Source organism: Cannabis sativa, chromosome X (assembly GCF_029168945.1).
Source record: "Cannabis sativa cultivar Pink pepper isolate KNU-18-1 chromosome X, ASM2916894v1, whole genome shotgun sequence".
Taxonomy (NCBI): Eukaryota; Viridiplantae; Streptophyta; class Magnoliopsida; order Rosales; family Cannabaceae; genus Cannabis; species Cannabis sativa.
In genome coordinates, this window is record NC_083610.1 from 34,144,253 (window position 1) to 34,208,987 (window position 64,735).

Here is a 64,735-nt window from a genome sequence, read left to right on the forward strand (position 1 = left end):
TGGCCCACTTTATTTAAAGATGCTCACCAATTTCTCCAAGCATGTGATCGGTGTCAACAAACTGGAAATATTTCAAGAAGGAATGAGATGCCTTTGACTGGAATTTAGGAAGTGGAACTATTCGATGTGTGGGCCATTGATTTCATGGGACCTTTCCCGTCATCATACAGTAACACGTACATATTGCTGGCTGTGGATTATGTCTCCAAATGGGTAGAAGAAGCAGGAACATACCTGAATGACGGAAAAACAGTGCTTAACTTTCTTCAGAAGAATATTTTAACCCAGTTTGGAACACCAAGAGCAATTATAAGCGATGAAGGAAGTCATGTCTGCAACAAGAATTTGAAGCTCTACTTGCAAGATATGGAGTTCGTCGTAGAACAGCACTTCCTTATAATCCTCAGAGTAATGGGCAAGCAGAAATTTCCAGCAGGGAGATTAAGTTGATTCTGGAGAAGACGGTTCAGCGTTCAAGAAAAGACTGGGCTAAAAGGCTGGATGATGCACTATGGGCTTACAGGACCGCATTCAAAACACCAATAGGAATGTCTCCCTATATGTTGGTATATGGAAAGGCTTGTCATCTTCCAGTCGAGTTAGAGCACAAGGAATTCTTGGCCATGAAAACATTGAATATGGACTTGGCAACAGCAGGAGAAAAGAGGCTGTTACAACTTAATGAGATGGATGAGTTTCACAACGAGGCTTATGAAAATGCCAAGATCTATAAAGAGAGAACTAAGAAATGGCATGACCGAGGCTTAATCAGAAAAGACTTTCAACCTGGGGAACAAGTCTTACTCTTTAATTCCAGGTTGAAACTATTTCCGAGTAAGCTAAAGTCAAGATGGTCAGGGCCATTCACGGTGGTCAAAGCATTCCCATATGGAGCTGTGGAACTAAAAGGTGAAAGCCCAGACACTTTTAAGGTTAATGGGCAGCGGTTAAAGCTTTACTTGGGAGGTCATTTTGAGCAAGCCAAGTCCGCCATGATTCTGGCGCCTCTTTGAAGAAATCAGTCAACGTCCGGCTATATGACAGAAAAGACAGCGCTATTGGGAGGCAACCCAACACTTAATGGTGTTTTTAGTTGAACTTTCTTATTGTTTTTTCTTGTTTTTTGTTGGTTTATGTTCATTAAATTTGTAAACTTGATATTGGTTTTATGTTTGTATTGAAAAAAAAAAAGAATTTTTTTTCTCTGGGCATTGCCTACTGGCCGCGGCGAGCCCAACCTCAGTCGTGGCCATAAATCGAATGGCAGAAAGGCCTATTTTTCAAGACTATCTTGCTGCGGCGAGCCCAGCCTTGGCCACGACGATAAGTCGAAAAACAGAGAGGTGTAAATTTTCACAACATCTCGCCGCGGCGAGACCACCTTTGGTCGCGGCAAGAGTGCCCAGACGAGTTTAAAAGGGCAATGCGATTTTTTCAAAAATCAAAACCTCCTTTCTCAACCCTAACCTCCTCCTCCTCAACCTCTTCAACCATAACCAAATTTCTTCAACCTCTTCCCACAAAAACCCTTTAATCATTCATCCCCAATCACTCTACAACACCCTTTTTCTCATCAATCACTCTTTTCCTTTTAAAAACCACATTCAAATCCCTAACCTTCATCCAAATTCAAGAAAATTCACTATTCATCATCATCTACCTCAAGAACTTCAAGGTTTTCTTCAATGGAGGTAGAATGAAGAAATTCTCATTGAGGTAAACAATTTCTTATAATTATCTATGCAATTGTAATAGATAATTTTGATTTTTGGAGAATCTTGTGAAATTGGTGTGATTTTTGGGATATTGTTTGATAAATTACTGTGGAAAGTTGTGTTTGAGTAACATTGTGAAATTTTTGATTGGGTTTTCACCCGGAAAGTGGAATTTTAAGGGGAGGTGCTCTCAAAATTTTCTTGAATTTTTGGGTGTTAGAAATTTTGAGCAAGAATGGGTCCTAAAAGAGCAAGAGTGAATGAAAGAGGGGGAGCTTCTTCATCTAACCCACCTAGGTCATCGGGCCGTTCAAATGTTGATAGGGCTAGGTTTGTGAGTTCTGAGGCACAAGAGCGTTATCTACAACTCAAGGATAGGCCATTCATAGAAGATAGGGGCATGGAAATTGATGACCTTAGACACCCTAGAATTGGCATTCCTTCTGTATTTGAGCCCATTAGAGAGCAAGTAATCAATAGGGGTTGGAAAAAATTTGTTGATATTACTGAGAGGAATAACCAAACTCTAGCTTTAGAATTCTTTGCCAATTGGCCAGAAAGAGAGGATGAAAAAGTAAAAGTTAGGGGGGTTAAAGTGCCGGTTTCCACAGCAGCTATCCATGCCATATATGACTTGCCAACTTTCACCTGGGAGGAACAACCACTAAAAAAGCTTATTCAAGAAAAGAGATTGAATTATGATGAAATACCTGAAACTTTAGGTTACCCAAGTCTTAGGTTTCATGAATACGATGGGGAACCTTATCAGTTGTATAGGTGTGAATTAAACCCGGTGGCCAAGGCATGGCAATATTTCATGAGTGCTAGGTTGGTACAAAATAAGCACTACTCTGATGCTCAAATAGACAGGCTGAAATTTGTCTATGCCATCATGAAGGGTTTTAACCTGAATGTGGGGGATATAATTAGGCAGAGTTTTGATACTATGGTTGAAGGATCTTGTGGGGGTGGACTCGGGCTTGCTGACATTATCACCACTTTGTGTGAGGCGCATGGAGTACCACAATACTCCTATGATACAAAGGCTGCACCACAACACAGTATTGACATGGCCACGGTGTTTAGATTTAAACCACCACATCCCCATGGTCAACAGCCTGCTCGAAGAAATCCTCCTGCGGAACAACAAGAAGAGCGTGAAGAAAATGTACCGCAACGTATCGCTGGGCCTCTCGACCCAGCCATGCAGTACACGCATGATGAACTGAATTATCTTATTCAGCAGAACATGCACATGCAAAATTATATGACGCAGAGGAGCATTTTTTATGAGAATCAAGTGCAACAATTAAATTCGCTGATCACAAGAATGAATGTCAGAGTTGAAGAGCCCAATTACTTGGCGATGCTGCCCCGCTTCTATCCTTATGACCAGCCACCTCCACCAAACCCCTTTTGATAGGGCTCAGGTAAGTCTCTCTCAACTAGAATTTTCTTTTCTCACATTGGGGACAATGTGTATCTTTAGTTTGGGAGATTTAATTTTTTTCATTTTTTCGGTTTATGTTTTTCATTTTTTAGTTAGTCTTTGTTATTGTTAGTGTCATGTGTTGATAACTGAGCTGGAATATTGATTGAACTACTGTTGTTTACTTGTGCAATGGATTGGAATTTTAACCGTGTGCTTGAGTCATGAACTCTTTGAATTGAATTGGATGTCTTGTAAAAAGTTTGTTCATTTAGATGTAAAGCATTGATTTTTGAATAGTATCACTTTTATTCTACTTGGGTTGTAGAATTTTTGCTTGACATGGAATAGAACTTGTGTGACATACTCTCTTGAAGCGAAATCCTTGATGATTTTTGCTTGGAAATGATCTAGGTAAATTTTCTTTGGTCCGATTGAGCCTTTCGAGCTTACCTGAAAAGTTTTGTCCTTAGTTTACCCAAAGTTGAGCCTTAGCCTATTTCAAAATTCTCACCACTTAATTGAGCATAATTTTTTATCTTTAACTACTTTCATTCTCAATGTACCTTATTATGCAATTAGCTTTTAATCAAGTTTGGGGGGGAATGAAGTGTTTTAAGTGGGAAATATTTTGAAAGTAAGAGATTGAAAAAATTGTTATGTGAAGTGTCTTTACTATCTAAAAGAAGAAAGAAGAAAGAAAAAAAAAGAGAAACATAAAGTAAGAAATGTGATAATTCTTCTTGAAAAAAATATGAACAATGAGGTAGGCACATAAAGAGGAAAATATAATCTTACAGTTTCTTTGGGATAAAAGTATGGATAATTGTGGGTGCTTGTTCGCTATATTTTGCTTATGGTATAATGTAGCCTAAATGACTGCTCATCTACCTGTTTTACCTAAACCATGATATTGTAACCGAAAAAGACCTTTTGATTCCGAGCAAGAATTGTTAACATTAGTGGAGAGAGGTATGTCATTCAAGCGTATTGAACATGGGTTGGGGGAATGTCGGAAAGTGTAGAATGGTTGTGATAATTACTTCTAACTTGTGCATCCAAGTTAATTCTTAGGGTTATTGAGTTGAAATTCTGGTTATTCAATTGCTTGAAGTTGTGGAGGTGGTAGTGGTAGTTCAACCATTGAAAGTTTCAGTTATCTAATGCATCATTTTATTTCTATTTTAGTTTTAGTTTTAGCTTTATTCGAGGGCGAGTAAAGATTCGGTTTGAGGGAATTTTTTAGGCTAATTTTAGCCTATGTTCTGGATCACAATTATGTTTGCTTTTCGACGTTTTAGGACAGAATTACGCTGGTTTTCTATGTTTTCAGGTTTCTCGAAGTTATGGAAGTCTCGGGTTACAAAAGTGCAATAAAACACAAGTGGAGCCAAGAAAAATGCAAAATTGATGCTCGGTGCACTTTTGGCCGCGGTGAGCCTAACCATGGCCGCGGCCATAACTCGAGAGCAGAAAGACAGTTTTGGGGCGAGTCAGTAGCCGCGGCGAGAGGTTTCACCGCCGTGGCCACGGCATCACTCGCCGCGGCGGAGGAAGCCATGGCCGCAGCGAGAGCCCGTACAAGCGAGGGTAATTTCGTCTTTTGAACCCTAAAAATGAGAAATAAAAAGAAAACTGCGATTGGAAATGAAGGGAAGCGATTTTGAGACCTAAAACGCAGTGAAGAGCGACTAGAGGAGCAAAGTGAAGATCTAGAGTCATTCCACCAACAGTTTCTTTCTCTCTTCCTTTTTAATTTCTTTATGTTGAATTCTGTTTTAGGAACGGTTATGGACTTGAACATGAGCTAATCTTCCATTTAGGGAAGATGATGAATGTTTGTTAAAGTTTGCCATAGTTAATGTTAATTGCCATTCCTGTTCATTTTGATTGTGTATTATCCTTATTTGTGTTATTTTCATGTTAAAATTTGATCACCTTTTGCATGTCTATGATCTCAATTCGAAATTTAAAAAGTGAGAATTGAGAATGCTAAAATTTGGATAACCTAAGTTTTTGTAGAACAAAGGTATTTACATGACTTTTGTGACTTTTTAGATTACTGCTTAATGCAAATTTTATGCAATTCTAATTAAGAGATTAATTAAAATGCATGAGATTTAGAACCTAGAAGATTTGAAAACAGCTAGGTTAATTAGAACAATCTGTCATTCACAATAAGAACTGGAATAGTAATTAGGCATTAACAATTGGGTAAACCTATCAACAGGATTCTCTTTCCTATCTTCTCATTTCTGATTAATTTTTATTGTCTGTTTCAGCTTCTTGAATTTTTATTCGATTATTGAACTTGAAAAATATTGATTTGCCAAATAGAAACATAGATTTAATCTAGTGGTACTCAGTCCAATTTCTTGTGGTTCGACCTCACCTGTGTGAGCTTACTACTTGATTACGTGCACTTACGTACTATTTACAAAATTCGTAACACCTGTCCTGAGTAGGAGCAATGGTTCCAGCATTATTGGGGTTTTCCCTGTTGTTTCCTCCAACACATTCCACTGAGGGTTCTCTGTCTTAATCTCCCTCATCTAGGTCTTGGAACTTACTTCGAAGGCGAGCCATCATTCTTTCCATTTTTTGAGAAAACTTCTCTTGATGGGTTAGCCTTTGCTGAGTCTCCAATAACTCTTTCGACACTCGAATCACTTCAGGGTCCTGCTCATAGTGGTAGCCATCTTTGTAGTATTCATCTTTGAGTATTCTCCATCGTCGTCCTCCTCCTAACATCCCGGTCTTCATTGAAACTGTCGTCCTGTTTGTCAAGGTTAGCCTCTCGATTGTCTGAGTTCGATGTATCCCCTTTTTCCACATTGCTCGGGTGGGCGAGGCCTAAAGACAAAGGATTTACATCCTCGATGACAGCGTCAGTTCCGTAAGGAGGGTTCTTCTTGGTAACAGTTTTTCTCGTAAACACCATGGTTACAGCAACACTATAGGTTTAGGTCTTTCTTCAGCTCTAAATGAAAGTACCAAAATGTTTACTGAAGTTTTCAAAAACTAAATATTTAGGAGCTAAATAAATAACAAAATACAAAAATTAATAAGATGGAGATTTTTACGTGATTCACGTATTAATTAACCTTAGTCCACGAGTAAATCTATTAGCCTGTAAGAGGGTATTTGATGAGTTTACAGTATTTTGCAAGAAATCTTAACTCTGTACTCTTAGTTTCTCTCTCTTGAAGAAGAATTAGAGCAATATTGGAAGAGCTTCGGCTATTTAGGTTGTGATCGCCCCTTCGTATGGAAGTAGAAGGGTATATATAGGTCGTGTGGAAGGTATGAACATGCCCATGACCCACCTACGTTTTTTTGCGAAAGGCTCACTAATGGGGTACATTGCATGCAAAAAGAGCTGACCATAGGGCCCCTTAAAAATAATTGTGCTCGTGCATGCAGCAGCTGGGGACCATCGTACTGGGTAGACACGTGTCACCAAAAGGTTTAACCTTTAAAAGTAGAGGCATAGAATAACAGTCTGGCAAAAAGGTGGATGAGGTACACGCACTACAATGCCTATAGACAGGGGACAAGATTCGATCCTGCGTCAAAAAAAAGTATAACCGTCGCTGGGCGATCCAGGTTATTCTAAAGGTAGACGTTCGCAATACTCTTGGGCGGTCAGTGTCTGTGATTGGCCTGCATTCGAGAAGCAAAGATGAGGCGAGGTAGACTTCCACTTATCTCTTGGTCTTGACTGTTCTTAGTTTCGTGAAGCTTCTCCATGACTAGACTATTATGGGGATTTCAATTAGGGAAATTACGAGATTATCTCTTCCTTTTTATGCCATGTGTTACTCGTTGAGAAACACGAATAACATCGATTTTGAAAAAAATTAAATTCCGCAAAAAAATATAAAAAAAGTTGAGTATGATATATAAAAAATATTTTTAACATATATAATGTAAAAGAGATATTTTTTTGATATTTTTTTTAATTAAATAGTGAAATGAAGTATATATAATTCAATTTTTTTTTATTATTTACAATCGAATCAAATTTAATTGTTATATATTTTTAAAATTAATATTTATATTTAAATTTATTTAATAAACAATAAGTAATCTATTAAAGAAAGTGTTTCATATATATTGTAATATTTTTAATATTCATTTATATTGTGTAATATTCTTTTCAGGTAAGTACTAGTCTATTTCTTAGTATAGTGGCCCTTCATAATAAAAGTCAACACAAAATTTAATGTAAAATTTTTTAAAGGAACAGTTGGTTTCAAGTATAGTTGATTTGTTTTTAATTTATTAGGTATCACTGCATCATCTTAAGAGATAATTAATCAATGTTATATACGATGGTGTTAGTGTATAATCAAATCTTATATGATGGTGTATCATCTTTATTATATATATAAAACAAAAAAGTGGAAATTTAAAAAATTAAAGACTTACTCGATAGAGATATTAAATCATTGTTTGTTTTTTTTCTTATTTCAAACCATACTAATTGTGTAAATAATTAATTTTTAACATATGTATGAATATAATTATATATTACGATAGAAAATATTATGCACATTTTAACTATAATATCTAATATCGTTTTCTTTAATTTTCAAATATTCTTACACTTTTAGTTTTCATAACTACTACAGTGCTTCAATGCAAAATATAGAAGATGAATAACTTTTTTTGACATGCGAAAGACACGTTTAGAATATTAATATTAATTATAAATTTTGTAATTTATTTGAAAATATTTATTTCTTAAATGTTTGATGGTCCTAGTGGCTGATCCAATGAAGAATAATATGGGGCTCTTGCTTATGCTATTTTATTTTTTTCTTTCTTTTCTTAGTGTATATAAAGAATTAAAATAAAAATTAATTATGTAGAATAAAATAGGTGTCCACTCCTCCTAAATAATAAATATATAATTATATTTATATATTATTGTTTTAATATTTTGTCCGAATGGTCCCCATATAATCACATCGATTCTAAATTCATTTCTTTGACTTGTTTAGTTATACATGTGGATATAATTCATATACAAATATATTATGAGGTCAAAAGTTATATCGTGATAATAGTGAGATAAACATATTAGCACAACATTTATTTTTTATATTGAATGCTATTTTGTTTTCTGGTTACTTATGTCATAATGTGAATTTGAAATGAAGAGAGTTTATGAATGCATAAGAATTAAGACTGAGCGTTGTAGTCTAAAATAAAAGACAGCGTTGTTGCTCATGCCAACTCAATCAATTTTTATACGATTAACATTTAATGTGATACAACTTGTATTTAGAAGTTATTTAAACGTTCTATTAATTTATGTCTCACACATTCAAATATAATTTTGAAGCTATTGTCCTCTAAATTTATCCCGAATTACGAAAATAGACTTCAAATAACTCGCAGCGAGACACCCACCGGGCACCAAAAATTAATCTCCACCAATAAAAGTTAATTTTTACTGTTAGATCATAATAAACGGTAGAAGACAATTTATTTGTATTTTTTTCTTATTTTTGTGGACCTATAAAAGAAGAGAAAATTTGATTACTTATGCATTTATTAGACAAATTTTTTTTTTGTAAGCCTATACTATTCAATATTGGTAGATCGAATATGTCATTTTTTCTTAAAACCTCATTCTACCCCTCTCTCTCTCTCTCTCTCTCTCTCTCTCTCTCTCTCTCTCTCTCTCTCTCTCTCTCTCTCTCTCTCTCTCTCTCTCTGTAAACACGCACACGGAGGAGCACACAATCGACCCACAACCCACCACCCACAATCTTGGTTCCTTCTCTCCACGACCACCATGACCACAGACCCAAGGACCCACGTACTCAATGACCACCGCAGACCCAATGACTTCTCCATCAACCACGACTTCATTATTATCAGCAATGTTGTCAAAGGAATAAATTGTATGATTAATGTTTGTTATCTGTGAGTAGATGTTAGATTTAGGGTCAAAACTTGTCAAATCTGAGTTTTGGGCAAAAAATTGGTTTTTTTGTCAGGTTTGATAGTGGTCCAATGTCTTCCTGTCGTTAAAATGAGTAAAAGTTGAAGACAGTCCGATGGTAGCCAGATGATATGGTCAGATGGGGTCCGATGGTGGCAAAATGCCTTCCTAACGAGCTTAATGAATGGAGCTTAACATCTATAAATGTAGATATGGTCGGATGGTGGTCCGATGGTAGTCTGATGGTCACCTGATACAACTTTTTTATGTACAAAAACATAAAAAAATAAAATAAAAGAAATAGGTAGCAGATATGGTCCGATAGTGGTCCGATGGTCACCTAATGCTATTTTTTATGTACAAAAACATAAAAAAAAAATAATAAAAATATGGGTAGCATCGGGCCACCATCGGATCCCCATCGGACCACCATCAATATAGATGGGAATACGGAGTATGGATGGTGAAGTTAGAAGAGAAGAGAAAAGAGAAGGATATAATGGGTATGAATGTAAAGTGTGCCTATATTTTTTAATTTTAGTAAGTTTGTGTTCAAAAATTTAATATACCCTAAATGTATGCATATAAATTCAAATTTCCCAAAAGAAGAGCCCTCTTAGCTCATTTTTCACATTGAGAAAACTACCCACAAGATCAGGGCTTCTATATATCTAGACTTTCTCTTTCTAGAGTTTGGAGTTTCTGATACTTAGCTATTGCTGTAATTACCATCTCATAAGAAATAAAAACTCAAAGTAGACGTAGCCCCATTACTATCGCGATATAGGGGTGAACTTCTATAAATTGTTGTGTCTCTCTTATTAATTATTTTACTACTTTTTCATTCTCGCTAATCTAGCGAACGAGTTGGCTTAAAAGTCTAGTCTAGATTCCTGAGTTAACAGCATTTATAATAAGAACAATTTAAATATTGTTTTAAGCTTTCATTTTTTTTTTTTTAATTTTATTTATTTTAATTTAAAAATAAATATCCATTTATCAAAAATGACTTTTGCTAGCGCATTAATGGGCATGTAAAAGTAAGATATTCTCCAGTGCACATTTTTGTTAGTAAAAGTTAGACTTTTTTCTACACGTTAATCCGCTAGTAAAATTCTAGCTTTTCTCAGTATACATTTGCGCTAGCATAATTCTAATTTTTATTAGTGCATTTACACACTGGAAAAAATTATTTCTACTAACACTTTTTGTTTCGTACCAAAAATATTCTAATACCAATACCGATTTGCCAACCTTTTGCGCTGACAAGCACTGTCAAAAATAGATTTTATTTTGCCGAAAAAAATACGCTGCTAAAAATTTCATTTCTTATAGTGAAAGTAAAATAAAATTATCTAATATTATTACTATGTACACATTATTAGGGTGTCTCCTGTAATTTATAAATTATTTTACTAATTATTTATTTTAATTCACAAACTTTTTTTTTAAAAAAAATATTTATGTGGATGAGAACTCACCGAAACAAAAAAATCAAAACGCATCTTCCCATTTCTTTTTTCTTTAGTCTTCTAAAATTTGATTTCATTCATGATATTTTGTTTGTTAGGTGTGTGCACTGTGCAATAACGTGTCACTCGTGAGAAATACATAATACGTGAAAGAAAAAATAGACTAATTAGTAATTTTTCCTTGAATTTTGACATGTATTAAATCATCCTTTCTGAATTTTTTTGACGGTTAAAAATTCTCCCTGAACTATTGAAATTATTAGATTTAAGGACTTTTGTCTAATTTTAGTAAAAAAATTCTAACATGGATGAAAGTTTAGGGGGCATGATTTAGCACATATCAAAGTTTGAAGGGCATAAATTTGGTATATATCAAAATTTAGGGAGCATGGTTTAGTACATAAACAATCACTGAAATAGTAAAATTAAATGAAATTAGACAAAAGTCCTTAAATTTAACAATCTCAATAGTTCGTGGGAAATTTTTAATGGCGAAAAAAGTTCAAGAGGCACGATTTAGTACATGTCAAAGTTGTGAGGAAAAAAATTAGTGATTAATACAAGAAATGACGATATATATCTTACCTAATATATAAAATGTCTATCTAACAGATTTTGTTGTGTACTTAACAGATTGTTATATATTTAACAGAATATACTAAAAAGTTAACTTTAACAGAGACAACCATTCACAAACACCTATTCGCACAAATCACAAATGATTCAATAACTTTCTATGTATATATATAAGCATTAAGTGGAATGGGTATCTGCTAAAAATTAAAACAAACAAGTAAACAAAAATTAAAAGCTTTGTCAACTATATCTATTCCCTCGCCTAATCGGATTTTTGTATTTAAAACTCTTCAGTTAACGTCGTCGACCACCAATTCAGTTATTTAAAATAAATGAAATCTAATAGATAAAGTACCGGCCACCAATTAAGATATTTAAAATAAATAAAATCTAATAGACAAAGTACTGGTGCAGAATGAAACTAATGCAAATGAGATGAGGGAGAAAGATGCATTTATGGGGGTAATTTTTTTTTTTATTTGGGCTCATAGATTCTATTTAATCTGATGGTCTAAAACTAATATCATAAAATATGTTTATTGAATCCATTCCTTTTATATATTAATATAAAACTAGGTATTTGGGAAGAAGAAGAGTAGTTTTTCTGGGAAAGAGAGGATCGTTAGAATGGTTAGGTTATTAAATCTTTGATTTAAAATTATCAAAGGTTGTTTGGGATATTTTTTTTTCTTTGAGATATTTTCTTTTATTATTATTATTATTATTATTATATTTTTCTCATAAATAAATGAATTAATAAATAATAATTAAATATATAAATAATAATTAAATGTATCGAAGATGGTGCACTGTATTTTGTCCTTGCAATTAAAAGAATAAAATAAATTGAAAAAAACGTTTAAATTTGTCAAGTTTTATTTATTTATTTATTATTTTTAGGGAAATTTTTAAAAATAATAATGTCAACACCATCATGTGGAAATATATGCAAAAATTCATTGTTAAATTTATATAAAAAATAATTAATTTATATTAAAAAAATTTGAAAGTTAGAGAAAAATAAAATTAAAAGATTGAACATCCAAATATATAAGTAAAACAAGATTTATATTTATTTAAAGAAACACTTTTTTTAATTTTATAATTATATATCTTATAATTGTATTTTACTATTTATAACACAATATTACTATTTTTTAAAGTTTAATATATTAATTATATCATAATATGCATTAAATATTTTTAAGGCTAATTAGAATTTTACCCCCGAACTTTGACATCTATCAAATCATGCCCCCTGAATTATTGAAATTGTTAGATTTAAGGACTTTTTTTCTAATTTCATTTCATTTTATTATTTCAGTGATTATTTATGTACTAAACCATGCTCACTAGACTTTGATATCTACCAAATCATGCCCCTCAAACTTTAACATCCTTAAATTCAACAATCTCAATAGTTCGAAGTGGTATTTTTAACGATCTTAAAAGTTCGAAATGATTTGATACATGTCAAAGTTCGGAGGTAAAAATCCTAATTAGCCTATTTTTAAATCATACTGTTATGAAATATTTATATTTGTAACAATATACCTTTAATTTTATTAATCTTAAAAATTAAACAATATAGAGACCATAATCAATAATATCGATCCAACAATATATGACTGGAAAGCAAAAGTGATAATTGGTTATAAGTCATTCGTACATACAAGTCCATCCAAGTGTAAAAATAACTATATTTTTAATGCAAGATTATATGCTCAAATAAATGATAATACTAGAATCGTATCTGTGATTATGTTTGGTCACGAAATAAAATAACTTTTAAGATCTAATGTAACGAAAATAATGGATTATTTTAAAGAAGTAGCATTTCAAGCTACACTTATTTATTTATATAGTAAAATCATTAATAATTGAAGACTAATACTAATTTTTATAATTTATTTCTCAAAAAAAGATTAAATATATTGAAAGTATTTCTAATAAATTGTCAACTAAGTATTACATACTACAAATTTATGTTGATCAAGAGAAGATGAAGACTCAAAGATACAAGAATTTTAATGTATACTCTATTGAAAAAGTAAAACAAAAAAAAATTACTAAATCTCCATCTTAGATTATAATTTACATATAAGTAATATTTTAACAATTAAAATACCTATCCTATGTAATATTTTTAAATGAACAAACATCTTATTTTATAAAATATTTAATAAAACTTATAAATAATATTTTTATTAATAAATTAATCAAATATTTTAAATAAAAAATTACCAAAAAAAAAATACAACGTGCTTTGCACGTAGTTACTGTCTAGTATATATATATATATATATATATATTGAACTCATTAATTTTTGGGATCATACAATTGAGTGGGCGGAAATTTGTGTATGTGCTTGCCCTCTCCACCATATAAATATACATAAATACGTTCACTATTAATGGGAATTACTAAATGAATAGTATTAGAAAATTTTAAATTTTATATTTAGAGTGTATTTGGAAGTAACTGTATAATTATTAAGTAGTGTAATTACTAGAGTAGTAATTATACAATCTAGTATTTACACTATATTTTAAAATATAAAGTATTTTTGGATATGAGGTGTTACTTACATATGAATTTTTAATATCTTATTTGGCAAAATAGTTAGTAATGACACGAGAAAATAATATTTTTTAGTAGTTAATATTTAAATAGAAAGTTTTTAGTAATTGTATCGTGTAATTACACTCTCATGGGCCCATGAGAATTAGAGAGTGCAATTGAAACCCCTAAATTGTCTCCAATTACACAAATACAGTGTTATTACGTGATTAGACAAATATATTAAATTGTGTAATTACCTCCAATTACACACAAATTTAATTACACCGTGACTTTCTAAACGTACTCTTAATTTTTCTCACTACAACAAATATATGTATTAGGGGCGACACCCAAAACCATAGAAAATTGCCTCTAATGACTATTAGAGGCGACAAGACGCTCCTAAAAAATTATATCTAATAATTCGTACCTAAAAATATTATTAGGGGCAATAAAAAAATTGTTTATAATTAGGGGCGCCAATGTCACTCCTAAAAGTAATCTATGAAATTCTGAATTTTATTTGTAGGAGTGACAATGTTGTCTCGAAATTGCCCTTAGAAAGCCTTGTCAGAAAAGTACTTTTGATTTTAGGGGCGACATAAGTTTTTAAATTAAAAAAAAAAAATTATCATATATAAATATATATATTTACATGTATCTTAATAGGCTATGGATGTAGTCACTTATTATTTATTTTCTAACCAGTCACCCACAAGTATATTATTATATATTAATATGCCATGTGGGTCCTTTAGGCTTCTTTAAGAAAAATAAGTTTATACGGAATTAAAATAAATATTAAAATATTTATAAATTGTACAAATTAATTCTGACACATTCTAATACATAGTTGTTATTATTGATTTGCTAATTAAGATTTTTGCCTACTAAACTTTGACATGTACCAAATTATGCCTCCTGAACTTTTAAGGTTATTGAAAATGCTCCCTAAACTATTGAGATTGTTAAATTTAAGGACTCTTGTCTAATTTCATTCAATTTTACTATTTCAGTGATTGCTTATGTACTAAATCATGCTCCCTAGATTTTAATATCTCCCAAATCATACCCCTTGAACTTTGATATGTACTAAATTATGGCCCCTGAACTTTCATCCATGTTAGACTTTTTTACTAAAATTAGAAAAAAGTCCTTAAATCTAACAATCTCAATAGTTCAAGGGACATTTTTAACGACCTTAAAAGTTCAGGGGCATGATTTGGTACATGTCAAAGTTCAGGGGCAAAAATCCTAATTAGTCTTACTGATTTTATCATCTCCAAAGCTTTATATTAATTAATGGGTGGGCAATTTAGTAAAATCATCACTTTTGTGTAGGATCCAAATGTACACTTAATATAACTCACTTATTTGGTAAATTTAGATTTTAGGAACTAACGTGTATATATGTAGAGCAATATATACATACAATGAGTAATAATTTATATCCAAGAACTTAGTTGTATAAATATAGAGCAATATATGCATACAATGAGTAATAATTAATATCTATAAACTAATATATATGGAGTAATATATGCATACAATGAATAATAATTTATTCCATGAACTAACTTCTACAAAATATATTCAGAAAACTAATTTATATATATGGAGCAATATATTCATATAATAAGTAATAATTTATATTCATAGTAAATATCGATTTATACTCACGTGCTAATATTGTGTAGTTAAGTTGGATGTTATATTGTTATATACTATAAGTTGTGTATATAACAAAATACTAGTACTTTAATATCCTTACATAATTAACATTATATTAGTTGTATTTAATTAATTTGATTGTTTTAAATAATAAAACATATCAAATATTAAAAAGAATTATGTACCTGTTGAGAAAAGAGTGTCATAATACTTAATAATCAACTATGAAAATTACATTATAGTGAAGAACCTATATACTAAATTTAAGGAAAAAAACTAATTAAGAAAAAAAATTTAATGAAATACTGGTCTATAAAAATAAAAGTTAAGAGCATATAAACTAATTAAATTCAGTATTTTGTAAAAGTTATCAATTGGACCATCTGTTTTGCTAAATGACAAAATAGACCTTGTATTTTCTAAAATGGTACAAATAGGATCCTGAATTAATTTTTTGTGAAAATAAATTTAATTATAATCCGATCTAAAAGTGCTATGGCAAAACTGTTTATATTTTCTATATCTGTTTGTATTAGGAATTATCTTCAAGTTGGTTATATTAACAAAAAAAGTTGTCAAAATTAAGCTCAAGGTCCTATTTTTACTATTTTGAAAAATACAGGGTCCATTTTGTCATTTAACAAAACACAGGGTCCAATTGGTAACTTTTACAAAAATACAGAGTCCAAAATAGTATTTACCCTTAATTTATCAATGACTTCTCGTTTACCCACTCCAAGAGCCCACTCCAGTCGGTTACCTTGAGTAGAAATTACACTATATATGGGAAAATTATAAGAGTTTACTTTTTTATGGCATAAATAAATAATGTTAAGGGATTATAAGTTTTTTCTATTTTTTTACATTTATATGAGCTTTTTTTATGCCATATTTTTGTAAAAAAAAAAGATGGAAATCTCATATTTGTAAACAATAATAAGTTTTGCCAGAAAAGTCGTCGGCGCCGGAAAAGTCAGCGGCGCCAGAAAAATCACCGAAAAAGTCGTTGAAAAAGTTAGTGTCACGAAAAAGTCACTGTCAAAATCCACTACTACAAAAAGGGGTATTTTCGTCGTTTTATAAGTGACACATAAAGATTTTGCGTCGGTCTACAGAACCGACGTGTAATCCGTAGACGTAAATAGTGTTTTATTTGCGTCGTTTTTAAAAAGACGCAAAATACAATTTTCGTCATTTGAAAACCGACGCTAAAAAATTACTTTTCTATTTTATTTTAAGCGTCGGTTAAAAAGTGATGCTAAATGTGTCATGACATTTTAAAACTGTCACAAAAAACTTATTCCGTCGGTTTAAAAATGTCATATCTATTACGAAAAAACTTTTTTTTTTTACCTATTGCGTCACTTATAAAATGAAGCACAAATATAAGTAAGGGAAAATTGCAAACTTTTCATGCAATTTTCCCCACCTGCATTATCAAATTTTAGAATAACTCTATATAATAGTAAATACATAATACAAAAAAAATTAAATAACATTTTTAAAACTTATATTAAATTAGTAATCGATTCTATTAACTAATCACACAATACCAAAATTGTTAATAAAATCGATTCTAAAACTTAAATTCCATGTATATCGTAAACTAAATATAAACTAATAATATATGCGAAAGATAACAATAATCATAAAACTTGTTACTCATGTATTATATCAAAAGTGTAGTAACCTTAAGTACTTAATCTATAATCAATGGCTTCACAAATTCGGCAAACTCATCCCGTACGGCATTGATCTCCTCGTTACTATAGGGAGCGTCTAACTTGAACTGTAAAATAAAAGATCAAAAAACATTAATCAACATATTAAAAGTATATATAATTAACAGTACAAATATTACCACCCATCCGACCGCAGTCATGCAATAATCCCAGAACTTACTTCACTATGGATGAATATCTAGGATATTCAAACTCTTCTAGGATTTATAAAATATTAAAAAAAAAAAAAATTGAGTAGCTTACCAATTCCAAGCTAGCGTTCAAGCAATTTCTGCGAAAGATACTACCACAATTGAAAAGCTGCATTGTGAATAAAAGTAGTGATGTAAAAAAATTGTATATTTGGTCGAATAGCCAAAAATGCAAAAACAAAAGGTAGATACATACAATATATATATCATACTAATGACAATACAGAAACAAAGAATCATTTTCTCATTAAAAGTAGCCACAAAAGGCTTCAAGGTATCCAAAACCTCTGCCACTTATATTTGTACTACATAAATTAAGCTATGTCCCATCTTGCAGATAATAACATATAAATAACAACTAGAGATGATCAGGATTAGTATACCAGTACTAACTATAATTTATGCGAGAGATCAGCAGTTAATCTAAAAGCAAAATCTAATCTAAAAGCAAAATTTGTGTGTATTATATATAGAAGGAACTTTGAAAAGATCTCTCGTACATGTATTATAGGAATAGGATATCATATATGTCATGAGGGAAAATTAAAGTTTGATGGCTATCAACAATTGATTAGAGAAATCAATAATTTAAGAAACAGAAAATCTTTGTTGATAAATATAAATAGATATATGCATCTCTACAGTTTAAGTGACAAATCAACAGGATTGGAAATGTCAGACCCATTTTCTGTAGTAGTAGCAGCAGATAAAGTGTTAACATAAGAAGTTTTATCAGCCCCTGAAATTGAATTTTGGTGATCAGTAGAAGAGTGGATTTTCTTCATCAAGATCTCATTGGAACTTTTAGACATATTTTGAACGCTATACATGCAGGCCATTTATAATAACACCCTCTTAAATTTCAATCACACTCAAAATCACTACTTGGAACTAATCATATTAACAATGTAAACAGTTATCCCAAGAAAGAAAGAGGATTTCATCAAGCATGGCATCTTACTGTTTATTTAAAAGAATGTAATCCTACAAAGCAAGATACATATCAGATTACTTTTAAATTAAGTGAGTGATTTTTTAAGCTAGATATTTTTATTTTCTTTCCCAATGATATCTAAAGACGCCAAAGTGTTATAACTTGTTAGAGCACGAGGGGTTCTTAATCTTAATAAGAAGTCCTTAAAGATAATGGTTTTTTTTTTATTTTTATTCTCAAGTGTACGGAACCTACCAACTTAAATAAAATTTTATTTGAGGTTTTGTTCTTTCTCCAAGCCTAAGCTAAAAACATGTGACCCGAATCATGGAGACAAAATATCTAACTTTTCATTAGGCAGAAAGATTTTCTTGAACCATAAGTGTCTTGTTTAACTCATAGTTTGAGTAATTAACAATAGTAATTTATCCAGAAACAATCATGAGAAGCCTAAGTTTCTCCAACTCAGCCCATTGTTAGACAGACTTGAACCATAAGTGTCTTGTCTAACTCAAGTTTGAGTAATTAACAATAATAATTTATCATAAGCATCAGGTAATTTGATTTATGCTAAAGTCAAATATGAATACAATCTAATATTGCCAAATAGTTTGAAAATATTCTGTTCAAGATATGTAGAGAGATGCATCATGCACTCTTGATTTTGTTTTAAGTGAATAGGTTTCATATTTAATCAAAATCTTCCATAAATAATATTATAAAATACCTAAGCAAGACCAATCGGAAAAAGAATGATAACTATACTAATATTATAAATAAAGCTCAACCACTTTTACTGACAAAAGTTCCCATTAAATTATTGTTTAAACAAATCTGTGAACATAATAAAAATGAATTGTGAGACATACAACATCATAAAGCTTCAATCTAAATTTGAATAGAGCAACAATTTAAGTATGAAGAACTTGATCAATTTTATTAATTTCTTGAAAAGAAAGAAACATTCAATTTTAAATAAACCAACTTAAACACAATTGCCAAAGAGAAATAAGAAACCAAAACAACAAACTTATCATCATCATTGTTATCATGAAAATCAAATAAGAACCAACAATTTGATCAAAAACCCTGCTAAAAAAATTAGACTTATTGCTTGGGTCAATGTAAGCAGCCACAATCACAATGGTTTGGTTGAAAACAAGTTTTTTTTTTTTTTTTTGAAACTTCACCATTGATCTAATCATATTAACAAAGCAACTAGTAGCAAGCCTTTTCTCACCAACTTGACTATTAACAAATCAATTTTTATGAGTGTAAAAACTCTTGAAACCTTCAATAATTTATAATAGTTTATAACAGTTAGGAATTACTATAACACATTCAATAATTTAAAATTGAAAGTCATAATTATTAACAAGATCAAAGTAGTTTATATTAAGATTTTAGAAACCCTAATTTTGACTGAAATGTAAATCTAGTTTAACAAGATTCACAATGGTTATATTAAGTGAATAGTTTGCTAGCAAGATTCAAAATTATTAACAGTTTAAAAACCCTAATTTTGGATTAAAAACTCTCAATCTAAATTTAACATTCGGAACCCCAATTCCAAAAAATTAACATACAATAAAATGAGAAATTATCCATTGATGATGAAAATAGAGCATAGATACCAACTGTTATTGTTATAACATAGAGCACTAGCTAGAGACTGAGAGAGTGATTAGTTGAGAGAACGCAAGAGAGAAAGAGAGGGAAAGAGAGAGACTTACGGAGGTGGGAGAGGAGAGCTACACCGATTCGAAATCTCATCCTTGTTCGAGACCTTCAGAGCTGAGGACGCGCGAGAGCTGTTATAACACAGAGCATCGAGAGACTGAGAGAGAGAGAGGGAGAGAGAACGCAAGAGAGAAAGAGAGGGAAAGAGAGAGACTTACGGAGGTGGGAGATCTACGCCGGTTCGAACTCGCAGTTCGATCGAGCCTTCAGAGCGCGAGAATAGGAGGATTTGAACACAGAGCGCGAGAATAGGAGGATTTGAACATAGAGCGCGAGAGCTAGCTGTTCGAAATGAATGGCCTGTTTCGTCGATTTGGGGGTAAGTGAACAATAGGTGAATTTGCGTCATTTTCTCACACTCGCAATATCTTTACCGTCGGTTTTAAAACGCCACATAAAGAATTCGCGAGGCTTTTAAAATGACGCTAATAACGAATGAATTTTTTTAATTTTTTGACTTTTACCGTCGGTTGGGTATTTAGTGAGGGATATATAACCGACGCAATTTATTTATTTTTTGTGACATTTTACAAATGACGAATATATTAAATATGGTACTATTCACGTCGGTCAACGCGATGAATAGTCGCGTTGACCGACGTGAATAGTGAATTTTGTAGTAGTGATCATTGTAGCCGGAAAAGTCATCATTGCCGAAAAAAGTCACAAGAAGTAGATGTCTCAAATATAAACACAAATAGAACCGGTTCTATAATATAATGAATAAAAATAAATAACAGAAAATGACTCAAACTGGTTATAATTGAAATATAACTGGTTTTGTAACATAATGAATAAAAATAAAAAAACAAAATAACTCAAACTAATTATAATTATAATTATAACCGATTTTGAGTTATTTCGTGTTATTGGTTTTTATTCATTATAACATTGTTATAGAATCGATTCTATATTAATTATAACTCGTTTGGGTTATTTTATATTATTTATTTTTATTTATTATGTTACAACACCAGTTATATTTCAATTATATTTATTTATTTTGTCTTAAATTTTTAACTACTTGATAAATATAACCGGTTTCTTTATATTATATTTGAGTTATTGTGTTTATTTATTTTGTTATTGAATTGGTTCTTTTTATATTTATGCCTAATTATTTTTTGAAATTGATCACAATTTTTTTTAAAAAAATTATAATCGATTTTATGAGGTATTATGTATTATGAGGTTTTTTTTATTGTAGAACTAGTTTTATTTTTAATTTCTGTTTCAGTGTTTTAGGAACTGATTTTCCCTTTATTTTTTTAATTGTAATAGGTTTGAATTATTGTGTGTTACTTGTTTGTATTCATTATGTTATATAACCGGTTTTACTTATTTCGTGTAATTGGCTTTTATTCATTATAACACTGTTGTAGAACCGGTTTCATTTTAATTATAACTGGTTCGAGTTATTTTATGTTATTTAATTTTATTTATTATGTTACAGAACCAGTTATATTTCAATTATAACCGGTTTGAGTTATTAGTTTTTATTTATAGAACTAGAGAACTGGTTATATTTTTAGTTATATCTGAGACATTTACTTCTGGTGACTTTTCTAGTGATTTTTTCGGCGATGGTGATTTTTCCGGCGACTTTTCTGGTGACTTTTCTGGCGACGGTGATTTTTTCGAATGACTTTTCCGGTGACACTAACTTTTCCGGTGACTTTTCCAGCACTGGAGACTTTTCGATGACTTTTCCAATGCCGACAACTTTTTCGGCAAAACTTATTGTTGTTTTATAAATATGGGATTTCCATTTTTTTTAACAAAAATATGACATAAATAAAACCCATATAAATGTAAAAAAAAAAAGAACCCATAACCCTATGGTGTTATTTTTTTATGCCATACAAAAGTAAACTATACCCTGAATTCCCATATTTATGAAAATTCTCCTTACCTTGAATCATTTACCCCTATCTTAATATAATAAAATTATGATAGGTCTATTATTTTTTCCTTCTTGCTCGATTTCTTGTATTGAAGGTGTTAATGGAGTAAAATAGCCCGGGGAAGGAGGAGATTTGAGATTTTAATAGACTATTAGAGGTGACAATAGGGGCAACAAAGTCACCCCTAATGCCTTGGCCGTGTTAGTGGAAAGTCGCCCCAAATAGTATGAGTGGGAAAATTCCCGGCTATTTGCAACTATTGGTTTTCAACTTTTTAGGAGTGACTAATATTATTTTGTCGCTTTTAATATTAGACAGATTAAAAAAATCAAGTTTCTTTAGGGGCAACATTCATTTATCACCCCTAATATCCTTATTATTAGAGGCGACTTTATGTCGCCTTGAAATTGGTCGCTCTTAAAAGTTATATTTGTTGTAGTGTCTATCTAAAAAGAAAAATCTCTTATTTTTTTACATTAAATGAGTTGAGGCTGTTGCATCGACTAAAAAAATTAAGAAAAAAAGTTTTTCGATAGGAAGAAAATATGTAAAAAATAATTAAATTTGATTTAAATATTTAGTTTACAAATATATGTTTTATATAATGTAAAATGAGATATTTTTTGATTTTTTTGTTTTAATTAAGGAGCTGAATTAAGCTCAAAAATTCAAAATTTTCTTTCAGTATTGGAAAATTTATATGAAAAGTAAAAAATGATTCTTTTATTATACTTTTACCCAAACACGGCTTGAACAACATTTTTACCCTTATTATTGTTTTATTTACTAAAATACCTCTTACACACACATCATACATGCAAGGTGATGTCACTATCTCACTCAAAGTTTTCCCTTTCTTTCCTTTTTTATTTTTTTTTTTATTTTTCAGTTTTGATTTTAAATTAGATACCCATAATCATATTCAGTTTCTCTCCCTTAATTTCTCCACACGATTTCAACCTTGATCGTTCCATCATCTCAATTTCTCCACCATAATTTCTTCTTTGTTTTGTTCTTCTTGTACAATTTTCTATAAATGGCAATACTCCCTCATCATCTTCTCCATCCCCTGTTGCAAAAAAAAAAAAAAAAAAATCCTGTTAAACATCCAAAAGCTCATGATATGGGTGTGAAATCGGCTGGAAAAAAAAGGAAAAGAGAAAAGAAAGTTAGATAAAGATAATTTTGTTGCGCCCTTACCTAAACAGAAGAAGGATTTTGATAATAAAAAATCTAAAAGCGTTTGATTTCTAAAGGAAAAAAGGGAAAGAAACAAAGTTGCTCGTTTGAATGAGGTTTGTTTCAAGTTTTTTTTTAGTTTTTGCTCTAATTTTAGTTCTATCACTTTTGGATGTTGTTAATGTGTTTTTATTTACGTTGTTTCTTAGTATTTTTTAGGTTTGGCTTGTTGTTTTGATTGTTTTAGGTTCATTTGTATTGCTCATTAGTTGGTTTTAGGGTTTCTTTTGGTTTCTCAACTTTAGAATCAGTTTTTTTGCTTGTTAACTCTTTTATGGATGTTGCTGTTATTTGTTATTTTAATAATTTGGAATCAGTTTTTCATATTTTATCTTCTTTTATAAGTTGGATTTTTGTGTATATATGTATATAAAGGTTCAACTAACTTATTTTGATGAAATGCCTTCACGAAAGAAGACATCTCCAATTTTGATTTTTTTTTTCTTCTTTAAGTTGAGTTATTTTCTTCTTGATAGTGTTCTACTGTTTGTAGAAAGGGGAAGAATCAAACTCCTCGTTTGATTGAGATTTGTATTGTATTTTTTTTTTTATTTTGTCATATTTTAGGTTCTATCGCTTTTAGGTATGGTTCATGTACTTTGATAAATATTATTTTTCATTTATTTCCTAGTTTGTTTTAGGTCTATTATTGAGTTTTATTTGTATTTCGTATTAGTTGGTTTTAGGTTTCTTTTCCGTTTCTCAACTTCGGAACCATGTTTCTCTTTTTATTTGTTTATGGTACTTGCTGTTGATTTTAATTTTTATGTTTGGAATTTATGTATATTAAATGCTTATTGTATTGTGATTTGTTATTTTTATTGTTTTTGATAAATTTTGTAGATTTTGTTTATGATTCATTAATTTTTTTTTATTAATATTCGTGATTATATTTACAGATTGTTGTAGGTTTTGGTTCTGATGTGAAAGCTCCACTAAGAGTAGTGGATATTGCTTCTCTGCTTAGTGAGGAAAACAATTGTATTTTATTTATGTCGTTGCATTTTTGTTGTTGATGTGTTTCAGTATAGTTGTTTTTAGCTATTTTGATTATTGTTTTATTACACAGTGATTGTGGTGTTTTTGTTGCTGCATTTGCTGAGTTTTTTATACATGGAAAAGATGCTCCACTAGATTTTGATATCGGAGCTTATCGCATGAGGCTTGATATGCTTTTGTTTGTATATGATAAAAAGAAAAATGAAAAAAAAAATATTGATAATGAATATGAGAAGCCTTAGAAGTCTATGAAAAATGTTAAAGGGAAGAACAAGTCTGGTGATTGAGAACTGATTTCTATAGCTTGTTGAATGTTATTATTTATTTTAATTGTTTGTTTTTTAATGCTAGATGTTAAGACTTGGTTATTAATGTTATGGTTCTATTGTTGTTTTTTCTTTTTGTTTTTGCACGATATATAAAATGTTTGATTGAACTGTGAGACAACGTTTATTCAACATGTCTAATTATTATACTTATGAAAATAGTTGGAGAAATCACTTTAATCAATGTGTTATGTGTAACACTTGCTATACAACCATCATTTAACGGTTTGGCAACTATTGAATAACATACATGCTTGTCAACGTAATAAAAAAAGTGTTTTGAACTTCTAATTAATGTTTCAAATATGGTGTTGCTAATGCTTTACATTTATGATAATATGTTGGATTTGACATTCAACTACAAAACAATTATTATGCAATTTTTTTAAAACCAATAATGTATTAAATGTAATAAAAATGTATTAAAGTAACATTTTTTGCCTGTAAAAGTTCACAGAAAAAAAGTAAATAATTTAAATTAATATTCTCTCAATATCTAATTGCTTGGTTATGGCATGTCTTCTGGTTGTGACTTTTTTGGCCATATTTACTGCACCTATTCTATTTTTTGTTTCTCATGCACCTAGAAATCTTCTTTTTTGGCCATATTTGGCCATAGTATTGATGTATTTTTTTTCGTTTTTGGATTATACCTGATTTGGATTGATTGGAGAGTTCGAAAATAGCCTCCGTTTAGGAGGTGGACGACCGGAGCTGGTCCATCCGGTAGGAGCCAGAGAGAGACTGAGGGAGGCGGAAGAGAGTGAATGGTATGAAAGAAATATATGAAATTAGGGTTTAAACCCTTTACCTCATTTAAAGCTAAAAGAAAAAAAAAGCCTTTTTAAAAAAAAAACTAAAAGAAAAATTAAAAAAAAGGCTTTACCAGTAACAATGGGCTCGCCAATACCAAAAGTCCAATTTTCAAAAAAAGAAAAAAGAAAAATGGCACAATAATGACGTGCTCAAACCAAAATTTCGACCCAAAATTAATGTTTTTTAATTAAAAAAAAATACACAAACTGATTGGCACGACTTTAATAATGTCAGCCCAATACCTATATTCTAATGGGTCGACTTTTTTTCAGCCCTAAAGTGGTCGTGCCTATATCTTATAATTGTTGTAGTGCATTTTATAAATTTGAAAATTGCTATTTGGAGTATTAGTCTTTTACAAATTAAACTAGAATTTTGGGTTGAATTTTAGTTGTTCGGATCGCTAAAGAAAATGAGTGTTGAAAACTTGAACCCAAAGTGAAAATTTTATTAAACTGTCTCCACTCAAGACATCCACAGAGCAAGGATCTCCATGAGGATTGCATGATTCAGATAGGTCCAGGATTGATGTAGCAGCACCCTCCGTCAATCACCCTCGCATCCAAATTCGATAAAGAAAGACCTTTTGTGCATTCTGTTATGGTGACAGGGAACCTGAAAATATTGTTCCAACCCCCTATCATTATTTCCATAAACACTTTCTGTTGAAGGAATTAATCATGTGAAGTTTTGCAACAAGAAATATATTTGTGGATGGGGCTTCAGGGTCAGAGGCTTCAGCAGGTTGGGTAATGGAGTGTTTGAATTGTGCTTTCAGTATCTATAAGATTAAGAGCCACAGACAAAGATGTAGCTAAATCATCCATAATAGGTGATTGGTGTGTGCACAAGAGGGTAAGTGTTTTGCTATCAACTATTTTTTGTTGGGTATTGGGGTGTTTGTTTTCAGGTGAGGAGAACAAAAAAGGAAATTTTCCTTTTATAGAATAAAAACGTGTGGTAGCATTAAATGGGAGAAAGGTTAGCTGCACATCCCATCGATATAACACATGCAGAAGAACACAAAAAATCTAATTCATAATTAATGATATTTTAAAGTTAATACAATATGTATAATCATTAGCAGGATTAGGAGGGGGAGTGTCCACATTAACTAACCACAAATGGTTGTGTATTCGCACAAGAGTAAATTCATTGCTGAAGTTGAAATTAGGAAACACACTCATGATGAAGTTACTGGCATATAGATCAGATTTGACACGGCATATGTACCAGAAGAATCACCATTAATGCTTTGAAGTATTCTGTAGTTGGGTTTCAAGGTGCGACAGAGGAAGGATTCGACGGTGTGGTTGATGCTGTTGGGTTTTGTGCTCTAAATAAAATCTATTTCAATATAATCAGATTTACTAATTAATAAAGATCAGAAATCATTTTATGTTTCATGGTTCACATGATTTATTTCATTTTTATATTTAATGTATAAATTCTATTAAGTCCAGAACATATGTATTTGTTCGTGATTATAGTGTTGTCAGCACAGTGGAATATAATCATGATTATATGTTCGAAAGTTTAATTCCTTGATTTGTCAGTTCACTGGATTTAGACTGGCATGATAATCAGCGATAGGTATACTTAAACCTTAGATAAGTGTTATGTCCTTTCCAGGGCATTGGCAAAGTTTACCAGTATCGAATGTATGGAGTATACATTGAAAGGGACCGATATTGAAGTTAGATTAGATATGATAAATTTACTGTAATATCTATTCAATTCAATATCACCTAGTTGATCCTAGATCAAATGATCTTAATCCTGACATGATTAGGTTCGATCTCAAGAGTGTTATTTGTGTTTTTTGATTTGTTAGTTAAGCCTACCTTTTGGTCTGGATGATACGTACATTTTGGGAACATGGTAGGACAATTGAGTGGGAGCGCTAATCAAAGATATGGAATCTATAGCTTCTATTCGGACATAGAAGTGAAACGATGATTTCCTTCGAGCTAGGCTAAATAGAGGTAAATGATAGAGCGCTCATTTTAGTGATTATATTAGTTCACTAAAATATCATTTATAGGTGGCCAAGTGTTTTAAGGATAAAATACATTGAAAGGGTGTAACGGTAATTTTGTCCCTATGCAATGTAGATCATCTATATAGGATCATTGATTATTGAGATTATAACAATGGATAATTAATAGTGTATCTATATCGTGGAACATATAGAGCGTTCTATGTAACTGAGAGTGCAATTCCAAGTTCTATGGTTGATGCAATGAGGAATTAATAAGTTAGTTTACTTGGTAAATTCTAAATCTGCTTATTGGAAGCTCGATTATATAGGCCCATGGTCCCCATACTAGTTGAGACAAACTGCTTGTAAGACTCAGTTAATTGATTTTAGTTAATCAATTATAATTCTAAAACTAGACTATGTCTAGTTTATGAACTTTTCACTAAGATATGGCTTGATTGTGAAGAAATAGTGTTTTAGAGTTTATTTGTTAATTAAGAGACTTTATGGAGTCTAATTAATAAATATTATAAATGACAATTTTATTTCCGAAGTTTTAGCCCCGATTAGAAAAGGACCAGAAAAACTTTCTAGTATTAAATATATAGTTTATGCATTTATAGGGTTGAAAGTGCAAAAAGTGGTATTTGTGAAAAATAGATAAAATAGTTGAGAAAAATGACAAAGCCCAAACTAATGCAGGGCCCATCATATGGCTGGCCATTAGGTGGCTTTTTCACTCTATTTTTATCAATTTTTTATTCCTAATAACTCAACCCTAATCCTATTGGAGAATAGTATAAAAGGAAGGCTATGGTCTCATTATCCAACTAATGCCTCCAAAGCTAAAAATTTAGTTTCTCTCTAGGTTCATGAGACCTCTTCTATATTCTTCTTCTTCTATTTTTGAAATACTATAGCCTCTCTTCACAAACAATTTCAAGCCTTAGTGATTGAGTGCATGCTCACACATATCAAGGAAGTCCTCAATCATAGTGTGTAAGACTGTGAAGAATCCAAACACAAAGAAGGAGTTTCGGGCTCAGATTTTGATGATACTCTGCTACAGAAAGGATACAAGGGTTAGAGATCTGAGTGGAAGGAGTCATTTAATTCCGATGCAACCAATGTAAGGTTTCTCATACCGTTTATGTGTTTAAATTACATTGTTTTAGAAATTCATATTTAGGATGTTAAATAACATACATGGTAGTAAATCTAGATCCTGGTAAAATATAATCCAACAGATGCGACAGCTACGGTTGATGCGATGGAGGTGGCCGGAGTTGGAGGAGGAGGAGCCACCAAGACCTCGGGATTTGGGGCTTGAAACAGGTTCCACGGTGGGAATGCGATATGAGCTTGTGTTTTTGAAAATGATTAGAAGAAGATGCCCCGTTTATTTGCATCATGAGCGAGGGAGAGAGAAGAGTCTAGAAGGCATTTTATAAGCTTATATAAAAAATTAAAATATTACACATTATTAATTTATTATTCATTATACTAATTGTTATACAAAATTGTTAACGCAGATTTTCGTTAACAATATTTGAGCTTAAATTGTGATAAACTTGCACATAAAATAAAAACAAAAAAAGAAAGATATGAACACAAAGGTTTTTACGTAGTTTTGCAGTTAAAATTCTGCATAGTCCACAAGTCAATCTTATTAGATTTCTGATACAACTCTCAGGTTGTTTTTCTCTCTTATGAATTTTTCATCCCTTTTTCAGTATAACTTGCCTCTATTTATAATTACATCGTAGGGCAGTTGATTACATAGTTGACTGATATCTTACAACAATTATCCCCTGAAATCGTGGGGTTTTATTTCATACCACATAAAATAAATGCTGTAAACATTTGAAAATCACACAGCTGTGATAGGTCCTCTTTTACGGGGTCAATATAAACGTGTATTAAATATGTTGTAAATCGTAACATTTTGGGATGTCTCGATGGGAACACAGCGTCAGTAACCTTGGTAGCGAGCTGGAGCTTTTCTCATGTTTTTTCGAGGTTGATGATCTAAGCCTCGTCGTTCCTGCGTTTGAAGACATAATGCTCTATCTGAAAATTGCAGTTCTTAGGGACAAGGTGAACTTCAACAGCCAACATCATTTGAATGTCAGCTTCTATCCGAGAGAACTTACTCGACGAAGCTGTGAATCTCATTGAAAGATGTCTGGAGCTGATTAGTGAAAGTATCGCGAGCGTGCCTTCCTATAGCGAGATGGACGCCTCGCTATTAGTTGTTTGGGTTTACCCGACTGTTTTACTTAGTTTGTACATTGTGTATTATACGCTAAGTGTCTTACCAATCAACGTGTCTCGTCTCCTAACGCGTAGCAAGTTTAATGCCTCGCCTTGTACATCTAAAGTCGTATGATTTCTCGTTAATGTACGAGGCCACAATTTGTATATCTTTATCTCGCGTAAGACATTATAGTAAGCAAGTTGTAAATATACTCTATCACTTCCGCATTAATGAGTTATTCCATTTTCAAATATAATTATTATTACATTCATTGATTAGCATTCTTCCCAATTTGAAACGTGTCCTCCTTTGAAATGATAGTCGAATTTCGAGTATAACAAAAACATAACTTAAAAAATTATACTATTATACTAGAAAAATATAAACACATATTATAAAATTAAATAATTAAAAATATTAAATTATATAAAAATTAAAATATTACACATTATTAATTTATTATTAATTATACTAATTATTATGCAAAACAAAACTTAAAAATTTATAAAAAAGATAATATACTAGAAAAATACAAACACTTAGAGTAATGTATAAAAAAATAGCTAATATACAAACACTTAGATTATAAAAATATAGCTAATATATAATATATACATATTATAAATTTAAATGTATAAAAATATAATTAATATACAAACACTTAGAATAATGTAAATGTTTATTTATTTAACTTTTCAATTTAATATTTATTTATACTTATTATATATAATCTATTAATAATAAAATAATATATATAAAAGAAATAAAATTATAATTTACACAAAATTAATTCTAAAGCTAAAAAAAATCATAGAAAACCCCTATGGTATTTGTTATTTTCAAAATAATTGTCGCCATAGGAACTATGACGTCGGTTATTGTGTAATAACTGACGACATAGAAACACTATGTCGTCATTTATTTTATAATAATTGATGCCATAGGTTATGTCGTCGATTGTTTTTCCCCCTACAGCGTCGCTTGGAACTGTATCGGTAGTGAATTTTGCTAAAGTCGACATTGTAAGTCCCAAAAACAGTCTCTAAAGCCTATTTTTCTAGTAGTGGTCCTATTATCACACTAAACAATGTCAGCTTTGATGTTCATGGAAGAAATTTTTTGTAGTAGTGAAAGTGAGGTGTTAAGATATATGTATGAGTTCTAATTCAAAATTAATTGCTAATAAGAGAAATAATATATCTATTACCATAATAGAAGGGAAAATTTACACCCACTACTGATTTTTCCCATTTTATTACATTTATACTGTGCCACGCTGGAAACAACATTTATACTGTTTTTTTTTTTGGCAGTTTACTGCCTTTTAAACTTTAGCCGTGTAAGGGATTTTCACTGCCACTTGTCACGATAGGGTTTTGCCACGTTTTTTTTTTTTAAAAAAAAAAAATTAATTGTTTGATTTGACGGTTATGTGTTCTGATCAAAAAGTATTGTATTTATGTATTTTTCTTTTATTTTTTTTTTATTATTTTCGAACCTAAATTTTGTAATTGGTAATCTCTCTCACCTCAACTGTTCATCTTCTTCCCCATTTTCAGTTTGCTTAGACGGTTGTAATAGTGGGTACTTTTTTCATTTTAAAAAATTTCAAATCCCATCCCACTATCTTAAACTTCCCTCTCATTTTCCCTCCCATTTTTATTATTTTTGTCTATAAATACCTTCATAGTTCTTCATAATGGCCGTTACTCGTTCATCACCATCTCCGGCCAAAGTTACAAAACCCACAAAACAATCGCAGAAAACCAGACCCAAATCAAAAATGGGTAAAAAAAATCTGAAAGAGAACCCTCCTAGCCCCACTTCCCCTTCTGTTAAAAGAAAAACCATTGCTGGACCTTCGAAGAACACTCGAGGAAAAAGACCTCGAACTGTTGTTGAAAATTCAGACTCAGATTTTGAGTTGGATTCTGAATTTCTTAAGTCGCCTGTTTCTGTTAAGGTATTTTACTATTTATCTGTTGTTGTTTTTGAGGTTTTTTGTTTTTTTGTTAAATTCGATTTTTGAAGTTCATATATCTGGGTATTTGTTTGTTTTTGTTTATGTATTTGTAATTGTTTTATATATCTTGTTTGATTTATTTATGTGTTTTTGTTAATTTTTTATTTGTTGTTTTGTTGGTGTTGTTTTTTTTATTTTAGGGCAAGGGTAAATCCCCTGTGAAGGTGTTGCCATCATCAGGTGTTTCTGAAGAATTTCCTGTTAATAGGATTGTTGAGGTTTGTCATGTTATGCATTCTGTTCTATGTTTTTTTGTTGTTTTTTTGCTGTTGTTATTTTCGTAGTGTTTTATGGTGTTTTATCAGTATTTTCATTGTTCTGTTTTTTAGGATTGGGAATGCAAGTACACTCGATCTCAATTTTATCATTCTAGAGTAGTAACATCTGGTGATTACTCTGTACTTGGTGACATTAAGAGAATTTTAACTGAAAGCCAATTGGAAATTTTTTCAAAATCTGTGTTTGGTTATTTTCTTCGAATTCCTGAGTACATAATTCATTACCAATTGCTGCATTGTTTGCTGTTGAGGGAGGTTCAGCAGCCTAATGGGTTGGAGTTTTGGGTTTGTGTCCAAGGGAAATACCTTAGGTTTAGTATCGAAGAGTTTGCGTTGGTCACGGGGTTAGATTGTCATGTTGATTCTGATTTTTATCAGTTTAAGCAAGATGATAATGAATTGGTCAAATCTTGTTTTAAGGGGTACAAAAAAATTACCGAGGGTGCTATTCAGACTGCTTTTATTGCTGACAATCTTAAGGATAACGACGATCTTGCAGTCAAGTTGGCTGTATTGTATTTTGTGCAGTGTTATTTGTTAGGTGGTCCCCCGGGTAAAGTTGTTTCGTCTGAGGAAATAGATGTTGTGGATAGTGGTCGATATAATGAATTTGGGTGGGGCAAGCATTGTTTTGATATCACTATGCATTCTTTGAAGGGTAAGATAGATTCTGGTTATAAGAGGGTAGTTCGTAGTGACGAGGATGGTGGGTATTACAGGTTATTGGGTTTTCCTTTGGCTATTCAATTCTGGTTTTTCGAGTGTTGCCCGTATGTTATTGGGAAACTATCCTTGTACTCAAATGTTGGCATTCCAAGGATTTTGAATTGGCCTAAATTACCCAAGGACAAGGAGGGTATGGTGAAAATGGATGTCATGAACACCCTCATTTTCGATCGGTCTTTGAAAGAGGTAATCCTGTTGTTTTTTATTATTTTTCCACTGTTGTTTTAATGTTGTTTTTGTATACATTATTTATACTTTATGTTTTTATTGTTGTTGTTATTTTATAATTTCAGTTTCATGTGCATATTGTTTTTTGTTGGTTTTTGTTGTTTCAGTTAAAATTAAGAAACCTCACTCCAACTTCCGTTGAGAGATTGAGTTTGAGCCTCACTGATTTTTTCTCTGGTGAGACTACTCCCGAGGCTGTGAAATTCAAAATTAAAGGTGGTTCCAAGCCTGCTGGTCAACCTGGCTTGATGGGTTCTTCTTCATCAACTGCTCATGAGAATGTCTCCCGAGTTGAGTTTGAGGAATTTAAAAAGTGTTTATCTGTTGTTGTCAGCCAGCAAGGGATTCTTATGAAATCTGTTGCTGAGATGAACAAGAAGCTGGACATTCTTATTGAGGTGTTTTTTTTTAATTGTCATTACTTTTTCTGTTATTTTTTTAGTAGTGTTTTTATGTTGTTTTATACAGTTAATTAATTTTTTATTTTTTTTTTGTTCTCAGTCATCCCAAGGTGGTCTCACTCACAATGGATCTCAGTCTGAAGATGCTCTTCGTACTTCAGAAAATGAGGATGATGAAGATTCCACTTCGGAGGAAGACGAGGATGATAAATTCGACGATGACAAAGGAGATGATCATCATGACGATGAAACTGATGATGATGATGATGATCTGGGTGGAGATGGTGTTGGTGCTGGTCAGGATGAGGCTCACACGGGCGATGTTCGTAACGATGAGGGTGTTGTTGTCCCCGCGGTTGTTTCGAGGGATGATGATACCGGCAAGGTGGATGATGCCAAGAATTCTGACCCTGTGGAACCTATTGCAGAGATCAAACAGGTGTATTTCTTGTTTGGACATCATTTTTGTTTGTGCTTTTTTGTGTGTATTTCTGTGTTTTGTGTCTGTTTTAATAGTTTTTTACTGTTTTTTTTTGTTATCAGCCTGAACAGTCTCAAGGTGGGGAGGAGAACATTGATGTTGATGCAACAATTGCATCTGCTGTTAAAGCTGTGGAGAATTTGGTTTGTGTTTATGTTTTTTTTTTCTTTTATATTTGTATTTATTTGGTATTCTATTGTTGTTTTTATGGTGTTTTTATTGTACTGTTTGAAATTTAAAAATAAGTCTTTTTATTTATCCTTTCTCTTTTTTAGATTGGTTCCTCAACTCATGCCCCTGCTCCTGTTGAGACTTCTGAGAAGACTGATCTTGAAATGGTTGTTTTTCAAGAGACTCCTATTTTACGTCCTCAAAAGAGGGATCGGAAGAAAGGAGCTGTTTTGAAATCCCCATTCATTGAGCTTGCTTCTGGTGCATCTAAATCAGGTTCATCCTCGGTTTCTCCTGATGATTCTGTGTATAAGGTCGTTAAATATGTGCGTGGTTTGTGCCCGTTGGACAACAAGATTGGTGAACCTGTTGATCCGCAATTGGAAGCTGAGTTTGTCAAGTGGGTTGATTCAGGTCTTAGAAAGCATAAATCTAAGTAAGTATTTTTGTAGGTGTTTTCAGTTGTATATCTGTTATTGTTTTTTATTTATTTTTTATTTTTTCATTTGTGTTTTGGTATTTTTTTATTTGTTTTTTTTTTTAGCACAACAACTAATGTGTATTGTAAGGGTAAGGACACTATATTTCCGCCATTTCGTTTTGGTGTTGAGGACATCAGCAACAAGATGTGGTTTCACAACCTTGCCTACCCTAATTGTTTCCTTACCAATTCTGTAAGTTTTTATTTTATTATTATTATTATTTTACATATTGTTTTTTTATTTATTTTTTTTAATGTTTTTAAGTGTTGTTCTGTTAGTTTTTTATAAGTTTGAATGTTTTTTCACTTACTTTTTTTTATCTGTTTGTTCAGCACATTGACATCATTTTCTATTATCTTCGTAAGAAAATAATGTACTCAGCCGAGCCGAAAATCAAAGTCACCACAACTGATTGCCTCTTTTGTTCTAGCATAACAACTTTGTATGAGAGGTTTGTTGAGAAAAACAACGATATATCGGTGTTGTCTCTTTCTCACAATGTGGCCCAGTACATTCAAGGTGGTAAGATATTATGTGCCACTCCTTGGCATTTGGTTGATCATGTTGTTATGCCTATCAATGTAAAATTACAGGATCATTGGATTTGTGGTCGTCTTAACATAGTTGACAGGCGCATATATCTGTACAATTCATTGCGTTCTGGGAGGTATATGACTGCTGCCAAAGAGGCTTGCAAGCCTTTCTCTGTTATTTTACCATATTACTTCTCTATGTTAGACTTCAAAGGCCTTCGCAACGAAACTAAGTTTAGCACTATGGAACCGTTCCCTATTGTTGCTGTTGATGGTTTACCCGAGCAGGTCACAGCGTAAGTTTTATGTTTAGTGTTCAATGTTTTTCACTGGTTGTTTGTATTTTTATTTTTTTGTTGTTGACTTTGTTTTTTATCAGTGTTCTCATAGTGTCTTTTTTTGTGTTTTATTGTTTTTTTTTCCAGTGATTGTGGTGTTTTTGTTGCATCATTTGCTGAGTATTTCATTGATGGCAAACCCATCCCATCCTCTGATTTTGATGTGGAAATTCACCGCGATCGTTTGGCTGCGTTATTTTATCAATATGGGATGAAGAAGCAAACTGAGAACATTGAAAGTGAATCCGAGGCCCCTCCCAGCCTTCCCAAGAAGTGATTTGCTTTTTCAATCAGACTGTCATTGTTCTTATAGTTTTTTAATGTTTTTCATGTTGTTTTTCGTAAACAAACATTGGTGTTCTGTTGTTTTTCCTTACGTTTTGTGTGGACAATATGTAATCTTTTATTTTTGTATGTTTTTTCTTATTATTTTTATGTACAAACAAGTTGGTATGTTAAAGTTGTTTGTTTTTTCATTTCACATCCATTCTTTTTTTGTTTTTTTTTTTCTTATAGTTTCTCTGTTTTTTTGAATCCAAATATTCATTTCAGTATTAAAAACACAAACTGTTTCAATAACAAACTTCATATATATATTCAATTTAGTATCCAACATCTTTTAATATCCAATCTAGAGTATCAACAATTCCCAATGTAATCAATGTTTTTCAAATAAAAACTGTATTCCCTGTGTATTTCAGAAATTTAAATTCCTCAATATCTAATTCTCATAACGTATGTGTAGTTTTCTTTTGTTTTTCCACTGTTGTTCTGTTGTTGTTTTTATTCCCTTCTACGTCTTCTGCTGCATGTTCTTTTGTTATGCCCCAGTTCACCACATTTGCTGCACTTGTTGTGTTGATCCTTTTCCCATCCAACCTTCCTTCTTAATGTTTTTGGTCTTCCTGATTTTACTCTTTCATGTGGAGGCAAGACTGTAATATTTTTCACTTCTTCCGGTACCTCCCATTCACTTTGGTGTCCTATTGGGTAAACTGTCCCTGAATAAGTTGCCAGCCAATTTTTTTTTGTGTAGTAATCTGAACAGTAGGTGTACGGGTCCATGTTCATCTCCCTCATCACGGCCACTGCGTGCCCGCATGGCATTTCATCTATTTGGAACCTGTTGCACGTGCATGTTCTTTTTTCTAGGTCTACTTCCCACGATTCTTTCATTCTTGTTACCTCAAACAAGTAATCTGTTGTTGCTTTAACCTGTTTTAAATTTTATTGAAAAAAAAAAATCAAACATAGCTGTAATTCCTACAACAACAATACAAAACTATTAAAACAGCACTACAACAACACTACAACACTACAAAAAAAAGAAGCATAATTAATATTTTACCTCCAGATTCAATGAGTATGTGTAATTTTTCAACAGTATGTCTTCTCCAGTTGGTGATAGCTTAGTGAAGGTGTTGTGTGCTTTTGTCCTATTAGTATGCGTCCATTGTTGCACCAATGCTCTCAAGCATTCTAGCAGCGTTGTAATTGGTAGCTCCCTTGCTGCCAAATTTGCAGCGTTCAGTGATTCTAATATGTTTGAGGTCATTGTGGAATACCTCTTGTTTTGGCTATGAATTCTTGACCACTTTTCATACCCGATTTTTTTGAGGTAAGGTCTTATGCGTTTGTCCAATCCATCCAATTCAGCCATGTGGAACTCGAATTGCTTTTCTGTGTAGGCTTTCACTGCTCCAAAGAATGGCAGATTGTATTTGCTGTAACTGTTTTCTGTTTTCATCAGCTGTATATATATTGCCTTGTATCAATTCATAATATCAAGAAGCTATTCTTTCAGCTCTGTGTTTTCTCTCTTTCTTCCTCTTTGCTTTCTTCCTTTCGTTCTTCATGGCTAGGTACAATACCAGATCAAACATGGTATCAGAGCCTTTTCCTCCATTAATGGCAAATGCTGCTGTTAATGGTATAGGCAACTCCACCTCCTCCGATCCTCAGCCCGCACAATCGAATCCCCCTGCAAATCCATGCAGTCGAACCCGTGAAACAGAGCAATCTCGCAGTCCCATATACTTTAGCCATTCTCTCTCTGTAAAACTCAATGACCACAATTTTCTACTCTGGAAGCAACAAGTACTAGCTGCAATCCGTGGACATCAGCTTCAAAGGTTCATTCAAGAAATTGCTCCTCCACCACAGTTTCTCTCAGATGCTGATCAAGCAGCTCAAAAATACAATCCGGAGTTCTTGAGCTGGGAAACTCAAGATCAGTTATTGGTGTCTTGGCTCCTATCATCCATGAACGAGAACCTCCTCATTCGAATGGTTGGGTGTAACACTGCTCGACAAATATGGCGTACACTGGAGAAGCATTTCACTCTACAAGTCTCCTCTAAAATTCTTGAGTTCAGGACTAAACTTCAGAATCTCAAGAAAGGTTCTCTGTCATTGGATGAGTATTTGCTAAAGGTTAAGCAACATGTTGATCTCTTAGCTTCTGTGGGTGAAAATCTGTCCTCTCGAGATCACATTGCAGCAATTTTCAAAGGATTACCCAGCGATTATGATACCTTCATTATTTCCTCAAACACTCGAATTGAGGAATATTCAGTGGGTGAAATTGAAGCTCTACTCTTGGCTTCAGAATCAAGAATCGAGAAGTCTGAAAAAGATGTGGAGCCGACTCTTAATCTCGCCATTGCTGACTCAACATCACGATCCTCTGAAAATTTGCTGCAACTTGAAGCAAATCTTGCTCAATTCAACAGGAATTTCAGAAATCCTATGCCACAAAGAGGTCAGTATTATCCTCCATACTCAAATTTTCACCCTCCCAATTTTCCTAACTTCTCTTCTAATCGAGCTCCCTATTCTGGTAATTCCTTTCGAGGATCACCTTCCTTTTACAACTCTGGGAGAGGCTTTATTCCTGGCACTAGAGGAGGCAAACCATCTCAGCATCACAACAGAATTCAATGCCAGCTATGCCATAAAATTGGACATACTGTTATTGACTGCTTTTATCGCTTTGATAAAAGTTTTACAGGTGCTGTTACACCAGCTGAGTCTACTCCAATGCAAGCCAATATTGCTCAATCGACTCCTATTGATGACAATCATTGGTATCCCGATTCTGGTGCTACAAGTCACTGCACACCAGATCTGCAAAACATAGTGACTCCAGCTGACTACAATGGCCAGGATCAGATATTTGTGGGCAATGGAGCAGGTCTGTCTATCAAACATTGTGGTCAATCCTTTGTTACTTCCAATAACTGTGCTAAGCCTCTACTTCTTAAGAATTTGTTGCATGTGCCTGAGATAACTAAGAACTTACTTAGTGTTTCTAAGTTTGCTTATGATAATAATGTCCTATTTGAATTTCATGCTCAAGCTTGCTTTGTTAAGGACCAGGTTACCAAGGAAATTTTGTTGACTGGGACACTCCACAATGGCCTGTATACTTTTGATCCAGGTCATTTCAAGATAATTCCTTCATCTCATCCTACTGTCAGCACAGATACTCATTCCATCAACCAAAAATCTGCCTTCCTTGCCTCTAATGATTCTGCTACTTCTGAACCAAGCTCCCAGTCATGCACTCACTGTAATACATCCATAGTTTCTGATTTTAATCTGTGGCATAGCAGACTTGGCCACCCTTCTCCAAAGGTGGTCACATCTGTGTTGCAATCTTGTAACATTCCATGTAATAAAACTTCCCATAGTGTTTGTGCAGCTTGTTGTTTAGGCAAGATACACAAACTTCCTTTTCCAAATTTTTCCAATACAATGTATTCTGAGCCATTGCAGCTTGTTGTGTCTGATCTATGGGGCCTTTCACACACACTATCACATAATGGTTATAAATATTACATGAGTTTTGTGGATGCTTTTAGTAGATTCACTTGGATTTACTTGCTGAAAACCAAGTCTGAGGCCTTAAAAACCTTTCTCCACTTTAAAACCGAAGTAGAATTACAATTGGGAAAGAAAATCAAAGTGTTTCAATCTGATTGGGGTGGGGAATATAGGAGTTTTTCTGACCCTCTTAGACAAGCAGGTGTCATTCATAGGCATCCTTGCCCAACTACTCATGAAAAAAATGGATTGGTTGAAAGAAAACATAGGCAAATTGTTGAACATGGCTTATGTCTACTTGCACAAGCTTCTATGCCACTAAAATTTTGGGATGAGGCTTTTAGGTGTGCTGTCTATTTGCATAATCGGTTACCAACCCCTGTGCTTAATCAATTGTCCCCAATTGAAATTCTGTTCAACACTAAACCAGTCTACACTAATCTCAAAGTGTTTGGATGCCTATGTTACCCTAATATTAGGCCTTATAATAAGCACAAGTTGGAGTTTAGATCCTCCCCATGTACCTTCCTTGGTTATAGTCTTAATCACAAAGGGTATAAGTGCATTGACTCAAATGGTAGGTTGTACATCTCTAGAGATGTTATTTTTGATGAACTCAAATTTCCATATGCCTCCATCTCTACAGATGTTACAATTCATGATTCTGAGTCTTCTACTTCAGGTGCTATTCCTCTCAATTCTCTCAGTTATACTGTTGAGTCTCTCTTCTCCAATTTTAATTCTTCTACACCATCTGACACTCTAGCACCTGATGTATCTCATTCTGGTTTGAATGAACATCCTGCACCATCTGTCTTACCAAGTCTCCATTCAAACCTGCCTCAAAATTCAGATACTTCACAACCTGCATCAACATCTTTAAATACTCCAACAATCTCCATTAATCCCACTACTGAACAGTCCTCATTACCTAATACACCTGGTCCCATAACAAACAGGCACAGCATGCAAACACGGGCTAAGTCAGGGATTCATAAGCCTAAAGCTTTTCTGGTTTCACAAGAACCAACCAATGTCAAGGCTGCTTTGAAAGAGCAAAAGTGGTGCAATGCTATGAATGAGGAAATGTTTGCTCTTAAACGAAATGGCACATGGTCGTATGTTCCTTTACCTGCTGGAAGAACACCAATCGGTTGTAAGTGGGTATATAAAGAGAAATTGAATGCTGATGGTACTGTCAATCGAAACAAAGCTCGGCTTGTGGCAAAGGGGTTCCATCAACAAGCTGGTTTTGATTTCACTGAGACGTTTAGTCCTGTTGTGAAACCGGTTACCATTCGAACAGTCCTTTCTCTTGCCTTGACAAACAACTGGCCTATCCAACAACTTGATGTAAATAACGCATTTTTAAATGGTGATTTGAAGGAGGAAGTCTATATGACTCAGCCCCCGGGTTTTGAACTCCCTGATGCTCCTCATTTGGTTTGTAAACTCCATAAAGCTCTTTATGGTCTTAAACAAGCACCTCGTGCTTGGTTCGAAAAGTTACACACCTGCCTGGACAATCTTGGGTTTCAATCATCAAAATCTGATCACAGCTTGTTCATTAAGCACACTTCCTCCTCAGTTACTCTCATCCTAGTATACGTTGATGATATTATCATCACAGGGAGTGACTCATCACTCATTTCGACTATTATCAGTGAGCTGCACTCCAAATTTTCATTGAAAAATCTAGGCCAGTTACACTACTTTCTCGGTATTGAAGTGCAAACCACTTCAACAGGGCTGCACTTGTCTCAAGCTAAATACATACGAGATTTACTGATTAAAGCTCAAATGGAAGGAGCTAAACTAGTGCCAACACCAATGATTAGCACCTTGAAACTGTCTGCATATGAAGGGGAACCAGTTCCCAATCCCCAATTGTATAGATCAATCGTTGGTGCTCTACAATATTTGACCATGACTCGGCCAGACATTTCCTTTAGTGTCAATCGAGTATGTCAATTCATGGCTAATCCTCTATTGCCTCATTGGAATGCAATGAAACGTATCTTACGATACTTAAGTGGATCGATTTCTCTTGGTTTGACTCTGAAGCCTCTTACTGAGTTTGAAATTTCTGCATTTAGTGATGCCGATTGGGCCAGTGATCCTGATGATCGTCGTTCCACTTCTGGATTTTCCATCTTCTTTGGGGCAAATCTCATTGCGTGGCAATGCAAGAAACAACAGACAGTTTCTCGGTCTAGCACCGAAGCTGAATATCGCAGTGTTGCTCAAGCTATCTCTGAGCTCACATGGCTGCATTCTCTGTTCACTGAACTGCGCATTACACTGTCTCGAACACCAGTACTCTGGTGTGATAATCTCAGCACAGTTCTATTGACAGCAAACCCTGTTCTTCATGCTCGAACAAAACATATCGAGCTCGATTTGTACTTTGTTCGTGAAAAGATCTCTCAGCAACTTGTTCGTGTCAACCATGTTCCAGCCTTAGATCAAATTGCTGATGGATTTACTAAAGCCATTTCTAGCTTCAGATTTGCTGTCTTTTGTGACAAACTTGGTCTTGCTGTATGCAACAATTCCAAGTTTGGGGGGGAGTGTGAAGGAGATTAGTTAGTTATGTCTGTTATTTCTGTTTCTTGATTAGTTACAGCTGTTAGTTAGTTTGTTAGCTTTGCTGTAACTGTTTTCTGTTTTCATCAGCTGTATATATATTGCCTTGTATCAATTTATAATATCAAGAAGCTATTCTTTCAGCTCTGTGTTTTCTCTCTTTCTTCCTCTTTGCTTTCTTCCTTTCGTTCTTCATGGCTAGGTACAATACCAGATCAAACAGATCCCAATCATTAGAGTTGACAATGTAGTGAGAGGCCACATCAGCCAAAGATACCATTTTGAATTTGAGGAAGAGTGATGAGGAATAGAGGCCAACCCTGCAAACCCTATTTGCATATAATATATGGAGTCGGGTGTAGTCATATGTGTTAGATACACCACACTTGGTAATTCTTCTTTTCTTTTCAGTGATACTTGATACAAATCCTCCAACGATTTGTCAACTGTTCCATAGATGTAGTCATACATTGGCATGAACAAGCTATACTTGGTTCGAAACTGAGTGTGGTGCAACGAATGAAACCTGCACACACGATATGTACAATACATAATATCATTCATATATAGGAACTTTTTATTTCATAAAAAAAAAAATAGGAATTTTGTTTGGTAGGGGCATCACTTTTTCAGCTCTTACTGTAGAAGTATTTCTCAAATTATATCATATTTATTTGATATGACTAAGGAGAAGTGTGTATAGATTACATAAAGGATGGAAATTATAGCAAATGAATTTAAATATGGTATATACAATTTTTTTTATAAATATTATATTATTTTATTTTATTTTTTATAATAGGTATATATATTTTGTTGTATGGTAAATAATTTTTGCTCTCTATAGTATATTATTTATTGAAGATGATTTTTAGTTTCTATTTTATTATATATAATGATTATATATAAACTTAATATGTATACATATTTCAATAGTGGTGTATATAATTTTGTTAGCATGATATTTATATTTTTGAGTATTACTTTAGTATTGTTATAATTTCTTTGTGGTATATAATTTATTACTACGGTATATTAATTTTCAGTGATATGATATATTAAATATTGTTGTATATATTTAATGATCTAATATATATATATATATATATGGAACACTTTTTAATGGATATTACCCATGAATGACTACTAAATAAATTTAACAATAAATATTAATTTTAAAAATATCAAACCATCAAATTTTGATCTAATAACGAATAATCAAATCACAAATTTAAATTTCTATGTTTAATTAACTACTTAATTAAAAAAAATATCAAAAAATATCTATTTTTACACTATATCAAAAATATATTCATACAAAAATATTTAACTCAAACTTAATTTTTTCTTTTCTTATTTTTCTTGCTAAAAAATCATTTTTTTAAATTTTTTTTTTACCGATAGAATAATCTCAGCCCATATGATACAAAAGTGAGAAATTTTTTTTAATTAAATAGAAAAATTAAGCATAAAAACTCAAAATTTTCTAATTTTACCCATTCATGAGTAATACCCATTAAGAGTGCACCCATATATATATTCGTTTTTGTTATAATATATTAATACGTAATACTAAAATTATTATATATTTGAAAAAAAAAATTAATATGTAGTAATATATTTTTATAAATTTTTATTAGGTAATTTATTATATTTGACTATTTTGTTAATTTTTTTTAAAACAGGACATTTACCAATTTAATTTTTAAATTTAAAGTCCTTTTACATCTCAACCTTTACATAAATTGAGCCAATCCAATTATAATCTATCAATCATGTCAAAAATTGGCTATCCAAGCAAGATTGGATCAGATTTGATGGCATGGTATTTTTAAAAATCTAATACTTCATTGGTGGGTTGCAAAGCTTGCTCTAGGCTAAGGTGGGTTAGGCCCGCAATTAGGGCCCATCCATCTTATATGTCCAAATAAAAAAAGAGAAAATTACATTCACTACGGGATTTTAAAAGTTATTTATTTAAATATGGCACTTTTAGGTTTGACCATTTTATATGGAAATTTTTTATTTTTTAGGTATTTTTATGGTATTTGATATGCCATATATATATAAATTAGATTTTCGAAGACCATATTTAATGTTTTTATTTATTTTTAGGCAGTTTATTTGTCACTGGTGTCGGAAAAGTCACTGGAGTTTGCTGTCGGCACCAGGAAAGTCACCGGAATAGCTACCGCTGTTGAGAAATTCGCCGGAGTTACTGTCGGCACCGGAAAAGTCGTCGAAATTGACATTGTCGCCAGAGAAATCACCAAAAAAATTACCAAGAAACTGGATTCTTGATAAAGAAACCAGGTTGAAGAATCCAGTTTCTTGATGAAACTCCAGCGACTTTTCCGACACTGACAACTACTCCGGCGACTTTTCCAGCACCGACAGCAAACTCTGAAAAAATCGTCAGAATTGGCTTTATCGCCAAAAAAATACCAAGAAACTGGTAAAACACAGTTTCTTGGTGATTTTTCCGACGACAAAGCCAATTCTAACGACTTTTTCGGCTCCGCAGCAGCTCCCGCGACTTTTCTAACACCTGCATCTACTCTAGCGACTTTTCCGGCACCGACAGCAAACTCCGGCGACTTTTTGGCCCCAGTGACAATTCCGGCGATCACTGTAGTTTCATTTGATTTATTTTTTATTTAAAAAAAATGAAGGAAATTTTAATATTTTTTATAATAATTCAAAGTTGCATATCCCATATATATATTAAGTTTTTATTTTAAATGTCATATTTTTTCTTATTAAGTTTTCTTACCATATGTAAATTAATTTTATTTTTTCTATATTTATGTAAATACCCATAAAAACATATATTTTAAAAATAAATATATTTTTTTAATAATTTTTAAAAATATCATTTATTTTTATAATAAGGTCCAATTTTTGTTTTTTCTAAGCCCATTTTGAGTCAAGAAAAGCCTTGGTGGGTTGTTAGATGAAATATGTGAAATTCAATGAATCCAGTTCCTTCATTGTACAATAATCATCTAATTATATTTATATATGATTTTAAATATATTTTTTATTTTACTATCATTAATATTTTGGACCAACACGTAGACATGGAAATATTAAGAATTCCTAAATCAAATAAGATACCAATTATTTGATTTTTTTGTGACAACGACTTATCTCTTTCATTATCTCTATTGTGTCTAGGTTGGACTTTGTGTTATATTGAAAATATTTTGAAATAATTAGTATTTTTTATTTTGGACAGTAATTAACATTTTTATAATTGAAATATACATATAATAAAAATTATGTTTAAAAAATTAAAACTGGGGCGTGGGTTCCTCTCTTCGCTCTCCCATGGCGAAGAAACGGAGAGGGGTGTCGAAGCCTGCTACTTCAAATGTTCAGACGGAAATTCAGTCGCCAGATCTTCCTTCGATCCATGGAGACTCGGTTGCTCCGACGGAAGTTTTCCTGGATCCGTGTGAGGAGTTCGATTTGGAAGGTAAGGCTTCAGACGGGATTGCAGAGGTTGCGAGACAAAGTCCCAAGGCCGTTTGGGCTGATGAAGTTGAGGAGAGCGATTTCCAAACTTCAGCAAAGGAGATCTGGAGCATATTCCATACTAACCATGTAAAAACTCCTTCTTCTCAATTGGATTTTACTGAACCGATCAAGATTAGGGATCAATTTGTGGCTAAGTTGGATTTATAGGAAATTGAAGTTGAATCTTCTTTCTGGAAATCTTCTATTGTTTGTATTGTGTTGGGTGCTAATCCCCCGTTCAGAGTATTTGAGGGGTTTATCAAAAGAATTTGGGAGAACTTGGGGATTGAGAAGATTGTTCGGATGCATTCGGGCTTCACCTTAGTTAGTTTTAGGGATGAAGCAACTAGCGACATAATTCTAGAAACTGTGGTAATACATTTTGACAAAAAACCTGTTGTTCTTCGTCCTTGGACGGCTGATTTGGACACTGCTCAAATGGTGAAATCTGTCTCTGTTTGGGTGAGATTGAATGGTTTGGGGCTCCAATATTGGGGAAAGAAGAATTTGAGTGCTTTATTAAGCACAATAGGCAAACTAATAATGGTGGATAAGGTGATGCTCGAGAGGTCGATGATAAAATTTGCTAGGGTGTTAGTAGATGTTGAAGTTTCGGATAATCCTCCTAAATCAATATCCTTTGTGAATGAAAGAAAGCAAATTATAAAGCAACAGGTGGAGTATGAGTGGCTGCCTTCAAAATGCAATACGTGTGCTTTACTTAGACATATGATTGTTAATTGCAACAAAGGAGACCCGTGTGGTTTGGAAAAAGAAACAATAAGGGCCTAATGATTTGAAAGTTGAGAAAGAGACTATTATGAATAACAAGGCCATGGCAGATGCTAAGAATGAGTCTCAACAGATTGCTGCACGTGAGGACAGCAATGTAGATCCTTATCCTGAAAGTGCTGAAATTGTTAGAGAGAATACCAAAGGTAGTACCTGAGGGAAATTCCAGCCTGCAAGTCAATGGAAACCAACCAGGGAAGTTAGTGGAAGAGCAATGGATCACCCCAAGGAAGAAGGGGGCCAAACCTATTCTTCTTAAAACTACTGCTCAAGTCAAAAATGGTTATGATGTGCTAGATGATATGGGTGACAAAAATAACAGCCTTAATAATGAATAGCAGCAACATTTTGGGGTGGAATGTTAGGGGTCTGAATAAGTTTGATAAACAGTGTGAAGTGTTTGATATTTGTAAAGTGAATAATGTGGGTTTTTGTGCTCTTTTTGAAACCAAAATCACTCATGAGAAAGTCCAAAAAGTGATGAATAAGTTTCCTAGTTGGAGCTACTATTCTAGTAACAATTTATCCTACCGTCTTCTCCTTGTTTAGCTGGACAGATTAGTTAAGGTGGAGACCATTATGGATTACAAGCAATTCATTCACTGTAAAGTTAAAATTGTTGGTACTCAGACTGAGTTCTTCTTAACATGCAGTCTATGGGAGCAATTCTCTGGTTGAGAGATAGGACCTTTGGGCTAAGTTGACTAACTTGGGAAAAATGAAGGACCCTTGGATTATCCTCGGGGACTTTAATGCGATGTTTTATTACAAAGATAGAACTGGGGGCCGTCCGGTTAAGGCAATAGAGATCCAAGATGTTGAAGATTGGTTATGTGGTTGTGATGTAGATGAGCTGAGGAGTTCTGGAACTTACTATACTTGGTCGAACAAACATGACATGGGAGTGAGAATCTTCTCAAAGCTTGACAGAGTTTTCACTAATGAGTCTTGGCTGGATATCTACCCGAACACTGCTGCCACCTTTAAATGGGATACCATTTCAAACCATTGTTTCTGCCTTGTCAAATTCCTTAAAGCTAGCAACTATGGTACTAGACCTTTTCGGTTCTGCAATTACTGGAGCTTAAAAAAAGACTTTAAAGTAACTGATCTTGCTGCTTGGAGAGATAGCAAACAGGCCACTCTCATGAACATAACTCAGAAGCTTTTTCGTGTCAAACATCCTTTGAAGAGATGGAGCAAAACAGAGATGAGTCCTCTTATGTTATATAATGTGGCTAAAGATGTGTATAATAATGCTCAAGAGGCTCTTGCTACTAATCCTACTTGTGACATTCTCATGCAGGCTGAGAAAGATATGTACCAAGAGTTTGTTATTGCTCGGAAACAGTACAAAAACTATCTCCAACAACAGTCAAAAGTCACTTGGCTTAAGTTTGGAGATGAGAATACTAGCTATTTTCATGTTGTTATGAAAAAAAAGAAGAACTGAAAACAAAATTGTTTCCTTTTGGAATGATGACACCATTGTTGAGGAGTATCCTTTAGTGGTTGAACACTTTCTTCAACATTTTCATAGTTTTATCGGGAAAAAAAGTTCAGCTACTATAAGGATTGATATTTTCAGCTTGGAGAATAGTCATAAGCTTAACTTGGAAGAACAAATTAAGCTAATTCGGCCTTTCAACAAGTCTGATATCAAGAAGGCCCTCTTCAGTATCAATTCCACAAAGAGTCCAGGTCCTGATGGATTTGGATCAAGGTTCTTTAACAGTCTTTGGGATAGTATTGGAGAGGACATCACTAAGGTAGTTTTGGATTTTTTCCAAAATGGTTCCATGCCCAAGGGATTGAATGAGACTTCCATATCTCTTATTCCCAAAAAGGAAAGCCCCTAGAATGCTAGTGACTATAGACCAATTGCCTGCTGTAATACTTTGTATAAATGCATCTCGAAGATGATATGCACCAGGCTGTCGAAAGTTCTCCCTAGTTTGGTTCATGATAACCAAGATGCGTTTTTTCAGAATAGACTTCTGGCTCACAACATTCTGATTTTTCAAGACATGCTCAAAGGATACACGAGGAAGAACATATCGGCCAGATGTTTCTTTAAGATTGATATTAGCAAAGCTTATGACACTGTGGATTGGGGTTTCATAGCTGATCTCTTAAAGGGTTTGTGCTTCCCTGCCAGATTCATTTCTTCGATTCTTAACTGCCTTCATGGAGCTTTTACACTCTTTTATTAAACGGTAGATGCCATGGCTCTTTCAAAGGTGAAAAAGGCCTTCGTCTAGGAGACCCAATGTCCCGTCTTTTCTATTTATCCTAACCATTGGATACCTTACTAGATTGTTGATTCAGAGATTCAATATGAAAGGATTCGAGTTTCCCCCTCTTTGTAAGTCTCTTAAACTAGTTAATCTTTGCTTTGCGGATGATCTTATTATCTTTTGTAAAGGCAATGAGAGTTCAGTGGAACATGTCTATGAGGCCTTTAAAGTTTTTAGTGACTCAACGGGTCTCAAAGCTAATGATGACAAATCTTTGGCTTACTTTGGTGGTGTGGACAATGAGTGTAAAGATCACATATTGGGTTTGATTCGAATGAAAGAGGGGTCTTTTTCCCTTAATTATTGGGGGTTCATCTTAGGCCTACCAAATGGCGTGCTTTAGATTGTGTTGTTATTTTTGACAAAATTTACAAGAAGCTTAACAGCTGGTCTAGTAGGAACCTCTCCTTTGCTGGAAGAGCGCAACTGATTCACTCTATCCTTCTTGGGATTAGGAACTACTGGATGAGTTTGTTCATTCTTCCTCAAAAAATTATTGCTGCTATTGAGAAATGTTGCACGGACTTCCTTTGGGGTTTGAAGGGCAATAGAAGCAAGTATCATCTTTCTTCCTGGGAGAGAGTTTGCCTTCCTAAGAAGCAAGGTGGTCTTGGCTTTCATGAAGGGAAGAAATGGAATATCACCCTAATGGCCAAGTTTATTTGGGCCATTTCAAAAAAGCAAGACAATTTGTGGGTTCATTGGGTGAATTCTACATACTTAAAAGGTCAAGATTTTTGGCAGCTCCAATTTAAGAATGATGCTAGTTGGTATTTCAAGAAGCTTTTAAGACTTAGAAATGTCATTGACAAGGAAGAGGTTCTCAAGGCAGAACAATTCTATAATCAGCTTGTCTCGGTTCAGGAAGTTGATTATAATGCAAGAGTTTTGCACAAGATGGTCATTCCGAAGTACCGTTTCATTTGTTGGCAATAAATGCTGTGTATTCGGCTACTGTGTACAATATTTGGGTGAATCGAAACTGTTGCATCTTTGATGGTAATTGTAAAACAGTGTATTATATAAGTAAAACTATTAAGAACACTGTCAAGTTTAGAGTTTTAAGTTGTGTTGATGAAAGCAAAGACAAGCTTAAAGCTTATATTTGTAATGTAATAAATAATTGGTAGTGTATCCTCCTGCTAGTTTTTGCAGTAGCGGTTGGAGTGTGGTGTTTTGGTGTTTGTTGTTGTTTTGTTGGTTTTTTGAATAAAGTTCCTCTTTTTCAAAAAAAAAAAAGTTTGAATTTTATAAGGAATGGATTGAATTTAAAATATTAGATGGATCTCATCCAATAAATATTGGGTCCAACATATTGGATGTAGTGATTATATAATATTCATTGGATTAGATCATTTCAGTTGAGCAATTAAATTTGATTTGGATCAGTTGGCGAAATTCAACATCCAATGTATAATAATTAGATTAGTTTTTTTTTTTTTTGGATTAGATTTGGAGAATCTCATGATTTTAAAATACTTACAAATAATTTATGATATATTTGTCCCAACAATATCAAAAATAAAATTTAAAAGGACTGAGAGATTCAAAATAGCTATAATTTTGAAAAGTAAATTAGTAAATGTCCCCTTTTAAAAAAAATTAAGAAAATAATTAAATATAATAAATAAGTTAATAAAAATTATAAAAATACATTTATTACATATATATATTTTTTTAAAATATATATAATAATGAAATGAATTTTTTTTTTTTAATATTGCATATTATTATATTATAACAAAAACGAATAAATATATTAGATCATTAAATATATACAACAGTATTTAATATATAGTAATACTAAAAAATTAATATACTGTAGTAATAAAATTATATACCCCAAAGAAATTATAAAACTACTAAATAAATACTCAATAAATAAATATATCATGCTAACAAAATTATGTATACCACTATTAAAATATGTATACATACCAAAAAATTTATATATAATAAAATAAAAACTAAATATCATCTTAACTAAATGATATACTATAGACAACAAAAACCTATATACCATACAACAAAATATATATGCCTATACAATAAAAAATAAAATAATATAATATAATATTATTAAAATAAAATTGTATATACCATATTAACAAAATTATATACAACCATAAAATAATTATACCATACTTACAAAATTATATATCACATTTATATATAATAAAATAAAAATTAAACATGCATGATCTAAAACAAAATGATATGTTACACAATAAAACTTATATACCATATAATAAAATATATAAACCTTACAATAAAAATATATATATATATATATATAATAAGAACAAATAAAAATAAAAATATATAGGATGCTAATAAAATTATATATCATGTCAACAAAAATATAATAGAAAATAGAACTTAAATATTACAAAAAAAAAAATAATATACCGTATAACAAAAAATACATATACCATTCACCAAAATATATATACTATTAATAATAATAAAAAATATATATTACTAATATATATATATGTATACACTAACCAAATTATAAATCACAATTAAAATATATATACCATGATAATAAAATACCACCATTATATAAAAGAAATAGAAATTAATTAAATATTATTTTAAATAAATATATATCATACAATTAAAATATATAAAAATAATAATTAAATATATATAGCATTACAATAAAATTATATACATATATTAAAATATTTGTATTATGCTAAAAAAATTATATACCATTATTATACATAGCAAAATAAAAAATAAATACCATCTAAAAATAATCATATACTATACAACAAAACAAAAATACACTGTATAACAAAATCTATATACCAACAACCCACAACAACTCATAAAAAATTTAAAAAAAATCAACATAACTTTCAAATAAATTTTTTTTTAACAAAACTAATATAGATATACCATAATCTTTAAGTAATTTGCTTCTAATTCTTAAAAAATATGAAAAATAATTATAAATTTTTTTTATGTGATAAAAGACAATATAAATAATAAATAATCTAAAAAAAGACATTTTACTACAAATGTTGAAATGAGAACATTTCCTACTAGTGCCTTTAGAATTTTTGTTTACATATATATACTCTATAACAAATAAAATATTTGTAAATTAATGCATATAGTTTATACGTACGAGGGCGTATACATCAGATACTTGAGAGGAGGGAAGACTGAGAAGAACCATTTGGGAATGAACTCAAAGTTGCAGTGCCCCAAATTGTTCATGAAGTCAATATAAATCATGTAACCAAATATCGCTGCTTGGGAGCCAATTCCAGTGACTGTAGTTGTAGCCGGTGGGATTGAAAATAGAAAGATATATGCCAAAAGCTCTGCAAATGGGTGAGTTACAGCTGCAATAATATAGAACCAAAATTAATTTATATATGCTCTGCTTGTTTAACAAGAGATTTTCTCCTAATCCCAAGTGCTTACAAGTAATGGGCTCGGTGACAATGGAGGAATGGTGATGAGAGTGATAACGAGAGTAGAGGTAATGGTGGTGTAGAGCTCTGTGAAGCCAATAGTATAAGAATTCCACAACAAAAGCATGAAGCACAATTGTTATAATTACTCCATCTGTCCTCCATATAGCTATGTTTCTACCATTTGGAAGTATATAGGCCGCCAAATAATGCAGTATTGCAGTGAACAATATTTGGTCATCCCTTAAAAAAAAAATTAAATGTTAAATTAAAAAAATAGACAATTATATCCCAAATAAATAAGGTATATGTATAAACCAATTTGTTTCTCTATCGACTTGATCAAAGTCAAGGCTCTTGTCAACGATTCGGTTGTTTCCTTTGGCTGTTCGATAACGAGAGAGAGAGAGATACAAATCTGATTGTGAGCCATTCTTAACAGCAAAAATGGGAAAATGAGAAACGTTGAAAAGTCTCTCTCCATTGGATCCTTCTTTGTTACAAACATGTACGTGCTCTTCATCGCCCATGGTGCCAATAATAAATACTGCAAAAAGAAAATGAAGAAAAGAAACGTACAGTTAAATTATTACGCTCTAGTACAAAAATATGCATACATTCATATTATAACAAGTGATTCCATTTTATAATAAGAAGATAAATATTACTTATTTAATTTGTCATAAGATGTATATATACATATAATATGCTACGATAGTATTTAATTAACCTTGAAGTTCCCAAGTGGCTTCCAAGGCCAATCTGAAAGTATCCCAACCCCAGAAGCCATACATATAGCACGGCAATAATAAATGTTTTTTTTTCTTTGTTCGTTAAAAACTAAGAAGTATAAAATTTGATGAAAACAGAGGAGAGCTCGTGCACTATTATATATAGGTACATTTTCACCACAATTTAATTCAAATCGCGTTCAATAATTAAACTACCCTAAAGTAATTGTTCTGACTCTTGGATTTGTTTTGGGAAATTTGATATTATATGATAAAGTGTTTTTATATTCTACCCTAAATAGTATAAAAATTTTATATCCAAATAACTTTTAGTCTCAATAATACCCTCCTCATTTGAAACTCCCATTCTCCCTCTAACACTCATTCTCTCGTTTCTCTCTCTTTCTCTAACTCCCCAAACCCACACACACCAACCCAATTGTCACCAAAACTACTACCACCTCCGATGAAACCTAGCGAGCCCAACAAAACCACCACCTCTGACGAAACACGAAGTCCAGACCCAGATGATATCGTTAAACCAAATTCGAAAGGGAAATTGCGAAACCCCAAACACACATCTGAAATTACAAAAAAAGATATTTGTCTAAACTTTTTTTTTATTATTTTAATTGAATTTTTTGTTGTTTGTGCTTCATTGTAAGGAAATTTGTTTAGTTTAGGTTCAATTTTTGTGTTTTTTCGTTTGAATTTCATTGACGCCTACTCGAGTTTTGGCTTTTTCGTCAATTATCGACATGTCGCGACATTGTTCAATTTCTTTTCGAAATGTTATGTTAGTTCTTTCTATTCGCGATGTTTTCACAACATGGTGCGACTTATTTGCGAGTTCGTTTTGGTCGGATGTGCATTTTGAAATGTTAGTTGTTTAGCGATAGTTTCATGATGTGTTGCAATATGGTTTGCGACATTGCAGGAAATATCCCATGTTGATATTGTCGTTATACGTATTTAGCTGTATCGCAAATTATGTCGCGTTCATTTCGTGAAGTATCGCAGAACACTGGGCTACGTATCTGCGATTCTATTTTGCGATGATTCACGACTTATTTGTGATTCATGTTACAATATTCATTTTATTGATTTTTAATAAAATTTCTTATAATTTTGTAGATGGTTCCTGAACTTAAACTTCTAGTTTCCCAACATTTCACAGGACATCTTACCTATCGGGGTACAAATAGGTTTAGAGATATCAATGCCAAGTTTACAAAGCTTAAGTTGATTGATATGATTAAGGCTAGCCCTTTCGGACACTTCTGGGAAGCTAGATAGTTGACTTTCTCTGGCGCTTGGTTCCACAGCCTCCTCTTACGGAAGATGAAAGTAGATAGTGAAAAGGAAGATGAGGTTTGGTTTCATATAGGCAAAAATGATATGAGATTCGGATGGATAGAGTTTGGACTAATTACCAGCTTACCTATGGGTAGTGCCCTTACAGAGGAGGAAATAGAAGCCAACTCCAACGACCATCTAGTTTGGACGTATTTTGAAGGGAAGAGTTGTGTGCAGTTGGATTCAATGTTGCTCCAACTTGAGAGGTGCGAAGTAAAAGATGATGCCTACAAGCTTGGACTGATCGCTTTCATTGAAGGTGTATTAGTATCAAAAGAGGGCAATGTCCAAGTTTGGCCTGACATGTTAAAGTTTGTTAACGATCTTGAATTCTTCTTCAAGTATCTGTGGGGCGAGCGTGATTTTCGTAAGTTGATGCATACATTAAATAAGAATATGCAATATTACAAGGATAATGTTGACAAGAAGAAAGGGAAGAAGGTTGCTCATGAGGCAAAGTACACTATAAGTGGCTATGTACCTGTCTTTTAGTACTGGGCATATGAAGCCATAGAGAAAATGGGCAAGAAGTATGCTCAATACAGTGGGACCAGGTTCCCAAGAATGGTAAACAGGAAAACTCCGGAGGGCCAACAGAAATAAGATGTAAAGGCAACCGATATTGCACTATTGTTCAACACTCGGGTGTGTTTCTTTTCTGTTTTGCAATTTTTTTTTGTTAATACTAGTTTAAAAGTAAAATTATTAGTTATTCGCGGCGTACCACGACTTCATTTACGGTTACTAGATGTATGCTATATTTGCAAAATTAGTTTCCGATTTGCGACTTGTTTCGCGATATTTTGCAATATCTTTTGCAATAATCATATTTATGCTTACTTTTAATGCGTGACGTGTATCATGACAGTTTGTGATATTTTGCGTTATTTTCCAATTTCATGCTATATATGATTTTGCGACATGTCGCGATTATGTTTGTGACATTTTCGACCATTTTCAATTTATGTTTATTTTTTTTTTTGTTTTCCACTTAGTCGTAAAGAAGTGTTTGTTTCCCCGACCCAGTAAAAAGGAATATTTCAAGTCAATTAATGAGGGTAAAGCTCTTCTTTGTTTTGAGAGGGACAACGATCAAACGGTGGAGGGGGACCGTACACAAGAGTTTGTGTTTCAAGGTCAAGCGAAGACCATTAATGAGGTCGTGACTAAGGCAAACTTAGTTCCACCACCACCAGCTCCAAAAGTAAATGAGCCATCTACATCAGCCACTCCGTGTGCTCCAACCTATACATTTTTGGATAATGACCTGGTAAAGAGGTTGGATAGACTAGAGGCCCAGTAGGCTGCCATCATATTCTCACAGACGAAGTTACTGAGTAGCCTTATCAAAATAAGGCGGTTCCTTACGGAGAGTCAGAAAGATCTTATGGAGAGTCAGAAAGATCTGAAGGAGACTCTCTTGGCTAAGATGGACATTTTGATGGCAATGTTGAATCTGAAGGAGGGGGAGCCACAGCCAACCCAAGCAATGGAAGATTTCCGACCTGTGGAGAGCGATAATGAAGATGTGTTCCCAGAAGATTAGGAACCAGATAATAATGAGACACCGTCTACTCCAACAGAAGCAATTATTACAGCCATTGCTGATACGGATCACAGGGCAATGTCCTACTCCTACTTGAAAGACTACACTGAGGAAAAGAAGAAGAGGCGAGTTCTTCCAGAGAACGTAGATCTAAAAAGACCAGCAGACCATAGAATGGTACGTACGCTAAAGATGTGGTTGATTAAAGACATTCCCAATACCTGTCCTAGGAATGTGCACACTGGCGTCGGTGATGTGAAGTTCTTCACAAAGTTATTGTTGATGGGGGATTGGTTGGACGATGGTGTAAGTATTTAATTATTGTCCTCTTTTATAATGTTTTTATTATTTTGTGTTCTCTGTTATTTTTATCGAATGTCGTGACAAAAATGTTGTCCATATTCTGATTATTTTTTGTTTCACGTTATCTATTTATCAATATGTTTGCGACTTTTTGCGATATTTTGCGACATATACTGTCCTCAGCTTGTGGTTAGTATAGTACTTTCACAACATGTAGCGACATATAGTGATTTAAGTTGCAATGAACTGCGACTTGATTCACGACATCTCGCGATGTAGATTGTGATATGATGTATTTGATGCAAGATTTGTCCTTTAGTTTAATTTGATGGTCTCATTTTCATGCATCATATAGATGCCATTTCACACATGCTTAGGAGGAGACGCAGTCAAGCATGGATCATTGTGCCCGTATTGCGAGTCTCACCGATACAGTAAAGACTTTTAAATTGATATGATTATTTATTGGCTAGTATTAAAGTTTGTTTAGTCTTTACATATGTTCACTTATTTTGTCTTTACTCATGTGTAAAATATTTCACTAGTTTCATCTTTACTCATGTGTAAAATTTTAAAATTGATAAATGTCGTGAAACATATCACAAAATGTCACCTTTTGTCGCAAAATATCGCAAAATTTTCAAAAGACAAAAAAATCCATTTATGTTTTCTATGTTAAAAACATATCGTCAAATGTCGCAATATGCCGATATCATCATGAAATAGTTATGTTCCAATAAACTATTTATGCTTTTGTATATCACGATGTTAATCATGAAATGTCGCAACATGTCGTTATCATCACAAAATTATTATGTTGTAATATGTTGTGCCTAAAATCGCAGCATGTCGCACGATATCACAAATTAAAAGACAAAAAAAAAACTATTTATATGTTTCTCTATGTCGGAAAATATATCGTTAAATATCACAATATGTCGATATTATCACAAAATAATTATGTTCAAATAAAACTATTTATGTTTCTGTATGTCGCAATGTTAATCGTGAAATGTCGCCACATGTCGATATTATCACAAAATTATTATGTTCCAATATATCACGTCTAAAATTGCAACATGTCGCACAATATCGCAAAATATTTCCCTGTTACAAATCTAAAAAATGATTCATATTCTTTCCATGTCGATAATGCAATCGATATATATATCGCAAGATGTTATAAAAACATACCCGTAAAGAAAAAACTACAAAATAGATTTCATAAACCATACTACTAATGCATGCAATTAAAATACAAAAACGATGCTCAAACCCTGGCCTTGTATGTAGCTTTGTTGTAGCCTAAGGTGCCACAATTTGAGCAATAGCGAGGTTCCACGACTTTTTGACCGTTAGATGGATATCGGTTACTCCATATTCTTCCTGTATTGGTCTTCGTTGGATGACCTACGGGTTTCTTCTCCACTGGTACCCCGACTCTCATGGCCTGCATGTGTTCTAGAAGTACGCAATCATCCTCCTCACCGACAAGACTAATTGTTGCATCGTAAGTATTCTTCCACGCCTCTTTTGTGTAATAGGGGGAGGACAAAGCATACAGGCTGACATTCTAACTAAGCACCGCGACACATGCATGGGGACGAGGAATTTTTAACAGTTGGAACATTCCGCATGTGCATGTTCTCTGGACTAAGTTCACATCACCACTTTTCTCACAGTCAGAACCCTCAGAACCTTTTCCAACATTGAACAATTGTGCATCGTTACGTAGGATGCTTCTAAATCTACCATCCTCGTGTTGCTTTACCAAATCTTCCTCAAAATGAGTTGCCAAAGGGGTAGCGCACTTAATTGCCTTTTTGAGACATTCAGCGAACCAATTTAACAGTGTGAACCTTATGAACTCAACTAGAGTAGTTATTGGATATTTCTAGAATTCTTATGTCAGTTTGTTGAGGCTTTCAGTAGCGTTGTTTGACATTATGTTGTACCTGTCGCTTGAATAATAAGGACGAGCCCACTTTTCCAATCCTATACTCTTGACATAAGCAGCGATGACAGGATCCGTCTGTTGAAGCACCTGTAAATGTCTATCACATTCCATCTTTGACCATGCGTAAGCGGCCAGCCATATTTGCGTGTTACATACATCAGTCTTGAACTTGTGGGTGACATTCATAGAAGTATGTTTGTAGCATGAACAGTGACATGCTTCGGGAAAAATAACCTCAATAGCATGTTCAATGCTTTGATGCCTATTCAATACAAACACTAAATTTTCAACAACTCCGATCGCTTCCCTTAATTTCTTTCTAAATTCTATTATTTTCAGTATGAAACGTTTGTTGGCTTTGTTTCTTTGGCTAGGTACATAATGACTATATTGCAAAACAAGAAAGAATAATGTTATAGTTGTTTGCTTATTATATATACTTCATGACACGGTTGATTAGGCTAATGATCATTGGTGCTGTTTTTATTTTCTTAAAAATGTGAGAATTTACAAAATTCAAGTAATTTGATGATAGTCTTGTACATAATTAAAGTTTCTTGTAAATACCTAAATATTTAGGGTAAATACTATTTTAGACCCTCTGTTTTGTAAAAATTATCAATTGGACCTTTTGTTTTGTTAAATGACAAAATAGACCCTGTATTTTTCAAAATGGTACAAATAGGACCCTAAACTGATTTTTTGTTAAAATAAAATTTAATAATAATCCGACCTAAAGGTTTTATGACAAAACTGTTTACATTTTCTGTATCTGTTCGTGTTAGAAATTTTCTTCAATTTGGTTATATTAAAAAAAAAGTTATCAAGAAAAATTCATGTTTGAGTACAACGAGTTCGAGCGAGTCCTTGGTTGCACGATGAGCCTATTGTGCAGCGGCAGTGGAGTGTTGGAAGAAGCTTTTAAATTTATGGAGAAGGACGGAGACGATGGCTGAGCCATCAAAACTTGAAGAGCTATATGGAGATTACGGAGTTTTCGACTGGAGATGACGAAATCAAGGACATGATTGCTTTGGGCAGAGTCGTGCAACGGCGGGATCCGAGATGGTCGTGGCGGTGGCGGTGGCGGTGGCGGTGGCGGAATTGGTTGAAGAGGAGGAGTTCACGTGAGCCTATATGACTGAGATTTACTTAGCTGTCTCGTGAGATCGGCAATGACTAACGGAGACAACGGGAGATGAGGGCAAAATTGGAGATCGGTCAAGCCAAGTTTCACGGATAAGTATTAATTTTAATTAATGTTTATATAATTAAATTAAGATTTAAATTAATTTTACAGATTGTTTTTAGTGTTTTATTTACTTTTCTGTTATTTGTATTTTATTATTTATTATGTAGTTTATACCTTATATAAAAAGTTTAAGAGCATTTTATTTTATTTAAAAAAAAAAAGCATTTTATTTACATTTAAAAGTATTTATTTTTTTTGTTTATTCTTTCCTCTTTTGTAGCTTTTATCAATTAAATATTTTTGACTTTCCTTTTAATTTTAAAATTTTCATTAATGTTTTGAAATCACAAATTTTGTGATTGACGTTTATTAATATTTATTGACTTTTTAATTTATTAGGTGTTTTACTCATTAACTTTTTAATAATATACATTATCATATTAATTTATTGTCTTTCATTTTATTTTATTTTGTATTAATTTATAATAAATTTTATTATTTATTATATTATTTAGTTTAGATAATTAATTTTTAATTGTTAATAATTATTACATAATCAGCTTGTATTATAAATAATAACCCACTATTTCGCTCATTTAATTTTTTGATGTTTTGATGTTTTTTATAGTTTTTGTACCTTTTATGGTTTTTGTGCCATTTTATGGCTTGTTCCTACTTGTTTAAGATAGGTTTGTGATATGATGGACAAGATATTTGATCCATTTTGTGCTCTCGTTTTCTACTTCAACAACCTTCTTACTTTATCAGATAAGTATTTTAATTCTTTTTTAAGTTCTTAATTTTAATATGGATTAGTATACCATCATTTCTTTCGCATACTCTTTTTTATTATATTATTTGGTAACGAAGTTTTATTTTTGTTATTTTGTAGGTTGTTTTGTGGCGGGCCTATATTTACAGAGAATTTGTCGATAAGTTTTAATTTTAAATATAATCTGTTTGTTATTGATTTTTAGCAATTTTATAAGGGTGTTAGTTTGTTGTTACTAGCCAAAGGTATTACCCTTTGGCTAGTTATTCTTGAAATTTTGTTTGTTTTTTTAGTTTTTAAGTAATTTTGAGCTAGTGATTTGGGTTGTGTGTTAAATTTTAAGTTTGTATTTTAGATTTTATTTTGAAGATTGTCATTCTAATATAACTGTTTTTTTTGGTTTGGTGTTGTGATATTTTTTCAGTCTTGCTAACTCTGGCGACAACTATTAATAAAGGAAAGGTGTTTTTCAAGGTGATGGGGTATTGTTCAAATACGTTATAGCTTTATTGTCTATATTTCCGGGGGCAGTTTTGTCCTATGTGGCTTGCGTTTTGTTTTTCGCAGCTCATGGTTTGGCAAAACATGCCCTTCGGTTAGACAATGAGCTATCCTGGTTCGAGAGGCTCCACCGCCGATTGTGGTGTGCTGCATTGTTTATCATGTGTGACTTTGTTCACCACGTCAAAAAAAAAAAAGTTATCAAAAATTAAGCTCAGGGTCCTATTTTTACTATTTTGGAAAATACAGGGTCCATTTTGTCATGTAATAAAATAGAGGGTCTAATTAGTAATTTTTGTAAAACACAGGGTTCAAAATAGTATTTACCCAAATATTTATAATAATGATAGTTTTATTTGAATTGAGTTAAGATTGCATATGAATGAGTTGTTTTGGTTGGAGTATTCTTTAGCAGACAAAAATAAGAAAAGGGGAAAAGGTATTTTGAGTGAGCCAATGCAATGGTTGGTGTGTGAACAAGAGAAGTTTGGTATTGTTCAAGTTTGATATTTGATAGACTATATCCCTTTCATATAGTATTACTAGTATCACTTGTTTGATATAGTATTGCTAGTATTACTAGTATCAGTAATACTATAGTAATAGACCAATTCTCAGTTGGCATCTTCTTTTTCCTCATGGAACAATTTTATTGATTTTGATCCATATAAATTAAGTAAATGAAGTAGACCCTTTTAAAAGACAAAACAATGTATACTGAATGTAAAAACTAAATAAAAACAAAAGTAAAGAACCAAAAACGTAAATGCAGAGGAAGACTAGTATATATATAGTCCAACGATTTTCTTTTTTCTGTAATAGTCCAAATATTTGGTTTCTAGTGTTATATTATTATTATTTAGGGCTATATATCATATATACGTGTGCTATCATAAAGGACATGTTTGGATTTAGATCATATTGTCAGGTGTATATATTGGTCTCTTCAAAACAAGAAAAAAATGGGATTGTTGTTCTTTCATTTCCCAAGTCCGGCAGTAGCATGTGTTTTGTTTATGGTGGACTTCGTTTCCTAGTCAGTAGTCGCGGACCTAAGATTTAAAGTGAGGAGGCGAATTTTTTTTTGAAGTGAGAGGAGCCAAAAAAATAAACTTAAAAAAAAAAAATACAATGGGATTAGAACTCTTGTCTTCTAATCTATATGCTAAATAGCTTAACTATTACACTAAAGTTAATATTATACTTATAAATATATCTTTTATTACAAATACATGTTACAACTAATTAAATTGCATATATATTTTTTTTCCAATTTTTTTTTTCAGGGAAGCGATTGCCCCACCTCGGTTATATGTGAGTCCACCCCTGCTAGTCAGTGTCAATGCTCTGTTAACTAACAATTGAAGTCATTTCCTCTATTTCAAATTATTATTTTTTATCTATATACCTAAATATAATAACCATGAAACATCTCATTTGTAGGATTAATTATGGTAATAGTTATTATAGATTATTTGAGCTCTGTTTCCAGAATAAAAAAAAAATAGATATTTGGGTTCTATGGATTAGTGAATTGGACATGCCATTTTGATAAATAGTAGTAGTAGCTATGGATTAGTGTTTGCTGTAATTCTTGTACTGCTTTTTGACTGAATTCTTGACCATTCATCATAGATTTGTTATCTATTTACTGATGAATTAATCCTTATTTTTTTTCTTTTTGCTGCATTATAAAATTGTTCTTAATACTACTGCATTTATTTTATTTTTACTAAATCTTACAGTTGGTACACTGGCAAGCAATGCAATAATGCAAAGCAGTGGATAGAATAAAAATCTGTACTGTCTAAGTATTTTGCTTTCCACTTTAAATATTACTTAAAATATTTATGGTGGTTGTAAGAGTTTTTTGGCTTGAAAGTAAAAGACGATATATGTTGTTACACTAATGGACATGAAGAGGTTGGATATGTACGTCCGTAATCTTATTGAAGGACTGGTTTTGATTTTTTTTGTTGATTTTTTGTGGCTATTGTGATAAAAACGGGCACAAAGTTGAGAGGGTCACCTTTTCACACACTCACCTACCCTATCAATAATTATCCAAAAAATAAGAGATAAACTTGAAAGAAACAAAGCTTAGCCTACCTTAGCATATCTTAGCTTTGTTATTGTTAGTCATATAAATAATGTTATGCAAGCAATTCTAATATCTATAATTACAGGTGAGGAAAATTACAAAGAAATCTGCAATTTTTCTCTATGTACAGCAATGCGTTATTTTATAGCCGACACAAAAAGTAAAAAAAAAAAAATTGCGTAAAATTATGTGTCAAGTTGTAACCGATGCAATAATCTAATTAGCTTCGGTTACAATATAAAACTAAGTTTCTTTCTTCATTTAAGAACTGACGCTAATAGAGCATACTTTTTGCTTCAGTTCTCAACCAAAGCAAAAAACAATTTGTGTCGGTTTAGAAATGAAATAAATAACTTGATTTTTTGCGTCTGCTGTTATTACGTCAGTTGAGACAACTGACACAAAATGTTTATGTGTCATTTAACAACTGAAGCAAAAAGTCATTTTTGTAGTAGCGCTAACAACCTCGTAAATTATCACTAAACTCCTAAAAAAATCCATAAATTGCAGAATTGCTGAATTTCGTGTTTCATTGACAAAAATGGTATATAAAAACAAGGATATGTGCAGATCTATTCATATCAACATAAATACAACTAAATCAAACAGTAATTACTAAAGAAATTACATACCCATTATTTTTTTGAAGGAATTTCTTTGTAAAAATATTAGTTTCAAGGTTGTCCAACCAACTCCGTAATGTAAGGTGACCGAACAACAGTAGCTCCGGCAGGAGGTCCGACTGGTAGAGTGTGTGTGTGTGTGGAGTGAGTTTCCTAGAGAGAGAGAGAGAGAGAGAGAGAGAGAGAGAGAGAGAGAGAGAGAGAGAGAGAGAGAGAGAGAGAGAGAGAGAGAGAGAGAGAGAGAGAGAGAGAGAGAGAGAGAGAGAGAGAGAGAGAGAGAGAGAGAGAGAAATGGGAAGTTTGGTGTTTTATTTATTTAGGGGTAAAATTGGATGAAAAATGTTATCCAAGCATATTTTGCATGATGCAAAATAGGGTAGCATATTTTTAGTGGGTAAATTTATTTTAATCATATAATGGTAATTTTCCCTTTGTTTTTCGCCAACTTCCCAAAAGATCTCATAACAATATATATATTTTTCATTTATATATCTATGATCTTTTGTATTTTTTTGCCAATTTAGAATTTTAGTTGCACACTCAATAATAATAATAAATTAATAGATAATCGGAATTAATGAGATGCGCCCTATATGGGCTGGGGTTGTTCCATCGTATTTACCGAGGTTTTTGGAACCTAAAATATTTAGGAGCTAAAAAAATAACAAAATAAAAAAAATAATGAGATGGTGATATTTGGTTTAGGTGTTAATTAACCTTAGTCCACGAGTCAGTCTATTAGCCTCTAAAGACATATTTAATGAGTTTACAGTATTTTGCATGAAATCCTAACTCTATACTCTTAGTTTCTCTTAGAGAAGAAGAATACTTAGAGCAATATTGGCAAAGCTTCGACTATTTAGGTGGTAATCCCCCCATTCATATAGAAATAGAAGGGTATATAGGCTGTGTGGCGGGTATGGACATGCCCATGACCCGCCTAGGGTTTTTGCGAAAAGCCTACTAATGGAGTAAATTACATGCAAAAAGAGCTAACCATAGGGCCCCTTGGAAATAATTGTGCTCATGCGTGCATCAGCTGGACGATTAGGTACCATTGTACTTGGTGGGCACATGTCACCAAAAGGTTTAACCTTTAAAAGTGGAGGCATAGAATAAATGTTTGGAAAAAAGGTGGATGAGGTACGCACACTACCATATCTGGACAAAGGGGACAGGATCTGATCCTGTGTCCGAAAAAGTATAACCGTTGCTGGGCAATTCGGGTTATTCCAAAGGTAGACGTCTTCGACACTCTTGGGCGGTCAATGTCCATGATTGGCCTTTTGAGTATCCATTTGAGTATCGATTGGCCAGATTCTAGGTTTGGACCTCTTTGTATCCTGGAGAGACAATATGTCTTCTGCATCCGAGAAGCAAAGATGAAGCGAGGTAGACATCCCCTTATCTCTTGGTCTTGACTTGTTCCCAGTTCCGTGAAGCTTCTCTGCAACAAGACTATTATGGGAGATTTCAATTAGGGAGATTACGAGATTATCTCTTCCTTTTTATGCTACATGTCACTCATTGAGAAACACATATAATATTGAGTCCCAAGTTTCTGGGACTCTTCGAGATCTAGGAGCTTTCAGTCTTCTTCCGCTTCTTAAAAATAAGTCTTTTGACACGTGGTGATTGTTAGGGTTACGAACGTGGCACTCATGCGGCGCCTTTAATGTATCTGTGGCTAGCATGCACATGCAAGGTGTGTGTGCTTTCAAGAGAGTTGCAATACTCGAGGAGTGCAATGATAAAAAAAAATGCCCTGAGCCTGTTTTAATTGCCATATTTTCAACTTTCCATCCATTGGATCAAATTATGATTTTTTTAGAGAAAAGATCTGGGCCATTCATTTCGAATTGCATGTTTTTGGTCGAAGTACAAATTTATTCCTTCAATCCATCTTGCCATTTTTCATCACTTTAAGCCTTCAGAACCCCCATTTTAGACTTCCAAACCAAAGCTTTTTGCTTTCCAGAAAACTTCCATCTTGCAATCGTCTCTTGTGGTGAATGCAAGAAGTCTTTAAGT

The 64,735-nt window shown here is 32.7% G+C and overlaps 3 protein-coding genes, 1 long non-coding RNA gene and 1 pseudogene across 4 annotated transcripts; 2 read left to right on the top strand and 3 right to left on the bottom strand.

The window, feature by feature from the left end:
- Positions 1 to 16,875: 16,875 nt before the first annotated feature.
- Positions 16,876 to 18,391, bottom strand: LOC115702545 (uncharacterized). The gene is made up of 2 exons (XR_004008915.2): positions 17,368 to 18,391; positions 16,876 to 17,171 (listed from the first exon to the last, which is right to left on the bottom strand). It is a non-coding gene; the product is annotated as an uncharacterized LOC115702545 (long non-coding RNA).
- A 12,106-nt stretch (positions 18,392 to 30,497) lies between these two features.
- On the top strand, positions 30,498 to 33,363 carry LOC115723315 (uncharacterized). Its single transcript, XM_061107341.1, has 2 exons — positions 30,498 to 32,724; positions 32,874 to 33,363. The coding sequence occupies exons 1-2, from the start codon at positions 32,455 to 32,457 to the stop codon at positions 33,240 to 33,242; spliced, it is 639 nt and encodes a 212-aa protein (XP_060963324.1). The 5' UTR covers positions 30,498 to 32,454; the 3' UTR covers positions 33,243 to 33,363.
- On the top strand, positions 33,293 to 35,648 carry LOC133029014 (uncharacterized). Its single transcript, XM_061105973.1, has 7 exons — positions 33,293 to 33,302; positions 33,347 to 33,606; positions 33,711 to 33,791; positions 33,924 to 34,255; positions 34,364 to 34,493; positions 34,634 to 35,130; positions 35,260 to 35,648. Exons 1-7 carry the CDS (start codon positions 33,293 to 33,295, stop codon positions 35,447 to 35,449), a joined length of 1,500 nt encoding a protein of 499 aa, XP_060961956.1. The 3' UTR covers positions 35,450 to 35,648.
- Positions 35,649 to 35,742: 94 nt separating this feature from the next.
- On the bottom strand, positions 35,743 to 38,175 carry LOC133032818 (uncharacterized). Its single transcript, XM_061107340.1, has 2 exons — positions 36,521 to 38,175; positions 35,743 to 36,387 (listed from the first exon to the last, which is right to left on the bottom strand). Exons 1-2 carry the CDS (start codon positions 36,917 to 36,919, stop codon positions 35,956 to 35,958), a joined length of 831 nt encoding a protein of 276 aa, XP_060963323.1. The 5' UTR covers positions 36,920 to 38,175; the 3' UTR covers positions 35,743 to 35,955.
- A 3,606-nt stretch (positions 38,176 to 41,781) lies between these two features.
- LOC115723294 (very-long-chain aldehyde decarbonylase CER1-like) lies at positions 41,782 to 53,697 on the bottom strand (annotated as a pseudogene).
- Positions 53,698 to 64,735: the final 11,038 nt, after the last annotated feature.

Excerpts from the sequence above, each read along its gene's own strand:
- LOC115723315 (XM_061107341.1), top strand. The coding sequence starts at position 32,455 with ATGCATTCTTTGAAGGGTAAGATAGATTCTGGTTATAAGAGGGTAGTT. Across the intron at positions 32,725-32,873 it reads TCGATCGGTCTTTGAAAGAG|TTAAAATTAAGAAACCTCAC; the intron begins GTAATCCTGTTG and ends TTGTTGTTTCAG.
- LOC133029014 (XM_061105973.1), top strand. Across the intron at positions 33,607-33,710 it reads CTATTGCAGAGATCAAACAG|CCTGAACAGTCTCAAGGTGG; the intron begins GTGTATTTCTTG and ends TTTTGTTATCAG. Across the intron at positions 35,131-35,259 it reads TTACCCGAGCAGGTCACAGC|TGATTGTGGTGTTTTTGTTG; the intron begins GTAAGTTTTATG and ends TTTTTTTTCCAG.
- LOC133032818 (XM_061107340.1), bottom strand. The coding sequence starts at position 36,919 with ATGAAAACAGAAAACAGTTACAGCAAATACAATCTGCCATTCTTTGGA. Across the intron at positions 36,388-36,520 it reads CATACTCATTGAATCTGGAG|GTTAAAGCAACAACAGATTA; the intron begins GTAAAATATTAA and ends AATTTAAAACAG.